This window comes from Lissotriton helveticus, chromosome 2_1 (genome assembly GCF_964261635.1).
Source record: "Lissotriton helveticus chromosome 2_1, aLisHel1.1, whole genome shotgun sequence".
In the NCBI taxonomy this organism is placed as follows: domain Eukaryota; kingdom Metazoa; phylum Chordata; class Amphibia; order Caudata; family Salamandridae; genus Lissotriton; species Lissotriton helveticus.
Genome location: NC_136059.1, coordinates 1,168,773,299 through 1,168,845,387, shown reverse-complemented (window position 1 = coordinate 1,168,845,387; position 72,089 = coordinate 1,168,773,299).

The window sequence follows — 72,089 nt, the reverse complement described above, 5'->3', positions numbered from 1 at the left end:
GGAGGAGGGGGAAAGGAGTGGGATTATGGGAAGGCCATGGATACGGTGAAATGAGAGGAGAAGGGGCTGAACACGTAGAGGAGGGAGGGAGGTCAAAGGGAGGCGACAGGAGTGGGGAGAAGAGAGAGGGTGCAGGCCAGGTACCATGGGTAATCAAAGGTGAATGTAGGGGTAAAGGCACCAGGCAGAGTGGGGGGGTCGAGCAAAATGAAAGTTGTGGGAGGAGTGAAGGACTGTGCAGTCAAAGGGAGGGAAGAGGAAGGAATTACCAAGAGGGGAAACAGGGTTGTGAAGCATAGGGGGGAATGTAAGATGTGGAGAGATGGGAGGTGTGGATCAGTGGGAGGGAAGATGATGGGATTACCAATAGGGGAGGCATGGATGTGAGGCATGAGAGGGGGGAGAGAAGGTTTTAGAGAGATGGGAGATGTAAGAACAGAATTGAGGGTACGAGGCAAGGGGAAGAGCGGAGAGGGGTGAGGAGAAGAGGGGGGATGGGGGAGGGTATGCAAATGGATAAACCGCAACTTTAAACAAAAGACAACTCATTTAGATGCTACCCGTGTATAAAACATACATTTTCCATTACCTCCCATAACGGGCAACACTCTGTTGCTCTTGAGTTAGGTCCATGCTATAGATAAACCAACATGTGCATGCTTTCACATTGGGAACAGTACCCAATGTATTATGCTCTGTGGATACTGCTTCCTTTTGAACTGTTGGTCAGCCCATCTCATTTTGTGACAGCTAGACTGAAGCTCCCATGATTTTCTTTATTCCGGTTTATTCTTCACATCTCAAGTCTACTTCTCAATGTTTGTGCAAGCACTTTATTGGGCACATTGGGAGATTCCCCGCACACATCTTCTTGTTACCTGGAAGCATGTCATCCTTATGCAGTTCATGCTACTTTTAATCTGAAAATACACGTTTCCAGCAAGCCTTCAGTGCTTTCATTTCTGACATGGGCGGGACTCGCTTGATATAAACCATCTTGCAGTTATCCGATGCTCGCAGGTTTTGTGGACACTCTCTGAGCTCCAGTAGTGCTCGTTGTCTCACGTGAATTCATCGGTAAAGATAAAAGATCTGACTTTAATGTGTTACTGCAGGAAAGAACAGGCATGGACATATGCCTTTTCAATGCATTAGTGCATTAAACCCGAACCTATTGGCCGTCCAAATGTGTATTCTAATGCTGTCTCAGTACCCAGTGTGCAAAATGGTAGCCCCAACAAAACTGTTTAGTTCTAGCCCGCCCCCACCCCGAAGTTTGGGTCTAGTTGCGCCCCTGGGTGGTGGGATATAATTACTGGACTGCAGGAACATGTCAGTTACCTACTGAAGAATAAATAGTTGGCAAGGGACTTCAGGTAGGTAGAGTCTAGGCAAAAAATAATCCTATGCACAGTATGATTCTTATCTCACTTTCATCACAAAAACACAATGCTATGCTACGCTAGCAAGCAATGTAAAGACAGATAGTGACAAGAAAAAAATCTAAAGCCCATTTTTGTTTACTTTCTAAACCCACTCTCTCCGCCCACAACAGGCCCACACCCACTCCCCTCCCCAAGCAAAAAAAGTCCCTTTCACCCTTTTCCCAACTTCCCTTCCCAAATTCTACCCTCTCCATTCACAACAGGCCCATCCCCCCAAGCAAAACAAAAATGTCCCATTCACCCTGTCCAACTTCCTTCTCACCCTCTCTTTCCACAACAGGCCCACCAACCTCCCCAAGAAACCACCCCAGATGTCCCTTTCCCCAACTTCCCTTCCCATCCCCTCCACCCACAACAGGCCCTTACACCCAAAAATTGTTCAATAAAAAAGGGCTGTTTGATTTTAATGTAGGCCACCTCCTAGATCAGGTTCTGTTGCCTGTGCCGGAGCAGGGTCACCTTGCACCTGAACAGCGCCAGCTCACTTATGGCGCTGGGGAGGAGGCAGTTGGATTATGATGATTAGGGTGGGCTGGTGGTATTCCAGGCAACAGTGGACCTTGACTGCAAGTGGCGGCGGTGCTGGTGTTGGCCTGGCTGTGCTGAAGGCGGACATGGTTGGCAGCTATAGAAACTGGAGACTCATGTCTCCTTCTTTTCCTCCTCCATGGCCACCAGCCAGCAATATTCCAATGCCATGGCCTCCAACTATTGGCGCCGCAGCCAGGTAACTATCTTGTGCTAAGAAAGTCATTGCTGGTCAGCCCCAGCAGTAGGAGTAGCTATATCAGGAAAGAAAAAATAAAAACTAAAATTGTGATGCTCAGTGCAAACACTTATTTATTCTGTCTACAGCGGCACAGTAGCAGAGCATTACTGGTCTCCTAGGGCAATTGGAATTTAATTAGGATGTGATGATTAGTCTGAGCCTGGGCCATGTTTTTCTGCCCATGCATCACATATTGCAATAGCACTATATGCAAGGAATTAAGCCATAACACCAACATAAGCAAAACGTGATTTTATTTTAAAGGATTTTACAGTGAAATGGAACAGACACTTTATGTGAGTTAATAAATGAATTAGCTGCTTTTAATGAGTAAAGCGTATATATGCTGCACAATTAATACTTGACTATGCAACATTAACAGAGCCATGCTGGCAGGTCTGCTTACTCTGCGGCATTCTGTGGGGCAGTTGCAGCTTGGTATGGTAATAACTTATCATTTCAATGGCCCTGCTTTTCTCCTACTCCCTCTTCAGTTCTACTCTGAGTCCAAGTTCGGGGCGGATAGAGTCTGGGAGATGGTATAATCCTTTACACAGGTGGTGGATAACAGATACCCCATCCACTGTGTTACAGTAGATGGTGCAAGATTATAAATTATGCACTGTAGTACAGCAAACTGGATATATTTTATTTGTCACAGAGTATCCCATTCACCAAACTCTAAATCAGGCCTTTAATTGCACATTACACCCTGGCCTCCACTGCAAACTATTTTCAACAAATACCTTCAGTTGGCAGTGGGGAAAGCTAGTCTACAGGGAGGTAGACTATAGGGAATGGGTTAGGTAGAGGTTTAGCTATGGGATGGTTGGGTGTCACTGATCATGGACTAAGCTGTTGTTTAGCCACATTGGTTGACGGAAGGAAAAATCTTAACTTCTTAATGGAAGCCATGAAATATAAGTTACTTGGGCAGAAAAATGTGGCACATGCTGAGGTAGAATTTACATTTTAGGCTGGGACAGAAAGAAAAAATGATGAATTGAAGTACTAGTAGGTGACTGAGTGGGCACTGGGAAACACAACCTGTGCTCCGCTTGTGCATTGCAGACTTCGTCATGCTGCCGCAGATGCACATTTCACCACCTGTACTCCAGCACTGAATTAAACTATGTTGCAGTTTTATATGGTGAACTACTTTGGGCAGGGACTGGAGGTGATGGGAGGGATACAGTATTGTCAATAAGAAAGCAAGGTGACTTACCACTTTTCCTTGCCACCACTGGAACTCCCCCCCCCCCTCGACTGGGTAGGCCTCCTCCAAAGTCCCTGACAGGCTGGCACTTGTTATGGCAGCACTGGTGGTCTGTGCACCTAGAGAAAAACATAATGCACCCATTTAGATAACAGACTAGCCACCTAAGTGTTTATTTTGCACAAAGTACTAAATCAATACCTCACTACAGTTAGGCTAGCTATCCATCAGTATTCTTTTCTATCAAAAGTGCCACTTTGGGAGGTTTGTTACTTAGTTTGTTGGTTGACAATCTTTTACAAACCATGTAGTCAATATTCAACCAAAATCTTTTTTCTCTCAATGGAGGGATAAGGGAAGGGCATAAGGCTATCAAAGTATATGGGATGGAAAGGAATGCAAAGGACATATATATTGGTTTTGGTATCTCATTCCTGCTAAGCTGACCTGTCATGGAAACTGCTAGTATAAGACAACATTTGAGGTCCATGACCTCTCTGTCCCTGTCCTCTTTGACTGTTTCATCAGGAAAGCCTTTTCAACCAACATATTTGGTGAATAGCCTAGCTGTGATCCTCTTTACATTACCAACATCTGTTCTCCTCTCAGTACTACACAATAAGACATGTAAAAGAGGGCCGAGGGAAAGCTTACTAAAAAAGGGAGAATAAAACTACCAATAGAAGAAAGTCAGCTGAGGAAATAGGAATTATAGAAAATACATAGAATTACAGGGAAACAACGATTAAAATGGGAGTTGGAAAAAAGCAAATAGTATGTATATACAAGGGCATAGTTTTACTAGTGTGAATTGAAAGTAAGAAATAATAAACATGACTTACTGAGGACAGCTGAACCAAATGCTGCTGCACTGGTGGTTGTCATCTTATCCCCACATCACTGGTGGTGGTGGTGGCAGGCCCAAGTACCCTCCTGCCCTTGGGTGCTTAAAAAGATAAAAACAGTTATTGGCGGTACTCTGTACAAAAACAACATTTTGATAGGCGTAGCATTGTACTTTTAAAATCAGATTGCCTATTCCTAGTTTATTTTGAACTATTCATGCATTCCAACAAATGACCTTTGCTTCTCCGCCCCCTTTCGATGGGTCAAGTTGATCTCTCTTTGCATATTACTCATCAGGGAGATTGGGATTATGACCTACATAATGCCACAGAGAAGAATCCTGAAATTCCCTGATATCCTACTGTTGTGAGAGTGAGTTACATGAGTTGGTTTCCCTTAAATCAATCCAAGCGAGCATATGGCTAGCTCGCACTGGAACAGAATCCTGGAAGTATCATTCACTTGATGTCCATCTCGCTCCTACATTCCTACTCCCTCCCTGTATGGCTGGCAATATGCACCATTACTCTTTCAAGGGTTTGTGTTGTCCTTGCCTCTAAGGATTGTTTTTGTGCAGGTAGGTGTCCCTTCCTGCACAAAACAATGCACTGTGGAGCAAGGGTCTCTGCATTGGCACTAGGCAGTACTCGTCCACAAGCACAGGAATGCGAAAGATATTACTAGATAAATGTCACATTTCTATCCTCTCCCTTTGACGTAGCACTCCAATTTGTCTTGCTGCACTGTGCTGTGTGAAATTTTGATAACTCTGGGCTCCGATGCACTCAGCAAAGTGAAACGATAAACCCTGGCGTATGCACATGCCCCCCCCCCCCCCTTTTGGAACAAAGACAATGAACACAAGTGCAAGCACTCGCTGATTCAAAAAGTGCATTTATTTATGTAAGTGGCACACACTAAAACCTCTTGCCTGAACATGGTACCAGACTCATAAATAAAATTTCCTTTTTGCACCTGAGGGCACATGTGGTCATTGGCCACAATCATTGCTGCAATAAACAAAATTAGTTTTATGTGCACATATAAGTTACATTTTATAATAAATACATACACATTGACATTATATATAAATATATTATATTTATATATACTTGCTTGCTCACATTGTGAATAATTAATATGCACACTTATTATTATTAACCAGCGTAAAATATATTTATTTTTATAAATACAAAATATAATACACTTAATTCATATATATATATATATGTGTGTGTGTGTGTGTGAGTCGAAGTATATTGAATCTGTTTTATTGCTTTTCAGATGGATTTTATATATACATAACACATATAATTTGAAAAATGACTGCTGATTATTGATGGCATCTTAAAACATATGTCTGCAACTTGTGCACTATGCTTCATCAAGTTAAATAGTGTGATAATACAGTGTCAATACGAACATAGTAATTCTGTTGGTGAACACTGGCAGATGCTTTATTTACAACTTATTTTGCAACAGAACTAAACAGTTTTACTGCAAGGCAATTGCATGTAACATACACTCTGTTTGTGACTATCAAATACAAAGATTTGCTGCAGAAAAACATTGTCAATCTACAAGCAGTTAGTGTCCTCTCTCTGATGTTATATGAAAATTGTGTGGGCATGAGGAAAATGATAATAGGCCCCACTGATGTGTCAAACAATCAATAGTAACACTGCTAAAACAGGCATATAATAGAGTTGTTCGCTCTGTCATACTCCCCGTCTTAGCCTGCGTTTGATTCAGCTAAACATGGGGTAGATGACATGTCATTATGTAGATCCACCATCAAAGCGTCCCAATGCAGGGCAATAGAGTGTTTTCTAAGACCCAGATTGTCCTCCCTGTGTAAGGCCTGTGCCCAGTTTGTGAACGAGCGCAGCCACACTGTGGCATTCAGGGGCTCAGGAGATTTCCATCTACGAGTGATTAAACATTTGTCCAAGATCAACCCTAAATCAATAAAGCGAGACGTGACCTTATATTTCTTGCCTTTAGTATACCTTCCTAATATGCATACCTCCAATGTGAACGCAAGAATCCTTTCTGCGCAATGCAACAATCGGTCCATTACAGCTCGCCAGTGGTGTATAAACAGAGGACAGGCCCACAGCACATGCTGCAGGTCAGCCTTCGTCAGTTGACAGCTCGCCGAAAATAGCGATTGGTTTTCTCTGGTGAGGTAGGCCATCTACACAACATACAATTGAATCATGTGGAATCTGGCATTGTTTGGGATTGTGATGGGACTCTAATACAGAATCCCATTCCTTATCGGTGTAGGAATGACTGAAGTCATTCTCCCACTTATGGTGCAACTGTGTGAAAGGAGTACTGCATGGGAGCGTAGCGAGTCCACCAGCCAGAGGATAAAGTGTTTTCCGCGACCTAATATATGAAGGTATTGTATAGTTGAATGTGTGAGCAATTAATTTGCTATGTCTCCCAAACTGTGATTCAGAGCCCCTATAAGTGAAGCATGTAAAGGAACTGTCCCAGAGGAAGCCCGTCCTCCTCCATCAGAGTGCCGTACAGCAGGAGTGTGCCATCTCTGTAAAAGTCGCCCATGGTCTAAAACCCAGCCGCCTCTCAATCCACTAGTTCCACTCTAATGGTAAATCTGTTATCCTGTGGTGCACCTAGTATCACTAGCACTGGGGCATAAGGGATGGTACAGCATGTGAGATGTACACATCGCTTGTAACAGCCGTAGGCTACTTGGACTAGCATATGTTTTGGCATTGAGGGCAAGGTGCCTCAGTGAAAAAGTTGCAATAGGTCAGTATGGCTTCAGGCTGGTAGTGCTGTGGTTGTGTCTGATAAGTTCAGTGCTGTGAGCCAGAGTGTCACCCACTGTAGCTGCACTGTTAAATAATAGTGGCTGATATAGTTTGGCTAGTGCTACCCTACAATGGGATTTGTTCCAGATAAATTCCCGCATTACCCCCTCAAATGACCGTGAAAAAGAGCCATTTACATATAGGTTTATTTAACAACAAGGGGTGGTGATGGACAGAGTTTCTGAATTAAGCAGAATACTCTCACCCAGTCAAAAGATCAGGGCTAGATCCAACACCGTTTTTTAGCTCACTGCACCATCCCAGTTCAGAACCTGGCTATATGCAAATTAGTCTGTTCCTGTCCCAGTGCATGATGGGAACAGGGCAAACCAAACTACCAAGCCAATTCTTACACTGGGAAGGAAACAAGCTTCCGGGGACCGGTTTCTGGCATTTCAGCCGTCGTCGGCCCGGCTTGCTTGAACCCTGATGGTGCAATGAGCAAGGGACTCACATCTGAGTATACCCTTCCACGCTTAGGGTGGACAAAATATTTAACAACAAGGGGTGGTGATGGACAGAGTTTCTGAATTAAGCAGAATACTCTCACCCAGTCAAAAGATCAGGGCTAGATCCAACACCGTTTTTTAGCTCACTGCACCATCCCAGTTCAGAACCTGGCTATATGCAAATTAGTCTGTTCCTGTCCCAGTGCATGATGGGAACAGGGCAAACCAAACTACCAAGCCAATTCTTACACTGGGAAGGAAACAAGCTTCCGGGGACCGGTTTCTGGCATTTCAGCCGTCGTCGGCCCGGCTTGCTTGAATCCTGATGGTGCAATGAGCAAGGGACTCACATCTGAGTATACCCTTCCACGCTTAGGGTGGACAAAATATTTAACAACAAGGGGTGGTGATGGACAGAGTTTCTGAATTAAGCAGAATACTCTCACCCAGTCAAAAGATCAGGGCTAGATCCAACACCGTTTTTTAGCTCACTGCACCATCCCAGTTCAGAACCTGGCTATATGCAAATTAGTCTGTTCCTGTCCCAGTGCATGATGGGAACAGGGCAAACCAAACTACCAAGCCAATTCTTACACTGGGAAGGAAACAAGCTTCCGGGGACCGGTTTCTGGCATTTCAGCCGTCGTCGGCCCGGCTTGCTTGAATCCTGATGGTGCAATGAGCAAGGGACTCACATCTGAGTATACCCTTCCACGCTTAGGGTGGACAAAATATTTAACAACAAGGGGTGGTGATGGACAGAGTTTCTGAATTAAGCAGAATACTCTCACCCAGTCAAAAGATCAGGGCTAGATCCAACACCGTTTTTTAGCTCACTGCACCATCCCAGTTCAGAACCTGGCTATATGCAAATTAGTCTGTTCCTGTCCCAGTGCATGATGGGAACAGGGCAAACCAAACTACCAAGCCAATTCTTACACTGGGAAGGAAACAAGCTTCCGGGGACCGGTTTCTGGCATTTCAGCCGTCGTTGGCCCGGCTTGCTTGAATCCTGATGGTGCAATGAGCAAGGGACTCACATCTGAGTATACCCTTCCACGCTTAGGGTGGACAAAATATTTAACAACAAGGGGTGGTGATGGACAGAGTTTCTGAATTAAGCAGAATACTCTCACCCAGTCAAAAGATCAGGGCTAGATCCAACACCGTTTTTTAGCTCACTGCACCATCCCAGTTCAGAACCTGGCTATATGCAAATTAGTCTGTTCCTGTCCCAGTGCATGATGGGAACAGGGCAAACCAAACTACCAAGCCAATTCTTACACTGGGAAGGAAACAAGCTTCCGGGGACCGGTTTCTGGCATTTCAGCCGTCGTCGGCCCGGCTTGCTTGAATCCTGATGGTGCAATGAGCAAGGGACTCACATCTGAGTATACCCTTCCACGCTTAGGGTGGACAAAATATTTAACAACAAGGGGTGGTGATGGACAGAGTTTCTGAATTAAGCAGAATACTCTCACCCAGTCAAAAGATCAGGGCTAGATCCAACACCGCCACCCCCTTTTCTGAATCATTTACATATAGGGACAAGTTTGCAAAATAATATAGGAGGTGGGGAATACCACCATTTTAAGTAGTGCCGCACGACCCGTCACTGACAAAGGAAGCGTCCTTCAGAAGACCATCTGTGCTCGCAAAGATGTGACTGCACGTCCCAAGTTACCTTCAAGAAGGTCTGATGGGAAATTATAGATCTGCACCCCCAAATAACAGAATACATTAGGCTGCCGGGTGAGTGGAATTGTGTCTACAATATTATTTGGGTTTGATGTATTAGCATCAAACAGGAATGAGCATGATTCGCTCCAATTAACACGTAAGCCAGAGATGAAGGCAAATTGTCGGAGGATATTTATAACCTCTGCGGGGACAGGAGTGATATCATGGAGATAAATGAGTAGATCATCTGCATATAAGGAGACAGAATGCGTACCATCACCTAACGGAATGCCACATTCAGTGCCGCAGCCAAACAGGCGAGCTACCAGAGGTTCCACGGCTAATGAATAGAGAAGGGGGATAGGGACACTCCTATCTGGTGCCTTGTCCTATTTGAATAGGTTCTTATATAAGAGATCCTGTCTTCACCAGGGACAGGGGCAGTGTGTAAAACAATTTTACATATTTGAGAAATTGGCCAGCAAATCCATAGTGAGGTAGCACTGACCAAAAATAGGACCATTCTAATCAATGAAAAGCTCTTTCCTGATCAAGCACCCAGCAATCTGAACATAGCCAAGTTGCTGGGAGTATTTCCAGTATTCTAAAAAATCTATGCAGGTTAACAGGTTGTGCGGGTCAGAACAAAACCGTTTTGGTTCGCGGATATTAGTGAAGGAATCAGCAAGGATACCTATCTGCGAGTACCTTTGTCAAAGTTTTGTAGTCAGTGTTAAGAAGGGCTAGCGGTCTATAGGAACTTAAGGCTTCTGGGTCTCTACCGGGCTTGGGTAGAGAGATCAAGAGTGCTTCGCTTAGGGAAAGAGGGAGACAGGATGCCTCTAGAGCCTAAGCATACATGGCCTGCAGGCGGGGTACCAACAATGGAGCATAAGCTTTATAAAACTTTGCTGACAAGCCATCTGGGTCTGGCGTTCTGCCCATTGCTAATGTTCTTATCTGCTCATGTATCTGTATGGGTGTAATAGGTCCGCAATGTTCCTGCTTTTGCTATGGTGTAAGTGTGGGTAGTGTCACAGCAGTCATTGAGGTGACTGCTTCTGGGGTCGTTTGTGTCTGCAAGTGATATAGGGATGAGTAGTGGTGGTTTACTTCTGTGTGAATGTCAACCTGTGCTTGTTGTGGAGAATGCCGCTTGTTGATCTTAGTCCACCAATAGAACCGCCGGGGCGATCCTGATGGATTAGCCCGGCAAGTAGGGAACCTGCCCTGTCCACTGCAGCATGAGTTTTGGGTAAATGAGCTGCATAGTTGTGACCGCACAGCCTCTCTAATAAAGCTGCACGCTCAGTATGTGCCTCTGTTAAGCACTGACTTCCAGAGGGGTTGTCTGCCACTGGAACTGCAGCAGTTTACGCTCCATGCGCATCAGGTCAGCATCAAGCAACTTGCGGATGTTCCAAGTCAATCCTAGACATGTGTCCCGTCTCATAACTTGAAATAAATCCCATTCCAGTGAAAGTGTGTCTGTTGTGTTAGCATTATTATCAAAATAACCTGCAATGGCTGTTTTCACCCCTGCATGAAACTGAAGGTCTTCCAGTGCAGTGGGTTACAACCAGCAGGTAGGGACTGGGGGACATGTTGTATTCCATGCCAGTTGCACATACTGCGGGTTATGGTCTGAATGCGTGCGACCCATGTAGTCAGTGTGTGTGATGTGCGACGTGCTGTGTGATCTCCAGTGTGCACACCAACCTATCCAGTTGTAAATATAAAAGCGTGTGGTACAGAGTAAAAGGAGTACATCTTGTCTATCATTATGCCTGCACCAGATATATCTGAGGCCCCAGTTATCTGGCCAGCTTGCTAGAGCTTTGGAGTTGAATGAAGCAGTGGTGCGGGGCAGCGGGGGAAACGAGCGGTCTAAGTGGACATCTAGCCCACTATTATAGTCGCCACCCTGCAACCATGGTATCCACCTCCATTGTGAAAGGATCCCTGAGAGAGCATTGAGGTGTATTATTTGGTCTCTGTTAGGGGTGTAAAGGCTGCCGAGAAGCATGCTCCTACCATCCAGTCTGCCCAACGCAAGGGCATATCCACCCTCAAGGCCTAAAACCATATCCTCTGCAGCGAATGGGGCTCCTGACCTAATCCACACAAGTGCCCCGCGTGCATATGAGGAGAAATCAGTGGTGAATAACTGTGCCAGTGACGCTGTAGCTTGAACTTCAGATGAGACTCTTGTAACAGTGCAATATGTACCTGTTGTCTCTTCAGATAAGAGTAGATAGCATAGGGGCGTGCAGGGGTGTGTATGCCTCTCATATTCAAGGTTAGTATTTTAAGATTAGCCATTTAGCAGTCTGAAGATTGGGGTATGCAAAGCCGAGTCAGGGAGCTACATTTATGCGCATATGAAAAGGTTTGACAAAGACTAAACTGCTGAAGTATTAAAACTGAGCACTTTTTGTGTATAACCTGGGTGTGCAAAACCATTCTATAAAACTCAACATCTCAGATACCAGGACGCTACGGATGTTCGCCAAACAAGGACTTAATCAATCAATCATATAATTTGTAAACGCGCACTACTCACCCGTGAGGGTCTCAGGTGCTGGGGTGGGGAATGCTGCTACTGCTTGAAAAGCCAGGTCTTGAGGAGTTTTTTGAAGGTCAGCAGGTCTTGGGTCTGCTGTAGGTGGATGGGGAGGAAGTCCAGGTCTTGGCGGCGAGGTGGGAGAACGATCTGCCGCCGGAGGTCGCACCTCAGATGCGGGGGACTGTGGCGAGGGCGAGGTCGGCGGAGCAGAGCTGGCGAGTGGGGGTGCAGAAGCTGAGTCGTCTGTTGAGGTACTCTGGTCCGGTGTTGTGGAGTGCCTTGTGTGCGTGGTTGAGGGGCTTGATGGTTATCCTCTTGTAGACCGGGAGCCAGTGCAGGTCCCTCAGGTGGGGTGTGATGTGGCTGCGGCAAGGGATGTCGAGGATCAGGCATGCAGAGGCATTCTGGATGCGTTGGAGCCATCTCAGGAGTTTGGCCGAGGCTCCTGCGTATAGGACGTTTCTGAAGTCCAACCTGCTGCTGACGAGGGCCTGGGTGACCGTTCTTCTCGTTTCAGTGGGGATCCACTTGTAGATCCTGCGGAGCATGCGAAGGGTGTTGAAGCAGGAGGAGGAGACGGCATTGACCTGTTTAGTCATGGAAAAGGTGGAGTCGAGGATGACGCCTAGGTTGCGTGCTTGGTCGGTGGGTGTTGGAGCGGTTCCCAGTGCGGTCGGCCACCAGGAGTCCTCCCAGGCCGAAGGTGTGGATCCGAGGATGAGGACCTCCGTCTTGTCCGAGTTCAGCTCTAGTCGGCTGTTCCTCATCCATTCAGTGACGGCCTTCATTCCTTCGTGAAGGTTGGTTTTGGCGGTGTGGGGGTCCTTGGTGAGGGAGAGGATCAGCTGGGTGTCATCGGCATAGGAGATGATGTTGAGGTTGTGCCGATTGGTGACGTGGGCGAGCGGTGCCATGTAGATGTTAAACGGAGTTGGGCTGAGGGATGAGCCCTGGGGTATGCCACAGATGATCTCGGTGGTTTCGGAGCGGAAGGGGCGAAGGTGGACACTCTGTGTTCTGCCGGAGAGGAAGGAGGTGGTCCAATCCAGGGCCTTCTCTTGGATCCCAGCGTTGTGGAGGCTTGTTTGAAGTGTGTGGTGGCAGAACGCGTCGAAAGAGGAAGAGGGCCGCCATTTCTCCGTGGTCCAGCAGGGACTTGATGTCATCGGTTGTGACAATGAGGGCAGTCTTGGTGCTGTGGTTGCTGCGGAACCCGGACTAGGAAGGGTCAAGGATGTTGTTCTCCTCGAGGTAGCGGGTCAGTTGTTCGTTGACGGTCTGCTCGATGACCTTTGCTGGGAACGGGAGCAGGGAGATGGGCCGGAAGTTCGTGATGTCCGCCTTGGGTTTCTTGAGTAAGGTGTTGATCTAGGCGTGCTTCCAGCTCTCCGAGAAGGTTGCTGTCTCGAAGGCGGTGTTGATGACTTTCCGGAGATGGGGTGCCATGGATGTGCTGGCTTTGTTGAAGATGTGGTATGGGCATGGGTCTGACGGAGATCCGGAGTGGATGGTCTTCATGATCTTGATGGTGTTGTAGTTGTTGATGTTGGTCCAGGAGAGCAGGCGGTTTGTGCGGATGGTGGTCGTGGGGGCGGAGGTCTCAGTGGTTGTCGGGGTGGTCATGGCGTTGAAGCTGTCGTGAATGCCTGCGATCTTGCGGTGGAAGAAGATGGCCAGCGAGTCGCACAGGTCGTCGTTGGTGTTGGAGCTGGGGTAGGAGAGTTTGTTCATGATGTTGAAGAGCTCTTTGCTGTTGTGCGCTTTGTTGTCTAGGCGGTTTTTGAAGGAGGCCCTTTTGGCGGATCTGATGGGGTGATGGTGACTGCGGGTGGCGTTCTTGTGGGCTGCGTGGCTGTCCGGTGTTCTTTCACGGAGCCAGATCTTCTCCAGCTTTCGGCAGGTTTGCTTGGAGGCCCGGAGGCCTTCAGTGAACCAGATGGCTTTCTTGTAGGTGTGACTGTTGGAGGGTTTCTTGATCGGGGAGAGGTTGTTGGTGCAGTCGTTGATCCACTGTCTGAGGTTGCGGGCGGCGGTGTCGGGGTCGGTGGGGCTGGCGTGTAGGCTCTGGCGAGGGTGGTGGTTAGCTGGTCTTCGGTGACTTTGCTCCAGCAGCGGTGAGGCATCTGTTGGGTACAGTGGTGCGTGGTGGGTTTCTTGAAGGTGAAGTGGATGCAGCGATGGTCGGTCCAGTGGAGTTTGGTGGTGTGGTTGAAGGAGACGTGGGGTTTGTGGAGAAGATGGGGTCAAGCGTGTGACCGGTGGAGTGGGTGGGTGTTGTGACGAGTTGTCTGAGTCCGAGGTTGGCTAGGTTGTCGATCAGGGTGGTGGAGTTGGTATCATTGTTGTTCTCGAGGTGAAAGTTCAGGTCCCCAAGGAGGATGTAGTCCGTGGAGGCGAGGGCGTGTGTGCTGACAAAGTCGGCAATGGAGTCGCTGCACTGTGGTTGGGGTCCGGGGGGGTTCTGTAGATGAAATTCTAGTGAATCTGGATCTTTCTCTAGTAATTGGAACCCATTGGCACTTAATAGGCCTTTTGGAAATCCAAGAAGCTTAGTAAAGTCGCTCATAGGTGCAACAACTATTGGTTTTAATGTCAGTGTATTCGGAGCAAGTTTAAAATAACTCCTTAGAGGGGGGGTGAGTTTGGGATTATGCTGCTTCTGTGGAGGATGTTTCACATTTCTGGATTTTCTATTCTTTGCCATGACCCAATCTCCACTTGCTACTTCTTGTACAGGTAAAACTTTTTTTACGAGGATGGGTCGCTGTTTCCGTGTGCTATCTCGAGTTTGATGATCCAATTTAGCTGGGCTCAAACTTGCACTCCTTAATGAATACCTATTCTGGCTTTTTAGTTTTAAATCCAAAGGTCTAACACCTGTTTTATTGTCCCAAATGCCCAACCCTCCCCGTGTTAAGCCTGCTCCCCCAACCTGTTGTCCGGATTTACACTTACTTTGTTGCCTGATTCAAATTCAAGTCCAGAGTCGAGTCTACGCGTGGCTTTCCCCTCCTCTGGCTCCTCTGTCTTCAGCGGGTTTCCTCGCGGCGCCTGTAAGTCAGAAGCAGCAACTGTGCTGCCCCTGCCTCTGCCGCCCTGGATGGGGAGCCTTGCTGCGGCTTTACGACCCTGTCCTAACTCCCGAGCTGCGCGGGACCACAATGAGTCCTGTGCTTCCAAAGGCTCCCGGGAGTGGCTTCCAGCAGCATCCACCCTTGTTATCTAGGCAGTCAGCTTGCAAAACCTGGCCTGGATCCTGGCCCTGGCGTGGAGTCAGGGGAGTCTCAAAGACGGCATCCTGTAGATCATACCCCAACACGTTTCTGCATACACTGACTAAAGAAGTTAGAGATAGGTTTACAGTTTCGGAAAAAAATCAAGGGGATATTAAAATGTCCTGTGAAAAAATTGAAGTTAAGTTGGATTAATTGGCAGTCAGGACCGCAGCCTTAGAACTGACAGTGGCTGAGTTAGTCTCGCAGACGGAGGAAAACGTAAAAAACATACACCTAATGAAAGAGAAGGATATGGGCTTTCAGGACAAATTGGAATCTCTTGAAAACTCCCAAAGGAGGAATAACATCTGTTTGTTAGAAGTTCCGGAAGGAGCAGAGGGAGGTAATCTTAAGGAGTTTGTAGCAAAGTTAATTAAACAAGCTACCCAAATCGAAACCTCGGTCCAACATCTGATGGCTGACATACAGGGAGTACATAGAGACCTGTTCAGATTTAACCCAAATACAACCAGACCTCTGAAAATTCGAGTCTACTTTTTAATGGACAGTTTAAAAGAGGAAATTTTAAACAGCGCACTTAAGATGAACTCGTTAAATGCAGACGGAATAATGTTCCAAATAAAATTCGATAACAGCAACCAGGCATTGGGAGCTGGGAAAACTATTAGAACCCTTCAGAAAATTGGGTGCTACAGCTCAGCTTAAATTTCCGGCTATGCTGAAAGTAATGCACAATAATAAAATGCAGTCATTTAGATGGGTAAAGGATGCAGAGAGTTTTCTGCAGTCTATTTCATTGGGTTCTGAGATAGCAAAAGGTGAATAAGAAAACCCACACAACACTAAACTCCCACTGTCATTTTGCAGCAAGGCTGAAAGGAGAAGGATAAAATGTATAAAGTGTGTTATATTTAGAACGTATTATTACGTAAGATCACATATAGTAAGCTATGTTCAAATTCCTGACTCAAGGAAGGGGAGTTTCCAAAAGCCAGGGTACGGCCATAGGAAAGGGAAGAAGGGGTTCTCCAGAGAAGGGGTCACGGGGGAGGGAGAGGGTGGGGTGCAGTGAAAAAAAAAATCCAATTCGCCAAAGTAAGGCTCTGAAAAGGAATTGTGTTTTGGAATTTGAGTTATGGCCCTGATAACAGAGGAACATAATATATTGCTAAAAGTTCTCTCATGGAATTTAAATGGGTTAAGATCTAAATACAGGATGGAGTAGATTCTCCAATATTTAAGAGACTCCTCAGAACATATCTTTATTCTTCAGGAGACTCATTTGATGGAAAGTGAGATGAGAGTTTTGTGCACATCTAGGATTTGGATTCAAGAGGTCATATACACCACGAAACAAACGCCAACTAAGGGAGTGGCTGTCTTCCTTTAGGGCAATAAATTGGACAAGATGGGGATATGGGCCATAGCCAAAATTAAATGTCATTCCTACAAATTTACAGTGGCAGGATATTATAGTCCTAACATTGACAATCCAGCCCCCTTTAGAGATCTCCTTTCTGAGTTATTACATTTTACAGAACCGTTAATTTTGGCAGGGGATTTCAATGTGGTTTTAGACCCGGCTTTAGACAGGTCAGTGAAAAGTAGAGCAGTTCAGAATCATAAAATGAGACTAACGATTAAAAATGCTATAAAGCAGCTAGCCTGGTCTGATGTTTGGAGAGAAAAGATGGGGAAAAGGAGGGGGTTTACTTTTCACAATAATAAATATGGTCACAAATCCAGATTAGATTTATTTTTAGTGAGCTCCGAGGTGAAAAGATGGATAGATAGTATAAAACATTTGAGGGAACATCTTTCTGACCATTCAGCAGTATCTTTAGTTCTTAAAGTCCCATTAAAACCGTCTAACAGAAGATGGACCTTAGGCTGTGCCACTTTGTGAGAGGAAGACGTAATTGAGGCCTTAATTGTAGAGTCAAAAGCTTTTTTCTCCAATAATATGAAAACTGCCCCATTAGAAGTAGTGTGAGATACTTACAAAGCCTTTTTGAGAGGTCATTTAACATTGTTGCAAATTGCTAGACAGCAAAAGTATAGAGCTGAGGTGGGGAAGATCGAGGGGGAGATTCAGAAGCTAGAACAAGACCATATCATCCAAGGGAGTAATATGATAGATGAGGAAGTCTCAGCAAAGTCGCTACGTTAAAATCTGATTTGGCTGCGCTGATGGATACGAGGTTAAAAAAAAGATGGCAAGCTAGCAGACTTGACCATTTTGAGTATGGGGAGTGTTGTGGCAAGCTTCTGGCATTGGAAGACCAAGCAAGATATTGCCAGAGGAAACAATAAAGAAGTCAGTTCTGATGGGAAGTTACTAAAAAGTCCCACAGATATTGAAGAGGCTTTCCAAAAAATACTTTGAAGGTGTCTATCGGAAAGATCTAACTATCCAGGAGAAAACAATGAGGGCTCGGCTGGGTGGAGATCATGCAAAACATCTAACAGAAAATGAAGCATTTAACTTAAATAGCCCGATAACAAGTAACAAGATCAAAAGAGCACTGGCAGCAGGGAAAAAATCTGGTAAAGCTGCCGGGCCAGATGGCCTGCCTGCAGAGCTTTATAAGGTGCTTATGGAGATTCTTATCCCTGTGATGGCGGAATTATTTTCCTATATTTTTGAAAAAGGTGGGAATATGCCACAATCCTGGAACGAAGCCACGGTATCATTGATTCTTAATCCTTCAAAGTCCCCTAGCTTTTGCGACTCACTTCAGTTCAAATACCTTTGTTTGATTCAATCGAAAAGTTTACATACATACATTAAGTAATAGGATAAAAAATGCTTAGGAAAACGTTGGGCAAAGGGAAAAGAAGCTCCTACCATTCTGCAACACATTTATACAAAATAGAAAATATTAAAAACCCCTAAATTCATTTTAGGATTCATAGCGTTTCCTGATTAAAAAAGCAATTCTGATTAAGTTGAACACAGCACTGCAAATACCAGCAGTAGATAGTGACGGCAAATAATTAAAACCCTCCTGGTAAGAGCAGGGACGAATTTCCTTTACAATGGGCTTGATAAAACATGCCCTTGGTTCTTTATAAAGTGTGTAAAACATTATAAAGTGCATTGTACTTTGATGGGCTAAATTATTGCAAGAACAGGGGGTTAGGCTCTCACACCAACCCACCTGTTTAGGAAAAGCCACAAGAAAGTGCAATGTGCAAAGACGAAGTCTAGTCATAAGGAAACGCGAGTGAACGTGCATGGTAAAAGACAAGTAACATTGTGGTTGGCTCTGAGATTCACAATCTGGTGTTCCATTATCCTGATTAGACATACATAGTTCATTTCGAAATGCTTTTTTTATAACCTGTTTCATGTTTGATTGGATACCATAGGGATTATCGTAATAATTTTCCAAGCCTATTTTGTAAAAAGTATCCTTAACATAACGAAGCCAGGGGAGTGACATTGCATTATCAAAAATCATACAGTCTCTAAGGATACTCTTTGATAATAATAGGTCCTCCGATGTCTAAATTATACCCCATATAATCAATGGGGAAATATTTATCCAATCTTTCACAAAATCCAAACCTACTTCAGAGTGGCAAAAACGTGTTGGAGAACTGCATGGAATCATCAATAATCTTTTTTAAAATGTGTTCTCTAAAATCTGAATCTGGGTACTTTTGTGGTAACCCCATACTCCTGCACCAGTGGTGGCTACCGATAACCAATAAACATTTTAGTTTATATAAAGTTATCATTGCAGTTACCGGCTTATGTCCGAGCATTCAAGCAAAGCGAAAAAGCCCCTCTATTGTTCTGCTAGTTTTTTTTAATCTTAGCCACAATTAGATGTTCCCAGTTTAATTTGTTATTAAAAACATTCCCCAAGTAGGTAAAATTTGACATTTTTTCAATAACATTTTGCCTTACTGCAAATTTCCTTGTATTTGTTTGGTTGGGGCCGCATACCATAATAAATGATTTGCTCAAATTTACCTTTAGGTCCCCAGCCAGCATATATTCAGTGAACGCATTCAGACATTTTTGGAGGCTATTGGCCATTAAGGCCATCAAGACTGTATCGTCTGCGTAAGACAGTAATGGGACCTTTTTTCCTTCTATGCTTGGGAAGTCCAATTTCTGTTTTAACAAAAATTGTTCCAGTCCGTTTGTGTATATTAAGAATAAAAATGGGGCCAAAATGCAACCCTGAGTAGAAGCAATGGGCTTTTGTGACTCATATTGCCCCATTTCTTTACTCAATGTAGTCTATAAGATTTTTATGAAGATTCAAGCAGAGAGATTAAATGGGGTAATAGGGGGTTATTGCATAGGGAACAAAAAGGCTTTGTCCGGGGTAGGTGAATTCAAGATCTTACCTACAACCTGATAGGGGCAATTGACTTAGCAACGATTTATAAATGACCTCTAGCCATTATCACCTTGGACGCCACTAAGGCATTCGATAGAGTTAACTGGGCTTATTTGAGATATATGGTGAAAGTATATAATTTGGGGCAGAACTTTTGTAGGGCAGTTAGCATGATTTATCAAACTCCAGTTGCTAGCATATTAGTGAACGGAAACCTGTCTGCCCCTGTAAAAATTCAGCGGGCACAATGCAAGGTTGCCCATTGTCTCCCCAACTTTTTAACTTATACATTGAGCCACTAGCAGGAAAGATCAGAAGTAACCTCGAAATATCCCCTTTTAAATATAAAACTTAGAATGGAAGGTGGCTTTGTATGCTGAAGACCTAATGGTTTACACATCAGATTTAAGAAATACGATACCAATAATCTACAAGGAAGTGCAGTAGTTTGGCCAGGTCTCAGGTTACGAAGTTAATTCAGCTAAAACCGAATGTATGGCTTGGAATTTGGATACTAGCCCTTATTCACTGAAAAAAGAAATAAGATATCTGGGTATTATGATCACACAAAATATTGACGATATCGTAGACATGAATTTGCGCAAAGTCAGTAAAGAAATATATAACTCCTTGATGCCAACCATCATGAATGAGTTTCATCAAGCTCTGAATAATGTCATCTTCATCACAAGCATTACGCCAACGCTCCTGAAAAATTATTTTATAATCAATTTCACAAACAAAATCATGCGAATGATTGAAGGCTGCATCAACATGCCTATCAGATTGAGAAGCAGAGACCAATCTAGAAAGTGTATCAGCAACTAAGTTTTCTGAACCAGGAATATATCTGACTGAAAAATCATAACCCTGCAAAGCACCAATCCACTTTGAAGTTCTTGGTGAAATTGAGTCAATGCCTTTGCTGAAAGGTACTTCAAACAGTGGCCTGTGATCAGTTCTGACTATAAATGGAGTAACCCAAAGAATATTTTTTAGTTTTTTTAATGGCTCAATAGACCGCAAGGGCTTCCCTTTCGATGACCGAGTACTTAGACTCAGCTCCTTTAAGGCTCCTTGAAACAATGATGATGGTATTATCAGGACTGTGCCACCTTGATACAAAACAGCACCAAGCCCCTTAAGACTTGCATCTGTCGAGATAATAGAGGATTTAGAAGGATCAAAATTGCACAGTTTAGGGGCATTAGACAATTTAAACTTTATATCAACAAACTCTTCTTCACATTCTCTGTTCCACTCGAATTTGACTACCTTTTTCAATAAATACCTCATGTTGAATGTAATCTAACTAGTTCTTCTTTGGATGAGGGGGCACTTAGATCTTTGATGGTGTTAACTAACTCAGCTTTGGGAATTACACCATCAGCCTTAATAGAATGGCCCAGATAATTAATCTTGTTAAAACCAAACTCGCACTTCTCAAGTTTTATGGTAAGATTGTGTGCACTAATTCTGTCTAAAACTTGCCGGAACCTGCTGCCATGTTCAGATTCATCACTACCCTAGACTAAAATGTCATCTTGGTATACGCATACTCCTGGGACATAAATTAACTCTTTCTCCATTGCACGTTGGAAGACCAAAGCAGCAGATACCAGGCCAAAAGGTAGTCTGACTTACCTAAAAGTCCCAAAAGGTGTAACAAAGGCAGTTAAATCTCTTGAGGACTGATCTAACAAAATCTGATGATATGCAGACGTTAAATCGATGGTACTGAAAATCTTTGCACCATGCACCATTGTTAGAAGGTCTGAGATGTTAGGAAGAGGGTATTTGTCAACCAGCACCCATTTGTTGAGCTGCCCAGGATCAACACATAATATTAAAGAGCCATCGGCTTTCCTGGCCCCTACAACTGGAGCCAACCAGGGCATACCTTCAACTTCCTCAATATTGCCTTGTGATTTAAGTGTCGCTAACTTTACTAAGCATTTCTTCTTTCACACTAATAGGAACATTGTGTACTTTGCTTGAAACAGGAATCCAGCCTGGAGCCAATTTTATCTTGTGACAATAACCCTTCAAACAACCAAGTTTGTCAGCAAAGACTTGAGGGTATTCTTCCATCAGATTAGTTTGCAAGAGAGAGTCATGACTTACCAGCTTAACAGGTTCTCTGTCTTTTAGAATTATGGGAGGGGTGTTGTTGGGATCTAACATAACACCAAGATCTTTCTGATGCCACCAACGTATGATACTGTCCCCTTTCTTGGATGCATAGATCTTACCTGAGGTGAAGGTATCTTCATATTCTATCAAACCAGTGAAATAACCACGCAATTCAATTGGGTCTTCACCATATGCAAAGGGACGAATTTCAGCTTTCAGTAAATCAACTTTAGTTCGTAATTTATCATCAAAAAATGTACTTGAAACAATAGTAATTTTTGCACCTGAATCAAATAAGACCTTCGTCTTTTGACCTTCAACAAGAATATAATCTAAAGACCCATCTTCCCCTACCTGTACAATAATTTGGCCACACTCAAAATGATGTCCTTCTGTAGATAAATCATGCCCTATTTCATTAACCTTTTGTCTAGAGGACTTGATTCTGCAAGCAATGGCAAAGTGCCCCCTTTTTTTACGATAGGTACAAATGGCATGAAAAGCAGTACAAGATTTATAATTCGCCCATTGTCCAGTATTATTACATCTGTAACAATTTTATCTTTATTGATCTGACCTTGGGATTTGTTCACTTGTTTGTCCTTAACCTGAGCTTTAGCTTGAAAGTTATTGGATTTAGGATTTAAACTTGAGGTTGAATTGACAAATGATACCACTTTATTGAGATCTTTCTTTATCTCTTTCACACACTCCAGGGAATGTTCAATTCGTTTTGCTACTACTAAGACTTCATCAAGGGAAGGCTCATCCTTAAGCCATAATTCATCACACACCTTTTCAGATATGCACCCCAGCATAAATTGATCTCTAATTCTTTCTTCTATCAGTAAACCAAATTTACAAGAAGAAGCTAGACGTCTTAAATCTGTGACGTAATTCTCAATAGTCTCACCTTCCTTTTGTAATATCCGGCAAAATGATGACGTTCGACTATTGTACTTACTTTTGGTAAACAATGAGCATCCAGGTTGTACATTCACATCTCATACTCATTTAGGGCTACTGCAACACTATCTGGAACATCAGGAAGATGATCGAAACCACCTTGACCTTCTGATCCCAGACAGTGTAGGAGCAACGCTGTTCTCCTTTAAGCACTGAGTGAAGTCCCACAAACACGAGCATAGCGCTCAAAAACCTTTTTCCATTTTTACCATTTGATGGGTGGATCGCCAGGTGATTGCAGGAAAAAAGGGGGTGTTGTGACATTTTGCATGGCCAATGTTTAAGTCATTCAATAAACAATTGAGCTGTGCGTGTCAGCGAGAAGAAAATATAAGCTTTAGCACCTTTTTTTTATATACTGACACGTTCTTTGAGAGAAACAGCTCAGCTGTGCGTATCAGCTCGATGATGAATAGGAATCTTTCCCTGTTCTTGACATGCTTTTTAATAAAAGCTTTGAAAGTTTTTTCAAATAAACAAGCTGTTTGTGTCAGCGCTGCTGAAATAAAAGCTTTAATTGTTTTCAACACACTCCTTTAAATAAACAAGCTGTAAGTGTAAGCGCAATGAAGAATAACTCAGCTTTGTGAGTCAGCTTGAAAAGGACCGTCACTGTAGCAAGGGCTTCCCTTTGCTGGAATTAACTCAGCTGTGTGTGTCAGTGCTGTTGACTAAGCTGTGTGTGTTGAGCGAGAAGAAAATGTAAGCTTTCACACTCTTTAATTGTATTTTGACATACTCCTTTAAATAAGCAAGCTGCTTGTGTCAGCGCGGTAAAGAACAACTCAGCTTTGTGTGTCAGTGCAAAGATGACTTTCACTGTATCAAACCTCCTTTTTTTTTTGTTTGAAAATGAAATCTTAAGCTGTGCATGTCGGCAGGAGAAATTTCGGCAGGAGAGTTTCTCTGCTCCTGACACTTCCTCACAGTCGTGTCAGCGCAAAGATGACTTTCAGTGTATCAAACTTTTTCTACGAGTTTGAAAATGAAATCTTAAGCTGTGCCTGTCAGCGGGAGAAATCAAGTTTCTCTGCTCCTGACATGCTCTCACTGTGGTGAAAACCTCAAGCTGGGTAAACTGTAAGCAAAATAAACCTTCGCCGTGGCTGTGTTCACGCGTGCGTTGTCAAGGTAACAAAGACAACCAATCTTCAACGCTGCATCCAAACGCTGCGTTTCAGATAGTTTGAACTTTCTCCCTGATTATGCTGCACATCACTTGATCAGACGTCACCAGCATTGAAGAAAGGATCCTACATGGACCCATGAGCCCGTGTCACAAGAACGCCTCAAGGAAAGCGCGAGGTGAGGTTTGAAGGATAACAAACAGGCAGCCTTGAGCGTACCCTAAGCGTGGTTGATAGAGAGTATTAGAAACCAGTAACTACTCTAAGATTTAGCACACATAATTTGTAAACAGCAGGGAGCACAGTGGCGCTTAAACAAGCTTTCACACTCTTTAATTGTCCTCGTCACCAGTGTTAAAAAGTGATTTCATCAATGAAGAGGATGCGGGATAAGTTGGTTTCAAGGTAGTAGTTTATTTGTAGGTGGTATTGATAGAACAGCTCAGCCACCCAACCGTCTCTGGCCAAGTTCCCAAGTAGTTTGCTACTAACAATTTACAAATGATTCAGAGTGATGGAGCGAGATTCAGAATGATATTTTGTTCTGACTCGCAAAGTTAAACTTCCAATAAAAATCGTAACAGTATTAATCAGTTTGAGGTGAATTATTAACCAACATAGTTTTAAAATGCATTTACACAACATGAGGGACTAACTTATGTGCTCTTTGTTGCAAAAGCAAGTGCGTTGAAAAATAATAATCTAACCTTGTCTATTGTCTTTGACAGTATTAAATGCGGCTGTTTAATTAATGGCATGTGCTTATTTGTGTGCTTATGTTATGTCTTCACGTCTTTTATGTGGCATAAGTCTGTGAAGAATCCTGCGGCCTATAAGAAGAAGGTTGATATGAAACGCAGCTTTGTGTGCTCAGCTAGGTAACATAAAATAATGGGTTAATAATTAGCAACGGGGGTGGTTAACAGAATGGGTCTCAATTCTCTAATTAATTAATGTCTTATGTTTGTTTAAATAATAGTTTTCGAGTGAGGCCTAAAGGGTAAACTGAAAAGATGGCGTTGTCAAATCCTGTCCAGAGAGAGCAAGAGCCCTGCATGGAAACTTTTACCACGTTGAAAAATATTTGCAAGCTCAAATGAAAATTGTTTTACGTGCTCTAAGAGTGACTGATTCAAGGACTGGAAGCGACAAAGTTTGCCAAGCTAATGAAGTCACGGCCTGTGACTCGTGTAATGTTTCATTTTTAAGGAAGCTGCATGACTTGAGAATAAGAGACAATGGACTCTAAGAAAAGCTCGTTCTTGGCTTGGAGAAAGGTGATGACACCATATGAGCTGACATCAGTTAGCCAATGAGGACACTGGATGACAAAGAAACATATACTCTTAGTGAGATTAGCTAGGCAGAAAAGGTATAAACATGGCCCCATTGGCAGGAGGGCGCTTCTCGCTTTCCGATTCCTGATGGGCGTGTCGTGCTGTTGGACTTTTGGCGCACGTAAGGATAATGGGGCTTAAATGACTTTCTTTTTAGGTGAAGTGAGATTTAGACAGGGAAATAGATTTTAGGGAATGGAAACTGTTATTTTCTTTAATACATTCTAACTGATTTGCCTTTGAAGTGTCAGTCTAATGTGTTTACCTCTTAATAAACGCTGCTTTAAATTGCTAATAAAATAAAGATTCATGAGAAAATGCTCTTTCTTGAATAATAAAGTTAATAAAATGAGATTTTTGAAACAACAAGCTGGTCTTGTTTATTCATGGTCTAGTTATCATCAGCTGATCCATTTACCTAAGTGACTTAATTAATTTGATAAATGCTTAAAACCATGGTAAGAAATGATAAACTGCAGATGTATATAAAATTGTAAATAGTTTGTGAATAGGTTTATTAATTAGGTCACATGATTCAGTTGCCCAAAAATTGTCTAGTTTGTTAATGGGCCTTGTGAGAGTTTTATGATTAATGGTGAGTATTATGGTGTTAGGTAGTGTTGGTGAGACAGTTTTTCTATAGGGGCGCTGGATCAATTCCTTGGTAGCAGAGGATGGTTGCTATGGTAACTGACATGCTACATGGTAATTACATAGGATCAATGTTTAACATATGTTGAGTTTGTTAAGTTGTTATATGTAGTCGAAAGGTTTTTTCCAGCAGTGTGAAAATTCCTAGTTGTGCCGGCAAGAGTAGTGTAACAGGCGAAGTTGCACAGTGCATTTGTTCTGTTTCAAAATAGTGGTATTGTCATATATCACTAGTGTTGTGGTCGTACAGCACAAGTTTAGGGATTCTAGGTGTGTTTGGTCGAATGTATAGTGAGGATTGTCTATGAAATTGTAGCTTTCGAGTATAGGGACTTGGAGCCTGTTTTAAAACTCACTGTGAAAAGAATAGTAGATTTATCCAAGCTTGAGTGAAGGGTAAGGAAGCGTTGTCTATCTTACTGGCGAGTGAGGTTTTCTTTGGTTGGTTAAAGTCCTACCAAGATTCATGTATACATGGTTAGGGATCTTTTCTGTTTGAATGTGCGTAAATGATTTGTAATATCGATCAAGTGAAACTTTGAATTGTTACTTAATGTACATTCAGAGAGAAACGAGTTCGTTATTACCTGCTAGAAGGGTAGAGTAGCCTTACTTTATCAATGAATTTAAATATTCTGTGAGAATAGCGTCGTCTATTCCACGCAAAAGAATATCTGAGTGACTGTAAAAGCTATTACATTAATTTAGCGAAACAGACAAATGGTTTGTTTTTTCTGGAGTTACTAACTGAATTCCATTGAAAAGTTTTCTCAAAATGGCGCTGTGAAAATATTTTTTAAAGGAGGGGTCAGTGTCACAGTGGAGCAAGGACAGAAGCTGCAGCGGCAGAATACGTCACTAGGGTCGCGCTGTGATTGGCTAGCATACGTCACAGTATTCGCGCACCGTTTGGCTCATGTGACTAGTCAAGCAAGCAGCTGATTGGCTCTCCCTGAAAAGCAGCAATTTTATTGGTTGAGCAAAGCAGTGACGTAGCTTAATCTGATTGGCTTGTTGGTGAGTTTCGCGCACGGTTTGGTTGGTTTTGCGGAACAACCAGGAAACATTTACGATCCATTCTAAAGTAAGCGGAATCGTTTTAAAACATGGATTATTATTACATGAAAGAGAAAAAGAATCTTTCATGGTTTCAGAAATTGAAAAATAAATTGAAACCTGATAAGAAAATTAAAACGCGAGGTGGAAGACTACTTCATAAGTACAAAACACCTGCAGCTTATATGTCAGGTGAATATGGTTATCATACTTGTCTGTGGATTGAGAATTGGATGGAATATACCAAGAATGATGGTGTATTAGCATGGCCGGAAGATGGGTCATTTAACATTAAAGTTATGAAAAACCTGAGAGAAAAAATGATGACTCTTGAACCAAAGCCTAGACCTACAGAATTTGAGGCTTTAGCTGAATGGGAGGATGAGATGTTTGAATTGGAATGAGAGAATAGAGGCATAACAAGAGGTACCAGATTGGACATAAATAGGGAAACTCATGAGGATAGAATGCGTCGTTGGAGACGTGCAGACATGTGTGAGGGTTTGTATCCAGCAAGAACTGGTGGGGTAATTAGTCAGAATAAAGCCCAAAAGAAAAATAATAATGCTGAAGAAAGCGAATTAGAAGATGCAGTTTTAGAAGAGATTTATATTACAAAACCAAAAAGCCTTCTCCTTATCAACCAGCTTGTACATGGGCTTCCCCGATGGTTCCTTCAGGAACTTCTCCTAGTGCTCCTCCTAGAGAGATTATTGATGAGACATCACCCAGATTAAATCCGAATAATGCAAAAACTCCTGAAAGAGTAGAAACAAGATCTAATTCTAGCATGTCTGGTGAAAATAGAAATTATGCTGAAACCCCAGTTCATAGAAACGATACCCCAAGAAATGTAATAAGAACAGAAAGATGTGAAGAAATGCCAAATACTTCAGAATATTTTCGATCAAAAGATGAATTAATACAGCAGCTAACCAAAGGCATGGAAGCAGTAACGGTTCCAGTAACAATTGGACCTGTTCAACCAGTATTTGATCAAAGAGAAATTAGACACTCAGCTTTAACTATTCCATTAAATGCAGAAATTCAGAAAGTGGCTGAAAAATTTTATTCAGATTTATCAGAAATTCACCGAGAGAAAACAATGATGCCTGACTTAACTTTTAATCAAAGTTTCTTGAATAAAACTCCATCTGGTGCAGAATCTGATTCTGGTACTCTTGAAAAGAGCATTTATAAAATAGATTTAACGCAAACCCCACAAAGCTCAGAATTTAACTTACTTGATGTTGCAAAACTGAAAGCGGATTTGGAGGAATTAATTATTGGCACAATTGGACCTGACAATTTAAAGCAATATCAGGATGATGAATTATTGTTTATTTGCAAAAGCATACAATGAAAAACGAAAACAAAATATGATCAATTAGAGGAAATAGCTGCTGAATTGGAAATTGATTTGAGTAGACAGAAACATTTGGGGAAAAGTTACAGAGTGGATTTCTCTGAAAAAGACATTGAGAGCATGAATACCACTGTAAGAATTATTCACATAAAATAATTAATTGTGTTTCTCAACAGATTAGGTGAATTAAGTAAGTGGAGAGTAAAATGGACAAAGAAAAGGGAGGAAGAAAGAAGAGAAAGAGGAGAGGTAGCGGGTCAGTTTCCAATGAGAGAAATTGCTGGTGGTGGATATGTGCATGTACCTTGGTCAAGACAGGACATTTTACTATTTACAAATGATTTTCCTCGGTTGAGAGAAAAACCTGTGGAATGGTATCGACAGGTAGACAGATTTGTTAAGGTCTTAAAAGTTCTGTGGATTGATCTTGATGGATTCTTTGACATTGTTGTCCCATCAGATCTTTGGACAGAATGTAACATTTCTATAGATTGGCCCAAAGAAGAACCTGCTCGAGATAAGGTAACAGGTGCTCCTTCAGCAGATGTTAGTAATCTGTATGATAAAGTAATTTTCTGGTTGAAAAATAAGATTCCCCCAAAAGAAGTTCATTGGGTTAAAATTGATAGAACAAATCAAGAGCCAAAAGAATCAGTACATTCATTCTATGAAAGATTATTGCTAGCAAGCAATACAGTGGTTATGAAAAATTGAGTGAGAAGAACATGAGCCACTTCATTTACAGATTTGTTTATGGCTTAAGACCTGAAATTGGTGATATGATAAGGTCTGGAATAGTTGGCTGGCAATCACTTTCGGTTGATGACATTTTGAGAAAAGCAAAATATTGCAGTGATGAAATAGATGCTAAACAGAAAAAGCTGAAAGAAAAAGCAATGTGGGCACAGGTAAAGGTAGCTGAACAGCAGATAGCAACCTTAGAAAACAAAAATGTTCTTCAGAATCAAGGTAAATTTAAAGGTAATTTTAATAAGCCAAAATTAATGGGAAATATTGAAGAGTTAAAACAGAAACTCCCATGTTTTAATTGCAGCAAAATTGGACACTGGAAGCGCGAATGTAAGAATCCGCCCAGAAATTTTAAAAATGAATCATTAAATCCACAGATGCAGAATGAGATAAATCTGCAGCAACAGCTACAGCGACAGGTAGTAAATCAGCAGAGTCAGATTCCACAACTGCCGCTTCCAAATTGTGTAAATGTGCAGAGGTTCAATACAGACACGGGATTCTGCGGAGGTGAACAGGTAAACAGATCACCACGAGTGAATGTGTCAAATGTTTCTCAACAGTATTTGTTGAATGAAAATGGAGGGAGTGATTCTGATGATTACTTATGACGGTGCCTGAGAGAGGAGAAAGAGTTTGTGCTTGGAGCCACTCTTGAGGTAGATCAGTCCGGTCCATTTGTAAATGGGAAGGTGAATGATGTAGAAATCACTTTTCTTGTGGACACTGGTTCTACCCGTTCTACTGTTAGATTAGTGGAAATAGAAAACCTACCTCTCTCTGGGGACAAGATCCAAGTAGTTGGAGTAGCTAATCAACAGATTAAAACAGATTTAACAGAACCAGTAAAAGTTGAAATTGGCAAATTTAAAGACAAACATAGATTTGTAGTTTGTAACAGCAGTCCTGTAAACTTGTTAGGAAGGGACATACTCTGCAAGATGAACTGCAAAATATATTGCTCACCGGATGGTATAGAGCTCCAGACTCAAGAAGAAGATGGGCTTTACAGATTAACAATGTTAATGGTTGAAGCAGGGAAAGTAAATTATTTCCTTCATTTGATAAAAACAATCTTCCTGAAGAATTAAAAGAGACAGTCAATGCTGAAATTTGGGATTTAACTGGAAATGAAATGGGTTTGATGAAAAATGTAGACCCAGTTAAAATAACAGTAAAGCAAGGAGTAGATTTTCCAAACATTCCTCAGTATAAAATGAAAGCAGAAACTATTGAAGGTGTTATACCTGTAATTGAAAAGTTCATAAAACAAGGTGTGTTAAAAGAAATTGAGAGTAGTCCATGCAATTCACCGATTATGGGTATCAAAAAGCCAAATGGAACTTACAGGATTGTTCAAGACTTGAGAAAGGTTAATCAGATAGCTGTTCCATGTTGCCCAGTTGTACCAAACCCAGCGGTAATTCTTTATCAGATTCCGCATGATGCAGAATGGTACACGGTTACTGACCTTTGTAATGCATTTTTTACTGTTCCATTGCATCCAGAAAGCCAGCAAATTTTTGCGTTTAGGTTCCAGGACCGTATTCTAGCATGGTGTCGTATCCCTCAGGGGTATACAGAGAGTCCATCTATTTTTATTCAGTTGCTAAAGAAATCCTTGGAGAATCTAGATTTACCTGGAAAATCAACGTTAGTGCAGTATATTGATGATCTCCTTGTGGCTGCAAAAACACGAGATAACTGTGTAACAGATACCATTACTCTTCTAAATCATCTGGCAGATGAGGGACATAAGGTGTCTCCTGCAAAATTACAGTTTTGCAAACAAGAAGTGAAATATCTTGGTCACAGAATTGCAAAAGGAATCAGGCAAGTGACAATTGAGAGAATTAAAATGATTCAGGGAATGCAACCTCCAAAAACACAGAGACAGGTCAGAATGTTTCTAGGAATGGTTGGTTATTGTCGCCAATGGATTAGTGGATTTTTAGTAATTGCAAAACCACTGCAGAGACTGACAAAAGCAGACATAAAAGACCCGATTATCTTAACAGAGACTGAGTTAGAAGCTTTTGAGCAATTGAAGAAAAGTCTGTGTGAAGCACCTGCTTTAGGTACGCCAGATTACGAAAAAGAGTTTGAGCTAAATTGCAGTGAAATAGAAGCATGTGCATTGTCAGTTCTGATTCAAACACATGGAAAATTGAGAAAGCCAATAGCTTATTTCTCAGCAGTTCTTGATCCTGTTGCAAAAGCATTACCTGGTTGCTTAAAAGCAGTGGCTGCAACAAGTGTAAGCCTTGAACAGAGCGAAGGAATAATAATGGGATTCCCTGTAAAAGTGTATGTACCCCATTCAGTTGAAATTCTTCTTACTAGAAGCAAAACACAGCATTTGACAAGTAACAGGTTAACCAAATATGAGAAGGTTATTCTGGGATCAGATAATATCTCGATTGCGAGATGTGTAAATTTAAATCCTTCCACATTATTGCCTGATGGTACTGTAACAGAAATCAGAAATGAAAATGATATTGATCATGAATGCTTGGATGTTTTAGAATACTGTACTAAACCCAGACAGGACATTAAAGATGTTCCTTTAGCTGAATCTGATTTTGTTTATTTTGTTGATTGTTCATGCTTAAGAACAGATGAAGGTGTTCTGAGAGCAGCATATTCTGTTTGCACAGTTGCAGATGTAGTTGAAGCCTCCTGTCTCAAAGGAATTCGTTCAGCTCAAGTAGCAGAATTGATTGCTTTGATGCGTGCATGTGAAAGAGGAACAGAGTTAAAAGTTACCATAGTGACTGATAGTCAGTATGGATATGGCGTAGTCCATGACTATGGCCAGCTCTGGTCTCAAAGAGGTTATTTAACTTCTGCGGGAACTCCAATAAGAAACGCTGACTTGATAAAAAGGTTAATTGACGGAATTCAGCTTCCAGAGAAAATTGCTGTCGTGAAATGTACAGCACACAAAAAGGGCGATGACTATATTACAAAAGGAAATGCATATGCTGATGAGATCGCGAAGTTTTGCGCGAAAAATAATATGTCAATTAATCGGGAAATAAACAATGAACATGTTTTGAACTCACTTATGCTAACATCTGTAGTTGAGACATGGCAAGGAGTAAAAGATTTACAAGATGAGGTAAATGATGAGGAGAAAGAATAAAGGGTTAAAAGCAGGTTGCAGACAGAAAGAGGAAGATGAAATTTGAGTTTACAAAGATGACAGACCAGTTATGCCAGATAGCATGATTGCTGACATGGCTCGAATGTATCATGGTCAAGGACACATTGGAAGAGACTCGATGATTAGGTTATTTAGGCAGACATGGTACAATCCAAAGTTCAGACTAATTGCAGAATCTTTTTGTCAAAGATGCTTGATCTGCCAGCAGATCAACCCAAACAGAAAAACAGTTGTGAGTATGGGAACAATAGGACGGGAGGGTGGTCCTTTTACCAGATTACAAATGGATTTCATTGACATGCCACCTCATAACAAGTTGAGATACGTCCTAGTGATTATCTGTCTGTTTTCAAGATGGGTGGAAGCGTTCCCAACACGTCACAATGATTCGGTTACTGTGGCTAAATTGCTTTTAAGGGAAATCATACCAAGGTACGGTTTTCCAGTGACGGTCGAGACTGATCGTGGAACACATTTTGAAAACAGATTGCTAAAATTGGTTTGTGAAGCATTAAACATTAAGCAAAAGCTTCATTGTGTTTACAGACCAGAAGCATCAGGTGTTGTTGAGCAAGTGAATGGCACAATCAAGAATAGAATTGCCAAAATGTGTCTAGCTACAGGAATGAAGTGGACAGATGCACTTCCACTTGTTTTGATGTCTTTGAGAAGTACTCCAGATAAAAAGACAGGTTTAAGCCCACATGAAATTCTCATGGGAAGAGTTATGAGAAAAGCTTTTGTACCAGTTGGCAAAGTAATGAGCATTAATGATAGCGTCATTTTGGATTACTGCAAGAACCTTTCTGACGTCGTGACTTCTGTGTTCCATCAGGTGGGAACTGAAGTGTTAACGACAGAGAAGGAACAAGCTCATGATCTGTTACCAGGTGACTGAGTGAGGACAAAAGTACACCGGAGGAGAAACTGTCTAGTACCCAGGTGGCAAAAAGCAAGACAGGTGATACTTGTCACAACAAATGCAGTAAAGTGTAGAGGTTTGAAAAGGTGGATTCATGCAAGTCACACCATTTGTGTACCTCCACCTGAAAACCCTGATGAAGGTGATACCACAGCTGATTCAGATTCTAAAGAAGAACCTGAAAGAAATCCAGATCCTGAAGATCGACAAGAAGGTCGACATCTGGAAAATTCAATTGCGAATGAGGCGTTGAATGAAGACATTGAAGAAATTGTGATTCAAGACTCTGAAAATGATGAAGATCTTCTAGAAAAAGAAGCAGAAAAAGAGTCTGATCAAATGGTGATTCAAGATCAGGAGAGTATTGAAAAGCAGACTAGAAGCTCTGAAAGCAGGAACAAAAACTCTGAAACTGGGAAGTTGGAAGTGATTGAAGAAGAAGAAGACGAAATTCCGAGTACCAGCTATAAGGATGATGTTCCTAACAGAGTGAAACTGCCGAGTAAAGAAAAACCTAGATTTAGAATTGAAATCTCAGATACTGAATCAGATGAAAGTGATGATGAATCCAAAGTAAAAGGTTCAAGGAAAAGAGCTTGGAGAGCAGAGTGTAATCAATCTGAACCAAAGAAGAAAATATCAAGGAAAGGAGATAATTGGCCTGATGAACACGAAGGTCTAAAGTTTAAATTAATAAACAGATCAAAGGAGCAGGTTAACGAAATCTCAAGTCAAAAAGGAGATACAGAAAAGAAAATTCAAGCAGGAAAGAAAATAGAAGTGATTAGCAGTAGAGCAAAGAGAGTAGTGAAGCCTAATCAGAAATACAAGTCCCCCGAGTGGACTTATATCATCATCCCACCAGTGGTGGAAGTGAATAGCAGTAGTCAGGAACATATAGATGACACAAGTGATAATGATTGATTTTGTTTTCATATAAAGTTGAAATTTTGTACTTGGCATAAGGCTGAAGAAAATGTGTTAGGTGACACAAGGTCGAACAAATTGTGTTAGCTGGATAAACACATTGATGTAAGACGCGAGGTCGAAGAAAAGCTGTTAGAAAGTTTTCTTTTTAAAAAAAAGTAAACACAGGGGGGTATTTGTAATTAATATTTAATTAATTTTTGATAATTTTTGATTTTTGATTTTTTTTGTAAGGCTCTTGTCTTAGAGTAAAGATGCCTTCTGTTAACAATAACTCGAGATGTTCTATCTTAAGGAGATGTTGCAAAATGTCTTCTATATGTGTGATTCTAATAGTTTTGGTTTGGTTAATTTTAGCTGTCATTTTTCCTTTTGGTATTGATAAGGAAGAGTACAAGACTAATATGACTAGTAAAGTTGTAGCAAAACAAGATAATCATAATGTTGTAGGCAAGTCTAACAGAGTTATTGAGCACAAACCAGAGATCCACCAATATAGATCTGTTGGTGATTTTTCTAGTAATACTTTTTCAAGACTTTTATCCGAATATGTTAAGGTTATGGATGTTAAGCACTGTTACATTTGTGTGAAACTACCCGCTTCTGTTTCCGAGGGGGTCACATATAATATGCTTCCCCTTACTTATGGCATCACTTGTAGTGTTATAGCTAGTCTATTTTATCAGACAGGTCGTTTGGAGTACTATTACTCTAATTTTGATGAGATCTTTGCTAACTTAAAAGTTGACAAAAGCTTGAATAAACATAAACATGCTAAACAGATGAGGGAATTTTTCATTGTAACTAATGAACTTACTTTTGAGTATGCTTTCAGAAATAATTTAACATGCAAATTGAGAGCTGAAGAAAAATCTTTCTTAAACTTAGTTGAAGAGAGAAGAGCGATTTATAAGCGTAATGAGATGCTGAAACAAACCAAATCTAAGTTTTGGCAAATTGAGGATGAAAAGCTAAATGGTAGAAATGAAAATGTTGCTATTCACATAGATAAACCTGTTAGTGGTAAGCTTTGTATAAGAAGAGATAATACTCTATTTGATAATTACTTTGTTGGTGCGAGTCAATGTGAAGACACGTATCAAATCTTGGGTGGATGGGGATTTAAAGGTGGCAAAGACCCAATTTTTCCTGGAATTTATTTTGTTTGCGGAAATAAGGCCTATTATAATCTCCCCGTTCACTGGTATGGCACTTACTATATCGGATTCGTTTTCCCAAAGATTTTTCATGTAGATAGAAATGCAAAGGGTTCATTTGAAATTAGCAATCATCTGAGTAGATTCAGAAGGGAAAGTTTTTTAGAAATTTTGGGAGATATTTTTGGTGCAGTAATTCCTTTTGTGGGTATAACCCTGAATGCAGTTAAAATCAGAAAAATGTCTACAATTGTTGACAGATTGTCTACTGATACTGCTAGTGGATTCCAATTAGTCAATACTGAACTTATTTCTATGAGATCGATGGTTATGCAGAACCGTCTTGCCCTTGACATTCTTTTAGCTAAAGAGGGAGGAGTTTGTGGAATATTACATGTCCAGCATTGCTGTACATATATCCCAGATAAAAGCCAGAACATTGAGATGTATATTAAAAATATTACAGAATTACATTCAGAAATTGTACCTATAGAAGATGAAGATTTTTCAGAACGTTTGAGCAAAAGATTTGCAGCAATCAAAAACTGGTTCCAAGAGATTGGTAGTTCAATTTTAGGCAAAATATTGTGTCCTTTATTAGTTATAGTCTTTGTGATACTTTTGTTAAAAATTAGTTGCAAGTTACACAAAAGAAAGAAATATCTAAGGGAAAAGAAGAGAATCTATAAGCTCAGAAAAGAACAGGAGAAAGAGATAGAATTAGAAGAGTTTCGTAGGTCACAATATGAGAGTTACATTCAAACAGCAGAATCAAAAGTTTAGTAATACTAATACTGTGATTGACCAAAACATGTTCAAGGGTTAAAATGTTGCTAAAATTTTGGGTGTAGTTTGGTGATTTTGAAATCACCAGATGAGGGAGTTGATGGAGCGAGATTCAGAATGATATTTTGTTCTGACTCACAAAGTTAAACTTCCAATAAAAATCGTAACAGTATTAATCAGTTTGAGGTGAATTATTAACCAACATAGTTTTAAAATGCATTTACACAACATGAGGGACTAACTTATGTGCTCTTTGTTGCAAAAGCAAGTGCTTTGAAAAATAATAATCTAACCTTGTCTATTGTCTTTGACAGTATTAAATGCGGCTGTTTAATTAATGGCATGTGCTTATTTGTCTGCTTATGTTATGTCTTTACGTCTTTTATGTGGCGTAAGTCTGTGAAGAATCCTGCGGCCTATAAGAAGAAGGTTGATATGAAACGCAGCTTTGTGTGCTCAGCTAGGTAACATAAAATAATGGGTTAATAATTAGAAAAGAGGGGTGGTTAACAGAATGGGTCTCAATTCTCTAATTAATTAATGTCTTGTGTTTGTTTAAATAATAGTTTTCGAGTGAGGCCTAAAGGGTAAACTGAAAAGATGGCGTTGTCAAATCTTGTCCAGAGAGAGCAAGAGCCCTGCATGGAAACTTTTACCACGTTGAAAAATATTTGCAAGCTCAAATGAAAATTGTTTTACGTGCTCTAAGAGTGACTGATTCAAGGACAGGAAGCGGCAAAGTTTGCCAAGCTAATAAAGTCACGGCCTGTGACTCGTGTAATGTTTCATTTTTAAGGAAGCTGCGTGACTTGAGAATAAGAGACAATGGACTCTAAGAAAAGCCCGATCTAGGCTTGGAGAAAGGTGATGACACCATATGAGCTGACATCAGTTAGCCAATGAGGATACTGCATGACAAAGAACAATATACTTTTAGTGCGATTAGCTAGGCAGAAAAGGTATAAAACATGGCCCATTGTGATGTATTCCTATAGGTTCTGTATCGATCCCCCTATTCCTGACCCTGTTCTGGTTAATAATTAACTAGCAGCCATCCCACGGTACAAAAAAACGTTATCTGATTAAGCCACACCACGGCACAGGAACGCGTTATCTGATTAGGTCATAACGCTTGCCATCTAATTAGGCAAGCACGATTCCTCCAGCCCCTGATAAGGCATACGGAGTTCTCAAAACAAATCAAACCTATGACAACCTGGGAAAATCCCTGCGGCCATTGTTTTGATTTCACCGAGAACTTCAGCAAAAGAATGTGCGAACAAGCCCGTTCGTATGACATCCTTATTGACGTATCCATGTCCATCCTTACGTCAATCTCGGCACCTTACAGGTATAAATATTACCGACATTGCCTTAAGCAAACGCACGCGGTGGTGACGAGATCGGAGCAGCGAGACGTGCTGAGGAGCCCAGCAGAGAGCGAAGCCCACACGCGCTGCCCCGCCTTCCTGACGCGCTGAGAACGAGACGCTGCTTTTCTCCTACCGAGAAATCCAGCTCCGGCGCTTCCAAGCAGCCCTCGCAGGCAGCTGGAATATCAAGACCAGAGACGAGAGATACCAGCCCTCAATCATTCTAGACCTCAGGTACAGAACTGAACAACCCCTTGCAGAGAATTCTTGAGTCAGTCCCTTGGCAAAACAAACTTAACTTAAACTGCTACTTATCTACTCCCGCCCACGTATTAGGCTTAGGTCAGGTACACTGGGGTAGGCGTGGTTAGAAGCACCAGTTGAGTACGATTAGTCAAATGTATATATGTATGTATCTATTTTATCAGTTTTAAATATCATATGGCTTAGAAACCATATCAATGCTTCTGCAGTATTATTTTATACTCCTGCTTTTATTGTATGCACTTTACTTAACCATAAGTATCGCAATAATATCGATTCATTTCTCTTGTACGAGAAAAGAGACTGATCAATAAATACCATCTTTTATTGAACACGCCCGTCTCTTCCTTTTCTCTACAATCTGGTGAAACTAAGAATGCACGTACTGACTGAGTGAAATAAGTTGTCTTTTGTTTTCACACGACTCTAGAGATACACTCTTGATTAGGGGAGAGCAAAGTTGTCATGTTCTATGGTTGTCAGAAACCAAATCCCTTCTTGTCTATCCAGGGAGGTTAAACTCCTCCTTGCCTATTTGAGAAAGTTTCTAGTGAACTCTGAGCTAGCTGGCAAAACCAAAAACTTTAAGTCTAATATCGTCAGTAGAAGACCTAGTTAACCTCTGCCCTAGGTCTATACTATTGAAGATATTATTCCAATGCGCAGAGCCTATTGGGATAATAGGAACTACACTACATGGCGCCCAAACGTTTGGATAGGCGATAAAACTAATGCAAGACATTAGAGTAACTCAGTCGTGCTTTTTCACACAGAACCCCTTTTTTCCCATAATACTCCAAAGACGTCTGGAGTGGGTGAAAGGTTATATCCGCCAAACCTCGCAGGAGGAGACTCCTATGTATGGTTCTTGGTTTAGTCAACGTTGAAGGATACACTGTTCCAAAATATTGTGCATCTAATCTTTGTTTCCATAGAAACCTGATCTGCAAACAAACAGAATAACCTTCCTGTCGGTAAAATGATAGACAGTGATGAAGAAAGGGAGACAGTTAGACTAGCAGCTGAACTCCTAGTAGCAGACAATACTCTGCTGGAAAATGACCCAAATGCAATACTCATCCCGGTCAACATAAGGAAATCTATAACCTTAAAACTTATAGAAAATGGACTGACATCGAGAGGTGGTACAGTCATATTCGTAATTGAGGCACACGAATATCGGCAGACAGAGGTATTCTATTCATGGATAAACTTTCCAGCAGCAAACGCTGTAACAAAAGAGTTCCACTATTATAAAATAGAGGAACCACCGGATACCTACACTCCTTTCGAGGAGGTGGAAGTACCACTCAAATTCCAAGAGCACCTGCTCTTGTTTAAAGGCGCCCTAAAACATAATAATCACATCACCAGGCTCGGTCCACTAGGTAGACCAGGAGCAACGTGGCCGGTCCTAGCCGGATATACACCACATCCAGACATTGAAGAAATGCCTGCACCAGATCTTTTAATACAGCTAAAACAACTAATCAAAATACATAGACAATTAGTCCAATATGTAATGCGGACTTCAACAGTCCAACCAGCAAGTAAAATTCCACAGCTGAACCCTCATCAGGGTAACACAAATAAAATAACACCACAGAACATACAGTCCTGTCTGGGTAAAGTACCCGCAAAACGGGAACAAATACCCTTCTGGCTAGCACAAAAAATCACTCAAATAGAGGTGGTGTTTCCAGACACCACCCGGTAGAAAAACACAGGATTCTGACTATCTGTCTTCCAATGGGAATCGCACCACACGTGGAGGACTGTGACACTTGGGGTACAGTCTTTGCTTCCATATACACAAAAACACATGGTGTACCATCCATGTCAGTAATACCAGATGTGCTAAAACAGATTCAAGATGAATATGGTCCAGAACCCGCTTTAACTCTTGGTATGAAATTACTGAAAGACTTCAAGCAGGTCTCGGCTATATTATTAGCCAACATAAAGGGAGAAGCAGCGAACGTGGCGATCCGCCAAAGGTTAAAAGAGACAGACATAGCAGACCAACCAACTGAAATTGCCAGAATCATAGAGAAATCCTATGAAGAACTAGGAAGGGATAGTCTGGGTGGAATACCGGTAAAACCTCAACTGATTGAAAGTCCTGAAAAGGCATATATTAAAAATAATTTAAACACTCAAAAAAAGAGCTGGGATGGAAACAAACAATCCAATCCTAAGGAAAAAAGATTCCAGTCCAGAGGAAGGTCTCCTCGGCGGAGAGAAAGATCTCCGAACCAAGGACGCAGGTCTCCCCAAAGTGAGCCCTCTGGGAAAAAATACAACCTTAGAAATAGGGATAATCTGAAGAAACCTGATAGATATCAAGATAATGATACACGTCCCTCTCAATCTTTTCAGACTTCCTCGCAGAAATCGGAAAGAAGAGGACGATCAGAACATAGGGAAGAGCACGTCAAGTCCAAAGGCAAGGAACCTGCTCATCCAAATAAAAAGTTACAATTTCCAAAAAAGAAGGTAGCCAGTATTAAAGTAATCAAAGATGCCGAGAATACTGAGAACACAGCTGAAAAACGGAGAATGGGCTCAGACAATGCTAGACAGCGCAGCAGAAGTGAGCATAGCTCGCAAAGTCCTTATGAATCATCTGGAGACAGTGGACACGAATGAATACATTCAGGTGGAAACTGCAGATACCAGAGTTAGCAAACCTCATAAAATATATGAAATAACATTACGTATAGAAGGGGATAAGACTAGAAAAATAAGGGGACTATTTTGGGATAATCTCTCCCAGGGCTATGACATCCTTCTAGCTGAGAAAGACTGGCCACCAGAGTTTGTCAGGGAGTGTCCTCATGGCGAAGAAATAATTATGCCTGCCTTCTCAAATCATATTCCAATTCATAAAAAATATACACTTGCTAGAAAGTGGGCAGTAGCTCAAGCTCCTGCTTTATATAAAAATCATGTAGGATGGGATAATTAACTAGCAGCCATCCCACGGTACAAAAAACCGTTATCTGATTAAGCCACACCACGGCACAGGAACGCGTTATCTGATTAGGTCATAACGCTTGCCATCTAATTAGGCAAGCACTATTCCTCCAGCCCCTGATAAGGCATACGGAGTTCTCAAAACAAATCAAACCTATGACAACCTGGGAAAATCCCTGCGGCCATTGTTTTGATTTCACCGAGATCTTCAGTAAAAGAATGTGCGAACAAGCCCGTTCGTATGACATCCTTATTGACGTATCCATGTCCATCCTTACGTCAATCTCGGCACCTTACAGGTATAAATATTACCGACATTGCCTTAAGCAAACGCACGCGGTGGTGACGAGATCGGAGCAGCGAGACGTGCTGAGGAGCCCAGCAGAGAGCGAAGCCCACACGCGCTGCCCCGCCTTCCTGACGCGCTGAGAACGAGACGCTGCTTTTCTCCTACCGAGAAATCCAGCTCCGGCGCTTCCAAGCAGCCCTCGCAGGCAGCTGGAATATCAAGACCAGAGACGAGAGATACCAGCCCTCAATCATTCTAGACCTCAGGTACAGAACTGAACAACCCCTTGCAGAGAATTCTTGAGTCAGTCCCTTGGCAAAACAAACTTAACTTAAACTGCTACTTATCTACTCCCGCCCACGTATTAGGCTTAGGTCAGGTACACTGGGGTAGGCGTGGTTAGAAGCACCAGTTGAGTACGATTAGTCAAATGTATATATGTATGTATCTATTTTATCAGTTTTAAATATCATATGGCTTAGAAACCATATCAATGCTTCTGCAGTATTATTTTATACTCCTGCTTTTATTGTATGCACTTTACTTAACCATAAGTATCGCAATAATATCGATTCATTTCTCTTGTACGAGAAAAGAGACTGATCAATAAATACCATCTTTTATTGAACACGCCCGTCTCTTCCTTTTCTCTACAATCTGGTGAAACTAAGAATGCACGTACTGACTGAGTGAAATAAGTTGTCTTTTGTTTTCACACGACTCTAGAGATACACTCTTGATTAGGGGAGAGCAAAGTTGTCATGTTCTATGGTTGTCAGAAACTAAATCCCTTCTTGTCTATCCAGGGAGGTTAAACTCCTCCTTGCCTATTCGAGAAAGTTTCTAGTGAACTCTGAGCTAGCTGGCAAAACCAAAAACTTTAAGTCTAATATCGTCAGTAGAAGACCTTGTTAACCTCTGCCCTAGGTCTATACTATTGAAGATATTATTCCAATGCGCAGAGCCTATTGGGATAATAGGAACTACACTACACCATTGGCAGGAGGGCGCTTCTCGCTTTCCGATTCCTGATGGGCGTGTCGTGCTGTTGCACTTTTGGCGCACGTAAGGATAATAGGGCTTAAATGACTTTCTTTTTAGGTGAAGTGAGATTTAGACAGGGAAATAGATTTTAGGGAATGGAAACTGTTATTTTCTTTAATACATTCTAACTGATTTGCCTTTGAAGTGTCAGTCTAATGTGTTTACCTCTTAATAAACGCTGCTTTAAATTGCTAATAAAATAAAGATTCATGAGAAAATGCTCTTTCTTGAATAATAAAGTTAATAAAATTAGATTTTTGAAACAACAAGCTGGTCTTGTTTATTCATGGTCTAGTTATCATCAGCTGATCCATTTACCTAAGTGACTTAATTAATTTGATAAATGCATAAAACCATGGTAAGAAATGATAAACTGCAGATGTATATAAAATTGTAAATAGTTTGTGAATAGGTTTATTAATGAGGTCACATGATTCAGTCGCCCAAAAATTGTCTCGTTTGTTAATGGGCCTTGTGAGAGTTTTATGATTAATGGTGAGTATTATGGTGTTAGGTAGTGTTGGTGAGACACTTTTTCTATAGGGGCGCTGGATCAAGAGGATCATAACAGTTCTTGAACTCATGCATGTAAAATACAACAACATTGAATGAAGGCACATTACAACACACTGCTTATGCCCTCACATATTACATCACTGATGACATCACTGATAACATCATCCGGTGACTGTGAGTGTTTTTAAAATATTTATGAGTGTTAAAAATATATACCAAGGTGTATTGGTGAACCAAGGAGTGCCTGCATGGATCATTCAGTGGGTGCGTGACTCACTGTATAAGTGAGTAATTAGGCGTCTCAGTCAATGTATGGGTGAGAGACTGATTGTGTGAATTTTCTTTATAAGTCTGTCTAGTGTCTATATGGGTGTGTGAGTGGGTATGCGAGTGGCTGTATTGGTGAGTGATTGGTTGTCTGAGTACCTGTATGGTTGTGTGAGGGTCTGTGTAGGTGGGTGAGAGGGTTTGTGACTGACTGTATGGATGAGTGAGTCAGTGGCTGTGAGGGTTAGTGAGGGCATGTGTGAAGGGCTGCATGGGTGAGTGTGTGTACGGCTGTGTGGGTGAGTAAGTGGATGTGTCAGTGGTATATGGGTGAATAACTGGGTATGTGAAAGCAGTATAAGTGAGTGATGGGATATATGAGTGACTGTATGGGCGAGTGTATGCTTGTGTCAGTGACTGTATAGTTGAGTGAGCATGTGTTAGTATCTGTATGAGTAAGTGAGTGGGTGTGTGTGTATCTGTATGGGTAAGTGGCTGTGGGATTGGCTGTATAGGTTAGTGACCAGGTGTGTGAGTGGCTGTATGGGTGACTGACTCAGTGTGTGAATGGCTGTATGGGTGAATGAGTGGATATGTCAGTGGCTGTATTAATGTCTGAGTGGGTATATGAGTAGCTGTATTGGTGAGTGTGTGGATGTGTGTGTAGATCTATGAATCAATGAGTGGGGTTGTAAGTCCTGGTATGGGTCTGTGAATGGGTTTGTGAATGGTTGTGTGGAGTGGATGTATGAAAGGTTATATGGGGGAGTGAGTGGGTGCGTAAGTGATTCTGTGGATGATGTCATCAGTGATGTCATTTGAGATGTCATCAGTGATGTCACTGACCATGTCATGAGTGATGTAATCTGTGACATTATAAGCTGTGCATTGCAGGGGGCATGAATTATAGTTAGCTCAGCTAATTATAGCTGCTGAATTTCACTGGTTTTAAAGAAGTGAGATCTGAGCAAAACTATAAGGTTTCTGTAACCTTTCGTTTTTTCAATGAATTTGGGAGGTTTTTTAAATGCTAATTCCTAACTATGACATCCCTGTAACCTTTGCTATTTTCAGTGAATTTAATAGGTTTTTAAAGAAGTAGTCACATTTGCAGAGTGGTGGAGAAAGGTGGCTGGGCCTCTGACCAGCTCTCAGGAATACCGCTGTGTAGGACTTACCGGAGGTAACAGGAGGGTTTCTTGGCACCCAAGATCCCTCAGGAGTAAAGTGGACTTCATCCTCCAACCAGTAGTGTGCCAGGAGGTGTGTCTGCAGAGTGGTGGAGAAAGGGGTGTGGCCTCTGAAGACCTCTTAGCGATCTTGCTGTGTGGGGTCTACTGGAGGAAACAGGGGGCACCCAAGGAAGACCCACACAGCTGGATTGCTGAGAGGTGTCAGAGGCCATGCCCCCTTTCTCCACCACTCTGCAAAAGCACCTCCTGGTACATTACTGGTTGGAGAAGAAGGCCCTCAGGGGTAAAGGGTAATACATTCCCTAACCAGCAGCATGCCAGGAGGTGCGTTTTCAGAGCCTTACTGGAGGCAACAGATGGGGTTCCTAAACCCCATGGACCCTCAGCATCCAAAGGGACGTCATCCCCCAACCACCACTGCACCAGTAGGCATGTTTGCAGAGTGGTGGTGAAGGGGGCGTGGCCTCAGACATCTTGCCTTAGGATTTTTTTATTTTTTTTTATTTTTTCAAGAGAGGGGTGCTGCATGAAGCCTCTTCTCTGAGCCATTTTCTGCCCCGAGGACCCCATCCCTCGGGCCCTGCTTTTCTTTTTTCATATAATTTATAGGGATGGGGGTCAAGCGACCCCTCTCTCGGGCAGATTTTGGCCCCAAGGACCTCATCCCGGGGCCCGGCCTGTAGTGTTGGTGCCCTGGTCCCACCCAGAGCACCCACTGCCACTGATAGGGGCAGTGGTAGGATTCTGAAGCTCCCCACGGTCCCTGTTGGCTCACCATGTTCTACGGGAGCCAACATTACTTTTACACTGGGGGCTCTGCTAACATGCAGCTCCCTCTGTGTAAAAGAAAATTGTGCTCCACTTTGAGCAAGCAAGAGCAAAATAATCTTGCTTGCTCATAGCAGTGCACCATTTGCAGGAGCCGATCCTGGTGGGTGGCAGTCACCAGGGCCATCTATGGATCCATGATGGGGGGCCCCCCTCCAATGTTAATTTAGCCCTGGGGAGGTTGTGTTCCCCGGGGCTTAGGGGGGGGAGGCCATGCAGTCCCTCTGCATCAGCACGGACCCCCAACATTAGGTAAAAGTGTCTTAAGTGTCTATGGGAATTAACATGGGGAAAAGGCGTTTTGGGGCCTCCTTTTTTCTCAGTCCCCGCTTGACAGACCACCCTGAAATTTTTAAGACAGTAGCTGAGATGAGTGGCAAAATAGTTTTGAACATTTCGGTGGAATTCATCAAATGACGCCAACACTTTTGGCAAATAAAAAAAACCCCTCATCCTATGGAAACTACATCCTAACCATAACTACCTACTGGTATATATGTATATATCTTTAAAACTTTTACAACAAATGTGTCTTTACCAATCATGCCTTTACAACTAAATTCGTTGAAATTAATTGCTTGGTAAAGACATATTTGTTGTAAAATCCTGTGTGGTAAAGACTTGCATGGTAATGTCACATGCGTATTTAAGCCAGCATGGTAAAGGCATGCGGGGTTCCGACTGCATGGTAAAGTCTATTTCCCCAAATTTACATGCTAGAAACCTCTCATTTGCTAACCTTAGCAGTAGACAAAATTGGATAATAGAGACAGTACATATAATAGCAAGCACCAAACATGATCTCCACCCATGATCTCCACCCAAGGAGTATGCACAGCTGGGCGTTGCTATATGGTGGTGTTTTTATACATGTGGCATGCATTCTCTCAAATAGGCAGCAAAGAAAGGTCGAGCCTATGATGACTATACAGGACCAAAGGTTTCAAGAAAATATTTTCACCCACATGTTTTTCGGTTATCAGTGAGTGTTTAATGTAACCAATTGCTGAATATGTGCACGTGTTCTTGGAAGTACCACTAGTGGGCTGCCTATATTGCATACTCCTTTGTCCATCAGGGTTCCTGTACATAAAGATTTAAAAGAACTAGAGCACCATATCAATTTGATTCTTGATTCTTTACACAAATACATTTTGACAAACACAACTGTTCATGCAGAGAAAGAAGGCATAATGATATTCCATCAGATTGACAAAGTTGCTGGCCCTAGATCTACCCTAGTTTTAAAGCTTACTAATAGCATAAGCATATGCAAAGAATTATGCATTAAGAATAAAGGGGAAAACAAGTAGGGTATAGCCAATGCGACAGATTTATAGTTGAATGAAGATGAGTCTTCTTGTGGCATTCAAAGTACAATCTTTTGTTTGTGGTGTTAAAGCTTAGTGTTAGTTGCCTATGTATTGGGGAAAGTTTTGTTACTTGGCTCATGTTTATCTTGCCAGGTGCCATGTTGAGGCAGTCCCAGATTCAGGATCAAAGAGGTGTAAGAGAGTTATCCAGTGGTCGTTGGATGACTTGAAGTCAATCATGGCACCTGTAGGCATAGGAATAAACAGTGGAAATTAGCAAAGCATTGACTGTTTTAGAATGTTAGACCTGGCTTCCTTCTTGTGGATTTCCCCCTAACTTTTTGTCTTCAGACCTCCTATTTTGCTTACTTTGTTTTTGTTGGATTTTAGGACTCTGCACACTTTGCCACTGCTAATCAGTGCTAAAGTGAGTGTGCTCTCTCCTTAAAACATGGATGAAGTAAAGTGGTACTTCCTGTGCAGGGGGCCTGTTATTTTAATGCTACTAGTGGGCCTGTAGCACTTATGGTGTCACCCACTTATGTAGCACAATACACATGTCTCGGGCCTGCCATTGCAGTCTGTGTGTGTGCAGTTTTAAACTGCCATTTCGACCTGGCAAAGTAAATCTTTTGCCAAGCACAAACTTTCCTTTTAAATGCATGGAACTCCAACCTAGGGTAGGCCCTTGACAGCCCAGAGGGCAGGGTGCAATGTATTTGAAGGAAGGATGCACGTTTAGCTTTTATACGTCCTACTTGCAAAAAACTCCTACATTAATTTTTCACTACTGCAAGGCCTACCTCTTCCATAAGATAACATTGGATTTACCATATTGCATTCAATAAGCTGTTATTTCCAAATGGGAACAGCCTGACTGCTCTGTGCCTACCAGATGGCTGAGCACAGGTTAATTTTGTTGTTGGCTTGTAACTCACCCTGACAAGGATTGTGGTTGCTGCTTGACCAATCAACAACCCCATTTCTTACATAGAGCATATAGCTACTTCTACCACAGATGATTTGGATAATAAGATGAGAGAGGTGATTGGAATGAACTACAAAGTGACATATTTTCCAGGAAGGGAGGAATTTGTAAGATAAATGGCTCGAATATTGTACCCTTTTTCCTGAACATTTTGAGAATATGCATAAGGCAATAGATGACATCGAGAAGAAATTAGGAAATTGCATGAGATGTCAACATCAACACTATAGGAAAAAGTTAGTAGTTGACTGGGCAGCTGGAAAACTTACATTTTAGAGAAAGCACTTGCAATGTTTGGAGGAATTATAGCCATTATAGTGACTGCTTAGTTGATTATGTGCCTTATTAAAAATGTTGCATTAAGAGAAGAGGAAAGGAATTGGAGATTAACACAATAAAGAAAATGGTAGCAATGTAGAGGGGGCAGGAAAGGACAGAACAAGAGGCAATTGATGCATTGTTGAATTGGGGTCACTGAGTGACTGATTCTTTCCCAAGGAACACATGGGGGAATGTGGAAGAGGTAAACTACATTGCTGCTTTCAGTCTTGCCTCGAAAGCTTGGGCTACAGCAGGAGGGCAGTGGTATGTGCAAAGGATTGAGGAGGTGGTGAAAGCAAGGCAGAGAACAGTAGCTTCACATTCTTGCTTGGTAGCAACATGAAAGTTTGATCAAAGTTGAGGTTGGCGCTAGAGTAACATTACTATGAGAAATACGAAGAAGGAGTACTTGAGGTTAAACAGAAAGGTCCTTAATAAGAAGCAAATCCATTACTTGGAACATGGGGTCTGGTAAGCCTTACTGGAACTTGGTCAGTAGAACAACATTCCCATAATGTGCAAACTGACGCCCAAATTTGGAATGGATGTGGTGTTGCCATACCGGTGTAAACTGGTGTAAAATTCTGTGTGTGTCAATTGTTATTAATAGAACGGGTGATTAGAGCATGCAAAGAGTTTGTTACAGTAATGCTTGTTTTACAAAATATCGCTGTGAGACTGCCATTGATTGGCTGCATAATGATCACATGTATTCTGTTGGCAGTGTATAAGATAGTAATCATGTGAGTAATCAAGAGAGCTTCATGAAACATTGTTACCAGGACTCCCAGTGATGATTGAGGTTTTCATTAAGTACTCCCTGCTGATAAGAGAAATCTCCTGAAATCCACTCAGAAGTAGAGACAGTGCTTTTTTAGTCAGGAGCATGTGTATGACCCTTCTCTAAATCTATCTGTTGTTCAGCAAGTACGTTTCCATTTAGGTTTTCTTAAAGTACTTACCTATCAAATAGGAAGTACAGACAACCTGAATCATTGCCTTTAATATATCGTATACTTTGAACATGGAATGTATCCCTTCATTAATCATGTAATAATTTCCTTCCTAAGGGCTGACTAGCACGGAGGTCAGCAATCGGACCATCTAAGCTTCTCAGAAAAAGTTTAAATTAAGACTGTATTCAATGATACTTGAGTGTCTTTGGGACACATTAGCGGACGTATAAGTAATTTTGCATTATGTAACATTAACATAGGTGTCCAAATCTGATAATTCCAAGAGAAGCATACATGTGGGTGAAATAGAAGGTCTGGCTTCTGAAAAGGTATTACGGTCAGCTATCTTTCAACCCTATGCATATCAAAAAAAAATTCTGGTGTCTACCTTACTGATCAGAGATTTCTGGTTAATGATATCGAGGAAGTGGTACATGGCTACATTGGAAACCCTTCAAATGTTGCACCAAACCTTTTTAAACAATACGGTGATCTGTATTAGACCTCAATAAATTACATTTAGCCATAGAAACAGTCCCTATGTTCAGAGAACTTATAAGGTTACAGGAGGTTGCCACAGTCATCTCACAACTCCCCAGAAGTTAAGCTAAATATTTAGAGCTTTCACTGTATTAAAGAATACCAAGGACAACATTTGATGTATTTTGAAGGGTACAAAAGAATACTCTTACTATTGTGAGGCTCTTCTAGTAAAACATAACTAGAACTGAATGTGGATCATATTGTCACAGTCTACACAAAGGTTCTTACAAAGAGGTCATCCAGATTATTGGAGACAATGTTGTATCCCTAATTATATTTTGTGTATCTGGCGGGGGCATAACAGTACTTATTCTCAAAGTGCTGGAGACCCTCCCTCATGACCATGATAATTTTTGATGCATAGAAAGTGTTTATGAAGGTCTCACTAATTCTTGTGGATACTAATTACTTGGTTTGGGGTGAGCAATAAGCTTGGTTGGCACCAATGTATGTATAACTTATCCAAGAGCACATACATCCTTAATGGTACCAAAAGCAATATGACTTGTGGTTAATTATGACACTGAACAGAGGGGCCTAATGTCTCCCTTTAAAATCAGCTGTAGTTCGCAGCCATTTGTTTTAATGATGGAGGAGCATTGGAGAATATCCTACATTGCCCTCATTTGTAACAAGATTCCTAAGATCACAGCTAACCTTGATGGCGTGGCAATTAATACAACTGATTTTGTATCAGATTTATGTTTTTACTCAAGGGACCAAGGGAAAATCATGGGACCACTATCCCACAAAGCATAGGATGGAAGCTTGAAAAAATGTTTGTTGTTTATTATACGTCCCTATTTTTAAATTCTGTATCCCTGTTGAGATGCTGGGATTAGCTTCCAGAGGTCATTTCTAACAGAAAGAAGATGCAACATCGTGAAAATGGTGATTGTGCCGTAGTTCTTATGTTTATTTAGATCAATTTCCACGTATATCTCATTTATGTTTTTTTATCCGTGCAAATAACTTTTTGAGGCTTACTTTGGAGAGATATATTATGCCACACTAACCTATCCTACACCTTAATCTTTCATTGAGTCAGCTTGAAGTAAACGTACTGGGCCTGATTCACAAACGCAAACTTGTACTTTTGTGTACGTTTACTACTTTCAGGCATTCACAAACTATGTGCAGAGCTTTACAACTCTGACCTCCCCGAACTTAAGTGTGCGGGGGTCTCCACACCTGGAGACTTCGGAATTAGGGTGGAGAACTCCTCACACATAAGTATAAGGAGTTGTAAAACTCTGATGTAGTTTGTGAATTGCATTTTGTAGTATGTTTTATAGTACTACAAAATGTACTACAGAGTGCAGTTTGTGAATCAGGCTCCATGACCTTTAGTTAAACTTCTGATCCTATATAGGGCCTTGGATGATGCAATTGACGAGCAGTGATGAGAAGTGATATTTTTGGATTCCCATTATTTCTGAAACTCTTCAATTGCAGGTTAAAAAGTCTGAGCTGATGTTGATGATGAAGAGATGAAGAGGATTAATTGATTTGTATAGTGCACTCTATACACAAGGCTTCGTGGTGCTGTAGCTAAGACCTAGAGGAGGGTCACTACTGCTTATACAAACATGTTTTGAGCCTTTTGTGGAAGAGATCTAGATTAAGAAAGTGAATACTCTCAATAGGCTAAAGCAGGTTGATTGATCCAACCACGGTGCAACTTTGTCTTCATCCTACTGAAGGCTGTTGTTTTGCTACAGAGTTTGCTCACTAAGGCTTCCCACCATGTCAGCCTAACCGTGTGAAGCCTCTGTGATTGTGCAGGCTGCACCTTTGTACTTTGGGACCTCTTCGAGCTCTTTATGTTCAAACTGTGAAATCTTCAATGGGACCAACAAAGACTACATCTGAACTAACCTTGAGTGCATGCCAGCCAGGCTTACGCGGTCCACTTCCACATCCTTTTTAGGTTTTGCCTGGCGAAAAGATGCGCTCTGCGCATCTTTTTCGCGCAGGCGAAAACCTGATGAGAACTGTAGTGTGGTTTGGAACGACCTCCGTCATTTATTGGCTAGCTCCATAAATGGAGCATAGCCATTGGACGAGGGGCCTGTCCGTCAATGCCGGACCAGATTCGGGGGCGTTCCCGAGATTCTTTGGCTTTTGCCGACGTCACGCGACGTCAGCCGAAAGCCGGGAACGCCCCCGAATCTGGTCCGCCATTGACGGCACTCGGCGCCCCCTCCACGAGTCCTGGGATGTCCGCTGCACGCCTTCTCTCGTTTGCTTTGTTGCCGCCATGTGAGCTGATCTGGTGTAGCACTGTGACGTCGGCACCCGTAGAAAGGTCTCGCATACAGGCGGGATCTGTAGAGCTAGGGAGCTGACTGCAGCCCGGCGGGAGGGGACCCAGAGCGCACAGGAAGGCCAGCGAGCTTAAAGGCTGTACAAACACGGCACCCCAGAGAGAAATATCTTTATGGCGTGTACGATGAGAGAGAAACGCTCCGCGGGCTGATGGCGCAGCCTGAAACTCCCCGGGCGGGAAATAGCGGTGGGGGTACCACCAGCTGTAACTCCGAGTTTAGATGGGTGTTGGGGGCGTCAGTAGCTGCATGGGTACAGAGGGGATGCTAGAGTGCACTTTCGGGTGTGAGAAGTGTGCTGGACGGGTGTTTGGGTGTACCCTCCCTGTGAGAGAGAGAGCACAGCGGCAGGCTGTGCGTCACTAAGTGCCGGGGTAGACGACTGTGGGTGCTTGTGAATGCTGGGGGCACCCCCCGTGGCTCCGGGGCGCTGGTAGAGATGCCCACTGTACCCCCAGGTCTGCAGCGAGGGCAGGTGGAAGTCTGCGGGTCTCTGGATGCTGAGAGGTGCAGGAGTTTGCATTTGCTATTCACCGATTACCCCCCTTTCCTTCTTCTCCCCACTCCTCCATCGCTGATCCTCCCCACAGCTACTCCCCCCTTATCTGCACCCCGGCCCTTCCAATGATGCCTTCTCCCTCCTCCTCTTCTCCCTCTCCGCCCTTCAGCCCCCCTGCTCCATTCCTCGCACCCGTCCCCAGATCTCCTCTCCCTCCTCCCCCCTTGCCCCCACCAGCCCTTTCCACATGCTTTCAGAGACACAATGAGGAAGGAGAGGGAGCAGCGTCCTTGTTGTCATGGAGACCGGAGGTTGCAGGCATGGAGGGGGCACCCCAGCCCCTCGCAGCCTCTTTATCCTTCAAGCAATGGCGAGCTCAGACCGGCGCTGCGAGGTAAGGCAGAGGGGCCGGGGAGGCGGCAGGGGCCGCCGAGGTCCCAGCATTGAGGGAGAGAAGGGGCGAGGCGGGTGAGAGAAAGAGGACAGCAGATGGGGGACCAGCGGGAGAGGTTTGAACACGAGAGGTGGGCAGAGAGCAGGAGAAACTGAGAGACAGACGAAGTGACGGAGAGATGAGGAGAGTGCTGAGCGAAAGACGGAGAGAGAAAAAACACACCTACACGAGGGAGAGGAGGAAAAAAGACAAAAGAGCATCAGACAGATAGGAAGAGAGAGAGAGCGCGGGAGAGAGGAGGGTACCATTGGGGAGGGAGGCGAGCAGACGACGCGATGGAAGGAGGAAAAAAAAGAGAGAACAATTAGGGAGTGCGAGAGCAGCCAAGTAAAGAAGAAAAACCGAACACGATAGAGACAGGAAGGAAGGTGTGGAGAGAAGGAAGAAGGAAGGCGGGTAAAGCGGGAGAGAGATTAAAGAGCCGGAGAGTGCCTGACAGAAAGAGGGAGAGAGAAAGGACAACACTGAGAGAGCGCAGGAGAGGGAGCAGGGGCGAAAGAAGATGCAGCAGAACAGCAACAGAGCGACCAAGGGTGAGGTGGGATAACGGCGGGATGATAAGAGGAGGAGAAAGGACGCGAGATGGGCGAAAGAGAGGAGGGAAGAGGAGGAGACCGCGGGAGATGTGACAGACGAGACACGGGGGGAGAAGAGCAAGAAGACAGACCGCACGAGAGAGTGAGCACGGAAGAGATCACGAGAGAGCTAGAAAGACGGAGTGAAAAGAGAAAGAGAGAGAGATCTGGGGAGATAGTGTGGGACATGTGCAGACCAAAGGAGGGAGACAGAGGGAGCACTGGAGGGAGGGGGGGGGACTGAGCGCGAGCTGAAGGGGAACAGAGATGGGGAGACATGGGAATGAAAAGGGCAGAAAAGAGCAGCTGGGGTGGGGAGAGAGGAAATAGGGACTTTGAGGGAGAAAACACGCACTAGTACTACTGAATCTGTCCTTCCCTCTCTACAAGTCTATTAGAGGGGGGGGGGGGGAGAACACATGCAGTCAGTAGGAGAGAGCGTGGCAGGTGGAAAAGACGGAGGAGGGCCGGCGGAGCAGGGGATAAGTGGAGAGATGAATAGGGCAGGCTAGGTGGGGTGAGGAGTGAATGGCCTGGGACAAAGAACAGACCTTAGCACCCAAAAGAAAAGCCTACCTCCTTCACAAAATGCAAATTAAGACCTTTCACGACACACTGCTGTATCTCGGAGGGAAGTTAAGTAGTCAATTGGAAATCATAGTGGCCCAGGGACATTGAGCAAAAGTGGATAGAATGTTAAGGCATCTTCACAGAACAGAAACATCCACTAAAGAAATATGGGGGGCATTTGTGGCTGGTTGTGCATTCTAATGGTATTTCAAAGAAAGTAAAAAGGCTAAGGATGTCGCCTGTCTTTCCCCCCCTAGCCTTTTTACCTTACCTACGTTTTCCATGGCTCCACAAATCCATGTACTGGTGTACTCATACAGAAACCACTATTAAACGAACCCATATTGACACAAAACTGCTGTACTGGCCTTCTTTTGGCCAGCCCTTCTGGCTGTGTCCCACTTGCCACTTACGACAGTCCAAGCTGCAAACATCACACATTTACCGGACACAGGGCGGGCAAGTCCAGTACAGTACTCCCACCTTTGGCACGGGGTGCCCTGGTCGTTTACTGTACTTTTTACCACGTGGCCGACTTTGTATCCAGTAGTCGCCACCACGGTAAGACCCCCTGTCACTGTCAGTCATCACGCCGCTCGCACTCTCGTCCTCTGATAATCACCCCGTACTTTTTTTCTTTTCTTTAGTCTTCCGAAGAGAACCTGGACATCCACAGAGCGCAGCAGGTGAAACGTGCATCATTTTACATTCCTTCTGACTAGCGGTTCTTCCATGATTTCCTCCCCCCCGCCCTCCTCTGTTACTTGTATACCTTTGTGGGGTTCTTCTTGTGTTATTGACACACAATATTAATATCCTCTTTCGATGTAGACTCTCCCAGAGACTGTTTTTAGACCATGCACTACTTGAGCTTCTTACATGTCACTATATGACACTATATTACCTTCTCCTACCACTCTCCAGTGTCACCTGCGTAACTGCCTTTATTCATTCTCCAGTGCGTTTGTGTGCTTAATACACGTATCATTACGAACTCTCGTCCTTTTCATTTACGTGACCCCCTTCTATTTGCCTGTAACTACGCTTGGGCTCGGGCTTGCAGTGTGTGTGGGGGCTTGCAGTGTGTTGGGGGGCTTGCAGTGTGTGTGAGGGCTTGCAGTGTGTTGGGGGGGCTTGCAGTGTGTGGGGGGGGCTTGCAGTGTGTGGGGGGGCTTGCAGTGTGTGGGGGGGCTTGCAGTGTGTGTGGGGGCTTGCAGTGTGTTGGGGGCTTGCAGTGTGTTGGGGGCTCACAGTGTGTTGGGGGGCTTGCAGTGTGTGGGGGGGCTTGCAGTGTGTGGGGGGGGCTTGCAGTGTGTTGGGGGGCATGCAGTGTGTTGGGGGGCTCGCAGTGTGTGGGGGGGCTCGCAGTGTGTGGGGGCTTGCAGTGTGTTGGGGGCTTGCAGTGTGTTGGGGGGCTTGCAGTGTGTTGGGGGGCTTGCAGTGTGTTGGGGGCTTGCAGTGTGTGGGGGGGCTCGCAGTGTGTGGGGGGGCTCGCAGTGTGTGGGGGGGCTCGCAGTGTGTAGGGAGGCTCTGTGGGTGTGTGGGGGGGGCTCTGTGTGGGTGTGTGTGTGGGGGGCTCTGTGTGGGTGTGTGTGTGGGGAGGCCTCTGAGTGTGTATTGGGGGGGCTCTCTGTGGGTGTTTGTGTGTGTCATTTGCGAGAGATCAAGCTAGTGGCATTGTAAATGACAATGCCATTTATTTATGTTAAAAAAAAACCTTACTTCACAGCGCTTAGCTGGGACGCGCTCACCTCTGGCTGGTCACTGAGAGGAGGACTTTGCGAACAGCTCGCCGCACCCGCTCCGCGGGTGCCGCTTCGTCGCCAAGAGAGGAGGAGCGGGAGACCAACACCATCGGAGGGCTGCAGGGCTGCGAGCGTATCAGGGACTCCAATTCCCAGGAGTCCCTGAGAGACCGCTGACCACTTCCGGTCCGCTCTCCCTGCCGGCCCGCCCCCCGCCCACCTGAGGGTGTGTTAAAGCCCCACCAGCGGTCCTATCAATTGGGAGACCTTACTTCACAGCGCTTAGCTGGGACGCGCTCACCTCTGGCTGGTCACTGAGAGGAGGACTTTGCGAACAGCTCGCCGCACCCGCTCCGCGGGTGCCGCTTCGTCGCCAAGAGAGGAGGAGCGGGAGACCAACACCATCGGAGGGCTGCAGGGCTGCGAGCGTATCAGGGACTCCAATTCCCAGGAGTCCCTGAGAGACCGCTGACCACTTCCGGTCCGCTCTCCCTGCCGGCCCGCCCCCCGCCCACCTGAGGGTGTGTTAAAGCCCCACCAGCGGTCCTATCAATTGGGAGACCTTACTTCACAGCGCTTAGCTGGGACGCGCTCACCTCTGGCTGGTCACTGAGAGGAGGACTTTGCGAACAGCTCGCCGCACCCGCTCCGCGGGTGCCGCTTCGTCGCCAAGAGAGGAGGAGCGGGAGACCAACACCATCGGAGGGCTGCAGGGCTGCGAGCGTATCAGGGACTCCAATTCCCAGGAGTCCCTGAGAGACCGCAGACCACTTCCGGTCCGCTCTCCCTGCCGGCCCGCCCACTGTCCTCAGACTTTGCTATATCTGGGGCCACTCCTCCCGCAGCGCGGGACGCAGCCCGGAGCGAAGACCGGGCTAAGAGCGGGCCGTTTGAGGCCGTTCGAGGACGGCAGCGGACGGCCTTGGGCCACCCCCCTTGCTACTCCCATCCCGCCTGTTGTTCTATCATTGTGTTAGGTTAGGCCAGCTCAATAGAGGCAACCTTTCTAGCAAGGTGTGTGAGGGCCCCACCTCATTATGAGCACTAGGATGACACGTAGCAAGGCCGCCAATGGCGGTCCACAAGTTAGTGGCCCTATGGATGACTTCATCACTCGCACTAATATAGCTATTGATGAAGAAATATCCAAACTTCAAACTCGGGTATCCCTAGAACTGGCAGCCGCACGTAGGTTGTCCGAGGTAATGGCCCATTCGAAAAAATCATCCTTAGGCCATATAGCCTCTGCAGTCACCCCTGCTCGCCCTGTTCGCCCAAATAGCATCATGACTCAGGCTGATTTACACCATCCCCCGATTACTCCCTCTCTCACTCCGCCCTTAGAGCAAACACGCACTTTAGAAGAGCTAAGTTTCTCTGCACCTCCCCATACTCAGTCCCCTAACTCTCCTGCCCAAGTAATTCCAACTACTTCCTGTGCTAGTGGCGCGCAACCCAAAAGAAAACGCCAATCACGCTCAGCCTACTCCCGCAAAAAGGCTAAAGTGGCAGTTTCTCACCATTTCACAATGGCTAATACTCAGGCATGTACTGTCTTACCTGAGGGTCCCCTAAGATCGCAGCCAGTATGCCAAAAAATGGGAGAGGGCCCAGCTACCATCACCCCAGAGGTTGAGGGGTTGCAGGTGCAGGACCAGGGACAAAATGAGAAGGAATTTATTGATCAAGTCTGGGAAACACTAAAAAAACTTCTCTCACCACTCGACCTAAGATTGTCTAGGATAGAAAACAATCTGCTCGAGATGGAGAAGAGCATTATTGCTCTGGCCACTCTTGGCCTGAGAAATCTCGAAAACCAGGGCGTGTCCCTATCCGACCCACAATTGCAAGCTCCTGCTGTACAAGCTGAGCAGCACCCCGCTCCAGTACCCGCTGTTGCAAGGCCTGTTCCCAAGCCGAGGTCGGTGGCTGTGGACCAAATTTCCACGACCGCTAAACCTCAGGCTTCCAAACCGCAGGCTCCTGCACGGAATCCTAAGCTGCAAAAAACAAATCCAAATCTGGTACCACCCGCTAGACCCCACCCCACTGAAACCCAGGGCCCTCGCCCAAAAGAAAATTTTAGAGGAGGCTATATAGATCTTCCCCCAGAGGCCAATGAATATGTAGTTGTGTTGACAGGTGTCCCTGCCCTCGGCATTGACCAATATGAAAATCATTGGTCATTGACAAACAAAACAATGCACTGGCTTAGTGTTAACAGACCAGCTCCTAATGGCAAGAGAAGCCGGGTAATGATGGTCCGTAGAATACCCTGGGTGGGCCCAACAAAGAAATCTAAGCAAGGGGACTGCGTAGTTGTAACTTTTGATGACCCGCATACGGCACGCCATATTTGTTCTTGGCCAACTAGCGAAGAATCCCTTGTCATCCCGAGGCCATTATCCTACTTTTACCCTCCACGTCAAGTACGTACCCAAGTGGATAACTGGTCCTTGGTGCAGCACCATCCATGGAAGATCCATCCCACGAGGCCAATGGACACCCTTTTACAGTGGAATGGCCTTTCAACCCACAACAGATTTGGAGGCCTGGAGGAGGTCGATTGACTTTTTGCGCCCCCCGCTTCCTCACAACTAGAAAAAGCTTCGTCTCCCATGGATACAGAAATATCTGGAAACCAAACTTACAGCCCACAAAATAACGACAATGGGCCCCTGACTCGCACGCCACGTGTCTTGGATCTAGCTAAAATGGCTACTCCAGATTGTATAAGGATGGAATCATGGCCTGACAGCCACTGCCTGACCCCACCTCCTTCCGCTCAACTCAATCTAATGGAGATCAAACTGCCAGATAGTGCTGCCCCCACTGAACTTTACCAGACTAAGATCCCCCCAACACCAACTATCCCGGATGAAGGAAACTTTTCCTTACCCACTCATGTTCCTAAAATCTCTTCACCCGGTGAATCCGCACTAAAGTTCTTAAGCTGGAATGTGGCTGGCCTTGAACGCAACCTTGACAACCCGGAATGGAACACCTTCTTGGCACCTTATGACATTTGTTTGCTACAGGAAACATGGTGCCAGGAACCTAGACACAGAGTGGGGTTCTCGACCTTCTACGTCCCGGCTGTTCACCATCAAGGTTCCAAAGGACGCCCGTCCGGCGGTCTCCTTATTTGGATTAATATAGCTCTAGACCTCAGTGTTCTTCAAAGACCTACTGAATCTCCCGACCTCCAATGGCTAACTCTCCATCACAAAGGGGGAAGGAAGCTAGAACTATTTAATATCTATTTAAGGGACAGCAGGAATGGAGGATCTTTAAACTCATTAGGTTTAAGCAACAATCTGGCTGCCTGCAACGCTGACTCTCTCGTCCTGCTGGCAGGCGATTTTAACTGCTGTTTTGAGCCTTTAGCTAAAGAAGATATTCTGGACACTAACGAGGAGGATAATAGGAGGGGAATCCCCATCTTGAACCTTGACCCGATCCCGAAATGGACACAAAGGGTGATCGACATAAACGCTCTCTGTATGGAGCATAATTTGAGAGCAACAAATGGGCGTTCTAGGTCAGATCCCATGGGTGCCCACACATATAATAGGACGGGCCACTCCTCCAGAATCGACTTTGTCATGCTCAACTATACCCTCTGGTCATACCACCAAGACATGGAGGTTATAGAAACCTGTGATAGCGACCACAACCCTCTTGCTGTAACCATTTCTGTTCCCTGGTTCCAGGGCTCTCAAGAAACCACCAACCAGATATGGAAATCCTCATGTGAGATCCTCCCCTCGAACTGTGGGAGACGTCTCAAATGGGCAAGAGTCGCAGCAGACGAGGCTAGGATGACACAAGCTGAAACCATCCTACTACAGGCTGAATCCAAGTTTGGTGCTTCAAACAGTGATAGTAAGAAGTTCCTATCACTATTTTTAGAGACAGTAACAGCACTAAGTGGGCTATTCACCATTTCGAAACCCAACGCCAGCAGCGCTGCAAAAGGCGTCCAGAGAACAAACGGAAAGTGGTTCACAGCGAATTGCCGAAATGCTAAGAGTGATCTCGTGGCCGCAGTAAAAGGAAAAGACCAAGCTGCCATCAGGTCTGCAAGGAAACTCTACAGGAAATCTGTGACTGAGGCCAAGCGGTCTTATGACTTCAACTTTTGGAGTGATCTAACGGAGGCAAGCACAAGGAAAGATGCCAAGGGGTTTTGGGACTTGCTAAGGTCAAGAGACAAGCCCATAGATCACCAACTGACTTGTAACATCCCGGGTGCTGCCTGGTTTGCCCATTTTTCGAACTTGTATACAGCGCAAACAGGGTCCCCCCAGCCAGATTTGCTATTACGGTTCAGTTCCACAGTCCTCCCACCAAACGAAGTTGCATTCACCGCTGTAGAAGTAGCGAAGGCAATTAGTTGTATTGTTCCCAACAAAGCGGCAGGCCCGGACGGGATCCCGGGCGACCTGATAAAAAATAACCCCCCATTTTGGAGCAGATTAATTGCTGCACTTCTTAATGAGGTTACGTTGGGGGGATCTTTCCCTGACTCTTGGAGGGGCACTGAAGTCGTCCCCATTTTCAAGAAAGGCAACAGGGAAGATCCAGCTAATTACCGCCCCATCAGTTTGTTGGACACAACGCAAAAGGTGGCGGGGAAAGTGGTATTGGGCAGGATTCTGGAGTGGGTGGACGACAACCAGATATTATCTGATTTCCAAGCGGGTTTTAGATCAGGGACAGGCACCGTCGAGCAGACTTTCCGCCTTTTAATGCTCTATTGGAAGGTAGTGGTCCTAGGAGGAGGCAGTTTATACTTAGTCTTTATAGACTTAAAAACGGCCTTCGACCTGGTCCCACGAGCATTATTGTGGAAAGTCCTTGACGGTCTAGGTCTACCTCCCTACCTTCTGGCCTTATTGGTAAAATTCCATGTAAACAACTTTGCTCAAATCAGATGGGGTGCCCTGGGAGAAAAAACACCGTGTATCCCAGTAGACAGGGGCGTCCGCCAGGGGTGTGTGCTTGCCCCCACTCTGTTTTCGCTGTACGTAAATGGAGTGGTGGAGCATCTTTTACAACATCCTGCAGATGCACCATCCCTGGCCGGAAGGAAAATCCCGACGCTCCTGTTTGCGGATGACACCCTCCTGATTTCGAAGTCACCCACAGGCATACAGGCGCTACTTACCAGCTTTAAGGCCTTTTGTGATACCAAGGGCTTAGCAATAAATATTGGCAAGACCAAATTTCTTGTCCTCAACCCCCCGAAGAAAACTGTTAAACCCCCCACTCTAGACTCCGTTCCATTAGAACGGGTCAAAGAATTTGACTATTTAGGCATACGCCTCTGTGATAGCATGAACTGGAAGGCCCACCACCAGAAAGTGTTTCTAACCCACAAGAGGGTTGTTGGCGCTCTACTTAAAGAACAACGCGCCTCCTCAACAAAACCGATCGGGGCACTTCTTGACATTTATAGGGCCAGGGTTGTGAGTGCAGCATTGTATGGCGCAGAACTTTGGGGAACCCAGAGAGTGGACACTTTGTCCCACCTAGAAAATAAATTTCATAAAGACTTGATGAGGTTACCCCAGAGCACTCCCACAATCCCACTCTTGCTCGACGCAGGTACCCGCCCTATCTGCGAGCAAGCTAAATTACGTCCCTTATTGCTGTGGTCCAGAATTTGGAACGTTCCTGAACTCCACAGCTATGCGGATGCCCTGAAAGACGTTTTGTCCCTCCCTGGCTGGCACAAGATCACCTGGCTTAGAGAGGTTAAGAAGGCACTTATCTTGCTTGGTCTAGGATCTGCGTGGGAAAACAAAACCGCACCTCCCAAACAGGAATTGAAGAGGGCCTATTGGTCTTGGGTCGATAGTGAGAGACTGGGCAAATCTAACCATCCAAAAACTGTTGCCAACTTCCTGATGGTTAAATGTAAACCCTCCAGAGAAGCTTATATGGACCTGATCCACAGTCCTTATGATAGGGCTTTATATTTCAAATTCAGGGTTGGGGTTCTACCTTTATGCCAGTTCACTTCTACCTGGAAACCACCCTTGCAAACTGTTCCCGACTGTCCATTTTGTGAGCTGAAAACAGAATCTGTTGCACACTTTTTATTTGAGTGTCGAGCCTATTTGGCTCCCAGACGGAGGTGGTTGAAGCCTCTTTTCAGGAGCCTAGGAACCCGTTCACACTTGGAAGCTTTGAGAATACTGCTCTCAGACACAAGTCCCTTCTTTGCCATCTGTTTGGCAAAATTCCTAGGATGGGCTTGGCGTATAAGAACCACTAAAAAACTGATGATCCAATAATGTCTCCCCCTTTTTAACATGTTTCTCTTGTCCAAATGGACAGATCTTTTTTAAAGGTACAATGAATTGTAAGTTGTTGTTCGATTATTGTTTTATACTGTGATGTTTCGCTTTTATGATATGTTTTTTTATATCGAAATAAAGCTTACTACTACTACCGTTAAAAAAAACATAAATAAAAATATTGTCAAGAGCAATGCCAATAGCTCAAACTTTAACAAAGGCAAAACCATTGCATTGTAAATGCTTGTTCCATTTTAAGAACAGGTTTCACATAGGGCTTCTACTTAGCATTTCCAAACTCCCTCTGCCGGCTTGATGGAGTGTGACAGTTGGAAAAGCTATCCTTGTTTAAAAAATATTACTTAAGCCCTAAGGCAGAAATTTGAGCAGTACAACGCATCAACTTAAATCAAACTCTGGAGGAGACCTGAGCATGTTTATGCATTTTTGATTGTTATCCACATTTCCATTTACTTGCAATGCTTTTTTGTGCTTGTGTTCATTGGAATGCCTTTCCTTTATGTTTATCTTTTAGACAACTTGTTCAATTTATTTAATTCTCTTTTGTAGGTTTTTGTATTACATTTTTTAATTTAACTTAATTTAGGTGTGGATGGTTTTTCTTTCTTTAACTAGTTTGTTGCTTGATTGGTTTGTTACACACAACACCTGGCACGTTTTCACAGTAGAATGCCATGCTGCTCAGGCTGATCTACTAAAAGGGAGCTCAGGTTTTCCTTATTGTAACAGCTTTCCTCTGTGGAATCATCCATTTGACATCTCTTCCCTATAGCCTTCTAGAGGATTTTCTTTTTTTGTGCTTAATACATGTATGATTTTTTTATTGGATTGTTATTGCAGGGGAAGATTTGAAATGTTGCTGTTTAAATAAGAATAAATCAGTTACCCGCGAAATTATCTTGGCACAGAGCACTAGTGCTGTTTGATGTTGTGTTTGTAACCTACACCTGTAGTGTCTAGCCTCTCTCATTGAGATACACGCCATTATCAGTCACCACTCTTAGTTGCCTCTGGAATATGGACTCCAACCCCACTTTTGGCATTCAAGAGAATCTAGGAACTACATAGAAGTGCATCTTTGAAATGCACACATGGTTTGGCCTGGCCAGACTGGACCAGACCTGCTGGCCGGAGAGCCTTCTGATCATGGCATCGGAGCAGGGTAAAGATTGCTAAAGAGGTGAATCTGGACACAACTATGCATTAACTGACAAGGTGCACTGAGGGACATCAAGCCTCACAGAATAGAGAATCCAGATTGCTGGTATGTGTAAGGCCTCTAGACTTGGTGGCGCAAAGGTAGCTGCCCATAGGGCAATTCATGCCAATAGGCTGGATTGGTGCACTTTTCCTGATCTGTTCAATATAATTAAGGGTAGCCACACATTCGGACAGATTGTTCAATGTGTTGCTGATGGAAGATGGCAGCAAAGAGATTGACTAAATGGCTTGGAGTCAATAGGACCAAAGTTAAACCATGGAAATGCATGACTGAGGTTCCCAATGTTGAAGATAACTACTGCACCTCTTAAAGGTCAATGCTTGAAATCGTTACGCCATGGGTTTTTATCAAGACAGGGTTGATACAGTCTTTCATCCTCCAAAGACCGATAAGTAGAGTACTATTAATAATGAAAATAGTAGTAATTGCTATTTACAGTGCTTATAAATAGTAAAAGGTGGATTATTAAGCACTATGGAAACAATTGAGTTGGAGAGTGCTGGCAAAAGGGGCAGTAAGAGGATGTGTGAGAACCTCCCCAACTAGGTTTTTCCAGACTCCAATTTCATTAAGTTACCAGGAGGTTATCGTGCTTGCAAAACAGATCCATTCACAACCTGCTAGGTGCAGGCTTCAGTTCCAGTAAGATAGTTCAGTGAGAATGATCCTGCTGGTGAAATCTGAACTCATTCGTCTTTGTTTGAATTCTGATAGGTTCAACCCTGCGTTTCACCCTTCCAATTTTGACAACATGAATATCATTGACTTGGGTAAAAGTAACTGGTATAATTTAAGCACAATCCTTCTCCATCACCATAATAACATCTAATCACCCAGACAAAAGGGGTGGCCTTTAAGGCCACAATACCTTGCTAAGCCCATACTCCTTCCAATCAATGTAACATGAGTTTTCGCATCTCAGAGGCTAGTTCAAAGCTATTTATTATGAAACGTATTCAAAGTAATTAATGTACTTGAAGAAGGACCCACTTAGAAGGACAGCAACATTTCTCTTAGCACTTTTGAAAATTACTTTAGTACATTGGCTGAAGCTAAGATCATTGCATGCAGAATTTAGAAGAGCTAAGAATATGAAACGAGTAGATGGAAGCATTTGTATGCAGGTGTGTAGGGGCAACACAAACTAAAGTTTTGTTATGTTGCCTTGGCAATTTTTCAGGTTAGTGTTTGTTGTCATGGCATTGACCCAAACCAAGGTGTGCATCCAAAACATTAAAGATCACATTAACCCTACTAAAGAACCAACAATATCAAGGTAATTTACAATTGCAAACAACATTAGTAGTGCCTTTTTGGAAAAGATCCAACAAATACACAATGAGATCCGAAAAGACTCGACACCAAGCACCAATCCAAAGCACTCCAACATGATCAACAATTTATACAACTCAACATTAACTCCCGCCTACAACTTACAGTCCCAATGAAATCCGTCTCATGCTCTCATGACCCCATTTCAGCAAATCCGATAGAAAACTTGTGCCTAGGAAATAGCCCCCCACACACCATTCCTTAGTCTCATCAGCTCATTTGAAGAAAGCATATTTCCCTCCTCTCTGAAGACTGGACAGTTTTACACAGTTTACACCTCTGTTGTAAAAAACAACATGAACCCTATCTATTTATATTCAAGTACATGACATCAGTCTATAAAATACCTTTCTTTGAGAATATTTATGAAACCTCTCTGTTTCCATACTAAACCTCCCACAAATTTCATATAACAACTTGGTAAACTTTCAACAATCTGGACTTCATCCCAAATGCAGCATGTAAACTGTACCCAAGAATTACTCAGATGTACCATATGTGTACTAGGTGATGGCAATATCAGTCTTTCAGCAGAAGCTTGGTGATCCATCATCCTACTATTAGGACTGACTTGACCAGCAGGACCTCACACCTTTCCTGAATCTTCTTCACTCGTGTTAAACACTCTTATTGTTCCTCAGCCATATACATGTCTTTCAATGTATATTTGCTAGATGTGAAGTATTCCGCTGCTCAAGGCAAGATCCACGCTGTAGCATCAATTTCTTGCAGCACATTATAAATATATGTGCCTTTTTGCTGATCTCAGTAATTGGCATTGTTGATTTTGCCTATGATATCTGATGGTTGTGCTTAAATCTGTTTTAGATGAAGAAACGGTGTGTAGCTGGCAAGCAGGTTTGTGCAAGCAGGTACAGTCTTGGTGTGCTTTTTTCCCTATTTCTCTCAGGAAGTCTACATCAAGTCTACTGCCCTCACCCGCAGGCATCCAACAAGGCAGAAAAGGACCACGGAAGTCAAAATGGAATTTTGTGTTTGCCAGAAATGCACATGCACAGGTGGCTTGATCCTGGCTATCACGGGAAATAGAATTATAAAACCCACTTCTGACCTGTAAGAAATGGAGTTGAGTGAGCCCCGAACCAAGCAGTGGACTGGTCTTCCCCCTTTTGTTCCTCCGTGAGGATTGGCTAAGATGTTAATGCCCTACACTTCTTGTGCTATGGGGATTTGTCTACGTTTGTTGAATTGCCTTGTATAATGCTGGTTAAAGGCGTGGACTCCCAGGCCCTGTTCGTAGGGGGTTATGCTGTACTTCCTGGGGTCAAAGTGGGCAGGATCTATGGGGAATAATTTGAAAATGTTTTTTTAAGTTAATATAAACATTCCCCATACTTTTTGTTATAAAACAACCACCCTGGTAAAACCCTGCCGTAGTGGCACTGGGCTCATTTACTTTGTCTTACTTTATCTCCTTATACTACACCTCAGAATCATTTTTTTGGTCCTCAGATGGATCTTTGAACTGTGCTGAGAGGGATCGGCTATAGAGGATCCAATTTAGTTATCCAATGAGGACCGGGAATTGGGGTACTGATTTACAAATTCGTAATTAAATTAATGTAGATAATTCTCAAAACTACGCTATGTAAATACAGAATTATGACAGCTTGACCAACTCTCTTGAAGAAATTCAGTTGGACTAAAATCATGCAAACCAACAGTTTAGTTAGCGCTATACAGAATAGTGACATTAGGATCTGCTGACCAGAGATCTCTCTATTTAAATCCCCATCCCTCATTAGTACTCAGTTGGAATGCATATCAATGCTTGAAGATGAGACATGGAGAGACAGAAACAGGATTTGAGGGTGCTTTCATTTTATCAGTAAATTTAAGAAGAGTAAATACATCAATATCAGGCATTTACTTCTTCTAGGAGTACAGAGTAATCAAATGCATTTTTTCGTGGGCCATGAATTACCAAAGTCCTAGGAAAGTTCAGGAAAGGGCATGAACCATCTCAGCTCAAAGGTTCTCTCTCTTGAGGGAAAACAGTCCAAAAATATTGCGCAAGGCATATGCGTCAGCCCAAAGACAGACTGCAGAGTCTGTAAGATCCAAAGCTGTCTCTCAGTCCCCAAAGAGCAAGATAGGGAAATTAGACGACAACGACCTTTCACCCAGCAAAAGGAGAAAACAGCCTTATTTCTCCGTCCTCCAGTGTATATCGATCCTCAAGTTCGAGGGCGACACCCCTGGTTCACCTCATCTGGTCAGACCACTCAGTCCATGGTCAGTTTGTATAGGGTAATTGTCATGCCGCATGAAGAAGACACATTTTATGGCAAAAAGGTGGTGATCATCACGTAAGCTGTCAAATCATTAAAAAATTTAACATTGTGAACAATAGTCCTTTAGCGAAGGCACATGAGTGAATTCAAGAAGACAGTTTCTCACTCCAGATGTTCCCAAAGTTGAAAATTACTAGCAAGTAGTCCTAATATGTGCATCGGAACTCTCTCTATGAAACATAGTTTCATCTCACACTGCAAGTTAATGAAGCCTTTCCATGAGAACGAAATGCAAGCAAGTAAGGAAATACAGGCCTAAATTGAAATTGGTTAATTAAATATAAAATATAAAATAATGGAAATTGACATTTGATTCTAGGCTCTTGAGATCCTTATTCATGTCTTTAAACTAATTTGCACTCATAAAGCAATTTGGTTTCATTATAATTAGCACGTGTAACTATGACTTATTATTGCATTTTCAAAGTATCTACATATTGAAATATTTAAAACATAGAATATTAATGTGTTTCTAATAATTCTTATTAGTACCTATATGAAGATTATTCTCTGCAAGTTTCAGAACATTTAATCTTATTATAAATGTGCAGCACCCTTCTGTCTTTCCCACTTGGTGCACATTTTCACGTATGCCAAACCTGGTGTTTTAAACTGAGACTCCTAAAATACCCACATAATGTCATCTAAATTACATTAGCTTCATTAATTCTTCACACATATTGCTATTTAAAGAATGGTTAATGAAATCTCGATAATATGTGTCATCACATTCACATTTTCTATGCCGTGTTAAAAATAATTGCAATTGCAATTCAGTAAACATGAACCTATGTTATTCAAATGAATGGTTTTATATAACCTACTCTCTTCTGCAAGCTTTTATGATGCAGTAACTAAGTCTTTTCATGATCTGTTTCTCATAATTCTCCAACTTATAGTGAGTACAAGTTGTACAAGTTTGTAATTTTTCTCTCAAAAAATGTGAAAATCGGTTTATGTGGCAACTAAGGGATTCAGCAGTTTATCTGCTTCATCAACCCCTATGTCCAAAATGAGGCACCAACTAACCTTACCCTAGTTATTCCCTTGCAAAACGTTGCTTTGTGTATTGGATACTCATTTTGGTATTGCATCTCAGTTCTTGTGTTTAATTACAGTGGCACTCCCATCGCATTCAGAGTTTCAGACTAGAATGCAGCATGCATTGGAACTGTGGCGGCTCCTCCTCTAAGGCGGAGGAGCGTTTCCTCACTGTTCTGTTAGCAGTAGTTAAAGAAAACTAAAATGATAATAACTAGCTTTATTATCATTTTAGTTTTCCAATCCTGGTGCAGGGCGGTTAGAGTCTTTCAGCAACAAATAAGACACGGACTCTAAGCTTTGATTAGAGAGCTTTATTACTATGACCATTCCCTGCATATCCCTACTCTACTCTGACCCTTTCCTGTTTACCCGCTCCGCCCTTCCTGTCCCTCTCACATCTCCACCCCCCAACTACTAGAATGCTAACTGGCTTCATTACAGGTGGGCTGGACTGCCAGAGCAGGGCAGAGGAGGAGTGGTTTGCTCACTTCTAGGTGCGCAATGATGCTTTGACTGATGCTCAGACCAATCACAGCACTGCATTGCAGCATTGTGATTGGGTAGGGGAGCCAGGAGCCTGGGTGCTTCCTGTTCCTGCTTCTAGGAGCGAGAGGTGGCGGCGAGCGGATCGAGAGGCAGCGGCCGACCAGGTGGCCGGCCTGAAGGTAGGTGTTTTTTGTGGGTTTTTTTCAGGTACAATCTTCCCCATCCCCCCACCCCGCCAACCCCGGTAAATAGCAACCGCCACTGCATTAGACACAGTACGGTGAATGAGCCCCTATTGTGAGTTTGTAGGCCACTGCTAGCACAGTTCGGGCTTGTGTCTCTGGGGTTGGTAGGGCCAGACTCTCAGTGTTAAAGTGGAATACAAATGAAGATAGATCGGCAGGTGGGAGAGATAATTAACATTTTTGCTGCTGGACACTCCCTGAGAATACTGCACATGCAGAACTGACAAGGGTCCTTATTGCGCAGGGCCCGTGCTTTGGCTCATACCGGCTCTACACGATCCATCCAAGCTGCTAACCAATGGCAGTCAAGCTGTGGCTACTGAACTGCAAAGCACATACTATGATTGAAATAAAGGTAATTGATGAGCCTTCGTGGGACTGTACTCATCAGTTCTGGTAGCACTCGCAAAGTGACATCACTGCTGAGGGGCTGCTGAGCAAAAAGGCTATGCGACAGAAAGAGACTGATTCTGTTGATAACAGCCCATTCTCTCAATGGCAGAATGAGCATGTTTACAGTTCTTCAATTAACCGTACAGGTTTCCGGGTGGTTCTTCGCGGTCTCAGGTAGGCTTCTGGGTTCTCATTTTCAGCCTCAGCAAGAGTCTCGGGCCTTGTCACGACGTTATTGGCAGCACTTTCACTAGTCGGATTCTTGATGCAGAAGGGCACTTTCGAAAGTGTGACACATTTTTTGTGATTCTCTTGTGTTCGGATTCCGTGGTGATCATTGTTCCTTTTTGCTGAGTGACTATTAATGGCTCAGCTCGATAGCGGCAGTTCGTTTTCCTTTGTTGCTCCTGTTTGACTATCACCCGATCTCCTTCATGAATGGATGGGGTTTTGGCTCTTCTTCGAGCATCCGCATATGACTTCATTTTTTCTTTGTTCCTTTAATCAGTGTCAGCGATGTCCTCATGCTCAAGTTCATGCTTGTCAGACTGTAGCTTCTCCTATAGAGTGGGTATCTGAGTTCTGATTGTTCGCCACAGCATTAGAGTCGCAGGGCACTTGCCAGTGGTCGCATGTAGAGTCGTCCGGTATGCTCGCAGGACCTCGTTCAGCGCAACTTGGGGGTCCTTTTTGTCAATTGTGGCTTGTTGGAGTGTCTTCTTCAGGGTGGCCATAAACCATTCGACCATGCCGTTAGCTTGCGGCCACAGAGGGGTAATCTTACGATGTTTGAAGTTAAGGTGCTTGGAAAATTCCCCAAACTCTTGACCGTTGAACGGTGGTCCATTATCTGTTTTGATTGTTTTTGGTATACCCCACGCGGCAAAACCTCATCCAGGACAGCAATGGTGATGGCAGCTTTTGTTGACGAAACAAACTGGGCGATAGGGAATCTTGAGTATTCGTCCATGATAACTAAGATGTATTTACCGGATGGGAGGAGACCAAAGAAGTCCAGTGCAACGTCTTGCCAGACACCATTGGGTAGGGTGGACATTTGAAGAGGAGCGGGAGGTTCCCCTTGGCTCACCAGATGACATTGTGGGCAGTCCTTGAGGGTCAGTTCTACCATTTGATCCAATAGCGGGAACCACACTCTTTCTAAGAGGGCTCTTTTGGTTGCCACCACTCCGCGATGTCCTTCGTGGGCCAGGTTGACCACACCTTGGCGAAGTTGAATGGGGATGACTATTCTCTGGTCTCGGAGCACGAGTCCATTCACAGCAACGGATAGTTCATCTCTGACGTGTTTGAACGCTCTCAGTTCTTGTCTCTCACTCGGGTCTCTTGGTTCATCCTCATCTGCATGCCGCCACGTGTTTGTTCGGATGCGATGCTTGACTTACTGCAACACGGCATCTTGATCAGTGGCATTGAGGATGGCCTCCAGCGGGACAGCAGGTGGTCTGGCCTGGTCAACTACGAAATTAATGTATTCTTCAGCTATGGCGGGTCCTGATGTAATTGTGGCTTTAGGATGTTTCGACATATAGTCATCAGGATTAGCAGCCTTCCCGGGTTTGTGTATTATGGTGTAAGTGTATTCCTGAAGGCGGAGGCCCCATCTTTCTATCCTGGGAGGCATCTTGGAATGTGGATTGCCAAAGATGGGGACCAAGGCCTGGTGGTCCGTGATTAAGGTGAAGTGTTTGCCATACACAAAGATGTGAAAATGTTCGCAGGCCCATACAACAGCTAGGCTCTCCTTCTCGGGCTGAGAATAGGCCCTTTTGGTGTCTGTGAGGCTCCTGCTGGCATACGCGAGGATGTGGTGTTGATCAGTGTCATGATCAAACTGGGCCAGGATGGCTCCTAAAACCACGGGGCTGGCATCCACAGTAATTTCTGTTTTCCTCTTAGGATGAAAGTATGCCATATTGTCTGCTGACTCAACTGCCCTTTTAATCTCTTGAAAGGCTTGGTCACATTGGGGTGTCCATTTGAATGTCTGTCCTTGTTTGGTGAAATTGCGTAGAGGGTAGCTGATGGTGGCATAATCTTTTATATACCTAGCACAATAGCTCGCCATTCCTAGGAAAGATCTCACATCTCCTACATCCTGAGGGCTCTTCGTGCCGTTCAAAGCTGCTACTTTCTCAGGGTCTGGCTTCATCCCGGCTCCTGAAAATATATGTCCAAAGAATTTCAATGTGGACTTGTGAAATTCACATTTTTCCTTGTTCAGCGTGAGATTAGCTTACAACAGAGCATGACAAACTCTATCTAGCGCCGTGTCATGTTCCTGCGCTGTCGCACCATAGACTAGAATGTCGTCGCTATAATTTAGGGCATTTGGAATGTGGTGGATTGTCTTTCTTATGGCTTCTTGAAAGATCTCCGCAGCAGATGCGACTCCAAAACTGAGCCTTTTATATCTAAAAAGTCCAAGACGAGTAGCAAATGTAGTGATGTATCGTGATCTTTCATGTAGCTCAAGTTGGTGATATCCTTTGTTAAGGTCCTGCTTGGAGAAAACTTGGGCTCCATTGAGGGATGCGATCATATCACTCAAATGAGGCCCCGGATGTCGCTCACGCTTAATGGCGGTATTGGGTACCCTCATGTCAACACAGAGGCGCACTTTGTCTGGGGTGCCCTTTTTTGGCACAATCACAACTGGCGAAACCCATGGAGTGGGTCCATCAATTCTCTCAATGATGTCAGCTTGTAATAATTCCTGTAGTTCCTTTTCCACAGCCTTTTGGAGGTGAAATGGGACCCTTCTATGATGCTGAGCCACGGGAGTCACTTGCTCGTTGATGTGTAAGCGTACTTGACAGCGAGCCATTTTCCCGAGCCCGGTGAACAGATTGGGAAACTTGTGAATGATGTCCGGGTCGTCACTTACGCGATAGAGGATCTCTACCAATCGAAGTTGTTTAGCTGTGGGGAGGCTGAGGAGACAGTCTGCTTCCGGTCCCTCAATCACATGTATATGAGCAGGCACAGTGTGATCTTTGTGAGTGAGGGTGGTTGCAAATTTTCCTAAACAGTTAAGTGGTTTCTTCGACATCCACGTGTAGACCCTCACGTGTGCTGGGCTTAGTGGAGGAGTTGGATTCATCCTACGATATTCGGTCACTGGAATGTAGTTCAAGGATGCACCACTGTCAAGCACAAATTTGGCCGCATGCCCACCCACACGGATGTCGAGACGTGGGTACTTCTTAAGTTGATCAGGGTCGTCCACCATGCAGATGTATTCATCACTATCCTGTGACACAGGCAATGGCGATCTTGATCCTTGAGATGGTGACCTCCTCGACCAGTACGATCTGTGTGATGCCCCGCTTGACTGTGAGGATCCGGTGGATGATCTTCGGCGATCTCGGACCGCTTTGGCATGATGGCGCGTAGTCGTGGGGCGAGATGACCTACCCTTGTCCCTCTGTTTGTCTCTTCGGTATTCTCCGCAGACGTTTTCAAAGTGATTATCTCCTCCGTATTTTTGGCACTGTTGTCCCAGGGCAGGACATGCGTCAGCGTGAGGAAAATCGTACCTGCATCGATAGCACTTGAGCTGGCGCTCCCGTCTCTTGTCCGTCTTACTTGAGCTGCGACGTCGGCGTCCTGTTTTATGATGATGAGTTTTTGGTCTAGACGATCTTGGTATTCCACGCGGGGACTTACGTGTGGTGCGAGATTGAAGCCGGAAGGCTTGTTCCCGCTTCTCAGTGCGCCCTGCCTCCGTCTTCCTAGCATGTTCTTCCGCTTGATCATTGACTCTGGTCATCTCTTCTATCTCGTCTAATGTGTAACTTTATTTTAGAAGACGCCTTCTTAGTGACTCCGACTGGCATCCTTCTATGATGCGTAATCTAAGAGCATCTTCAGTGGAGAAGGTGTCAAATTCACAATATCGGGCAAGCC